The 67,878-nt window shown below is 38.2% G+C and overlaps 4 protein-coding genes across 4 annotated transcripts; 3 read left to right on the top strand and 1 right to left on the bottom strand.

Moving 5' to 3' along the window:
* Nucleotides 1–19,214: 19,214 nt before the first annotated feature.
* Nucleotides 19,215–19,700, top strand: LOC138894239 (uncharacterized). Its single transcript, XM_070178922.1, has one exon. It carries the CDS (start codon nt 19,215–19,217, stop codon nt 19,698–19,700), a length of 486 nt encoding a protein of 161 aa, XP_070035023.1.
* A 10,735-nt stretch (nt 19,701–30,435) lies between these two features.
* Nucleotides 30,436–30,858, top strand: LOC138894238 (uncharacterized). Its single transcript, XM_070178921.1, has one exon. It carries the CDS (start codon nt 30,436–30,438, stop codon nt 30,856–30,858), a length of 423 nt encoding a protein of 140 aa, XP_070035022.1.
* A 9,184-nt stretch (nt 30,859–40,042) lies between these two features.
* LOC138894237 (zinc finger BED domain-containing protein RICESLEEPER 3-like) lies at nt 40,043–40,696 on the top strand. Its single transcript, XM_070178920.1, has 2 exons — nt 40,043–40,448; nt 40,551–40,696. Exons 1-2 carry the CDS (start codon nt 40,043–40,045, stop codon nt 40,694–40,696), a joined length of 552 nt encoding a protein of 183 aa, XP_070035021.1.
* A 445-nt stretch (nt 40,697–41,141) lies between these two features.
* LOC104104126 (plasma membrane ATPase 2) lies at nt 41,142–48,894 on the bottom strand. Its single transcript, XM_018773415.3, has 22 exons — nt 48,760–48,894; nt 48,576–48,650; nt 48,347–48,466; nt 48,009–48,107; nt 47,783–47,920; nt 47,498–47,632; nt 47,226–47,405; nt 46,915–47,121; nt 46,675–46,794; nt 46,428–46,547; nt 46,225–46,347; nt 46,031–46,135; nt 45,643–45,787; nt 44,665–44,829; nt 44,321–44,559; nt 44,090–44,122; nt 43,919–44,000; nt 43,042–43,202; nt 42,318–42,503; nt 42,052–42,234; nt 41,785–41,963; nt 41,142–41,516 (listed from the first exon to the last, which is right to left on the bottom strand). The coding sequence occupies exons 2-22, from the start codon at nt 48,627–48,629 to the stop codon at nt 41,420–41,422; spliced, it is 2,871 nt and encodes a 956-aa protein (XP_018628931.1). The 5' UTR covers nt 48,630–48,650; nt 48,760–48,894; the 3' UTR covers nt 41,142–41,419.
* Between the last annotated feature and the right edge of the window lie 18,984 nt (nt 48,895–67,878).

Here is a 67,878-nt window from a genome sequence, read left to right as displayed (position 1 = left end):
AAATCCTGCACCTGCAGTCCAGCCCGCTCATGCACTTCCCTTCATCGCAGAAGCGACCTCGCTTCTGCGGAGTTGAACCTCGCATATACGATCCAACTGCACCCATCCAATTCTTCATCTGCGCTCATAAGGCTACACTTGCAGAGCCACATTTGCGGCCACTCCCATTGTAGGTGCGAACGCACCAGAACTTAAGCATACCAGAAAATTCCTTAAGTCCATAATTCGGTCCAATTTCAATCTGAATCAAAACCCGAAGCCCCCAGGACCCCGACCAAACATACCTACAAGTCCTAAATCACATTTTGAACTTAGTCAAAGCCTCAAACCATCCCAAACAACAACAAAAACATGAATCACACCTCAATTCAAGCCTATTGAAACTAGTGAATTTCCAACTTCTAAAATCGATGTTGAAACTAATCAAACCAACTCTGATTGACCTCCAATTTTTCACACAAGTCATAAACGACACAACGGACCTACTCCAACTCCCGGAACTAATTTTTGAGCCCGCTATCAACAAATTCAACCCTCGGTCAAACTTCTCAACCTTCCAAACATTTAACTTTTCCAACTTTCGTCAATTCAAGCCAAAATGGCTTGTGGGCCTTCAAATCCAAATACGTACATACGCTTAAGTCCAAATCACCATACGGAGCTATCAGAACCATCAAAACTCCATTACGGAGCCATTTACTCATAGGTCAACATCCGGTCAACTCTTTCAACTTAAGCTTTCAACCTTGACTAAGTGTCCTAACTCATTTCAAACATCCCCGGAACCTAACCAACCACCCCGGAAAGTCACGTAACCACAAGTGAATAGAGAATAATTAATAAACATGGGAATGAGGCTACAATATGCAAGACGACCGGTCGGGTCATCACATGCTGGCATTCCGGAGTCCCCGAAGAATCATTTTTCTTTTTCAAAAGTTAAAAGGAATAATGACAATTTTTCGATGACCTTGCTATGAATCTGCTAAGGGCCGCTAGCCTTCCGATCAACCTTTGCACTTCCTTCACACTTGTCAATTGGATAGGGATATCCTCTATAGTCTTAATCTTGTCGGGGTTCACTTCGATTCCTCTTTGAGAAACCAAGAAGCCAAGAAACTTCCCGGACTCAACTCCAAAATCGCATTTTTTAGGGTTGAGCTTCATGTTGTACTTTCTCAAATTATCCAATGCCTCTTGTAAATGAGTCAAATGACTTCCTGCACTAAGAAACTTAACCAACATGTCAAACTTTGTGATGAAAGAAGTTTTTTCTTGATCCTCCGGGTGCATCCTAATTTGATTATATCTAGAATACGCATCAAGAAAACTCATCAATTCAAGTCCGATTGTAGCATCGATTATTTGGTCAATGTTCGACAATGGAAAAGAATCTTTAGGGCGTACCTTATTTAAATCTTTATAATCTATACACATTCTAAACCTATTATTCTTTTAAGGAACAACCACTACGTTAGCTAGCCAATCAGGATAATTCACCTCTCGAATTGAACCTATATTTAGTAACCGGGTTACCTCCTCTTTAACAAACATGTTCCTGATCTCAGCTATCGGCCGTTTCTTTTGTTTTACCGGCGGAAAATTAGGGTCCAAGCATAACTTGAGGATAGCCACATCTAATGGAATACCTGTCATATCAGAATGAGACAATGTAAAGCAATCGAAGTTAGATTTTTAAAACTCAATAATTTTAAGCATGAGTTCGGGACTTAATCTCGTTCCTAGGTAAACATTTTTATTCAGGAAATCCGCAAACAAAACGATTTGTTCCAGTTCCTCTGCGGTCGATTTTGTAGCATCTGCTTCTTCTGGCACCTCAAAGGATCTAGTCACCTAATAAAAATCTGATGTCTCCTCTTCCCCATCACCTTCAACCGGAATAGAAGCGGGCACCGGTTCCTGTAGTTGTTATTTGCTTGTTCCTTCCACCTTGCTACTGGATAAATTTATTGCATTCATTTCCCTTGGTGCATGTTGATCACCTCTGATCTGCTCAATCCCCTCCGATGTTGGAAACTTCAACAATTGATGATAAGTCGATGGCACAATCTTCATTTCATGAATCCATGGCCTGCCAAGGATTATGTTATATCTCATATCGTCATCTACCACCTCGAACAAAGTGGCCTTCGTTACGCATTTGACATGTTTGGGTAGTAAAATCTCCCCTCACATTGTTACACTTGTTAGGTTGAACCCGAGCAGAAGCTTTGCTGCCGGAACTATGTTCCCGGTTAACGTTTCTTGTTCCAAAACTATGAACTTGATGATATTGGCTGAACTACCTGGATCAACCAATACACGTTTAATTTTAAAATCTAAAATATTAAGTGATATTACCATAGCGTTGTTGTGTGATATGAGAAGGCCATTAGCATCTTCTTTCGTGAAGGTAATTTTATAATCTTTTGATGTTTCTCGGACTCTCTTGCCATGAGTTACAGATATTTTCATCGTCTTTACTGCCGAAAATGTCACCCCATTTACTTCAATGTAACAACCTGACTTGTCATTTTAAGAATTTACACCTCTTTCATTGACTTAAGGTCTCAAGTAGCCTCACAATATGTATTATGACCTACATGTGTAGTCGAGTTTGATTTACGGATGATTTGGAGAGATTTGGGACATTTAGTCCCTAAGATGGAAGCTTAAGTCTTAGGATTTTTACTGCAGTTGAAACTGTGTGAAGATGACTCCGGAATAGAGTTCAGTCAGTTCCGTTAGCTCTGTTGAGTGATTTTGGACTTGGGAGCATGTCTGGAGTGTGAATCTGAGGTCTGTAGCCAATTTAAGCTTGAAATGGCGAAAGTCGAATTTTTGGAAAGTTTGACCGAGGGGTTGACTTTTCGATATCAGAGTCGTAAATGCAATTCCGAGAGTTGGAACAGCTCCGTTATGTTATTTGGGGCTTGCCCGCAAAATTTGATGTCATTCCGGGTTAATTTGATAGGTTTCGGCACGAGTTTTAGAAGTTGGAAGTTTTTGAAGTTCATAAGTTCGATTCGTGGTGCAATTTGTATTTTCGGCATTATTTGATGTGATTTGAAACTTAAAGCGAGTCCGTGATAGGTTATAGAACTTGTTGGTACGTTTAGACGGGGTCCCGGGGGCCTTGGGTATGTTTCGGGTGGGCTACGGGCCATTTCCTTCTATTTTGAACTGCTGTTTTCTGTCATCCGGTTTCCTTCTTCGCGAACGCGAAGAGGAATTTGAGGGACTGATGGTTTGGTCTTCGCAAACGCGAAGTTATGGATGCGAACGTGAACGCGAAGAAGGGGCAATGCAAGCCTTCGCGAACGCAGCCCAGGCAACGCAAACGCGAAGAAGAAAGGAAGATTGGGGCCTGGGTGTTTGGGATAAGTGATTCATATCCAGTTTTGATTAATTTCCATGATTATGTCTTTGAATCCATCATTTAATTCGGATTTAATGGAGGAAAAATAAAGATTTTTGTAAAATCTTCCAAAAACAAAAATTTAAGATTTGGAAGTCGAGTTGTTATTGGAAGGTTCCGAGAAGCGGGTCCCGCATTGACTTTTGTTGGCTTTTGGGAATAAATTTTTAATTCGACGTATTATTATCCGGAATTATTTTTGATGAATTTTAATGGAGTTATACAATTAATTTGGATAGATTTGAGCTGTCCGAAGGTCAATTCAAGCAAGAAGGCTATTTTGGAATATCGGCTTAACTTCAAAAAGGTAAGTGTCTTGCTTAACCTCGAGTGGGGGAAATACCCCTTAGGCATTGAGTATTATGTGCAAATTGTGTAATTGAAAACCATGTACGTGAGGTGACGAGTACGTACTTGGTTTATATGTGCAGATTTCATTGATTAAAATCCTTATACGCCCTTATGTATTAAGTTGGAAATTATTGGCTCTTATTAAATCCTCTATTTGTCATGCTTAGATCCTTGTTTGTTGAAATTGGTTTTATATGATTATTTGGTGTGATTGCACCTTGAATTTATGTGAAATATTATTTTGTTGAGTTGTTCACTCCCGGATATTTTGTTAAGATTTTGTATACGTTACGGTCGAGCCATGGGCTCCTTATTGTGGAAAATAATATATTGTCGATTTCTGTGGCAAGTTGTTATATTTGGGCACTTGATGTGCAATTTGTGATATGTTGTAAGATTTGAGCATTTGATGTGCAATTTGTGATATGTTGTAAGATTTGAGCATTTGATGTGCAATCTGTGATAAGTTGTAAGATTTAAGCACTTGATGTGCAATTTATAAAATGTTGTAATAATTGGGCACTTGAGGTGCAAGTTGTATTATGTTGTAATATTTGGGCACTTGAGGTGCAAGTTGTATTATGCTGTGATATTTGGGCACTTGAGGTGCGATTTGTGAAATATTGTGATATTGATACGCATGCGATGAGATAAGGGTGGCTTGAAATGCGTGGCTAGTAGGGAAACTACTAGAAGTCATGCGGTGATATAAGGTCAGGGTGTTGAAACGCATGAGGTGAGATAAGGGTGGCTTGAAACGTGTGGCTAGTAGAGGAACTACTAGAAGTCATGTGGTGTGATAAGGGTGGCTTAAAAATGCAGGATGCTATTTAGGGAAAAATGATTTCTTTAAAATTAAATGTGAAGGCTCCCGCGGTGATATAAGAAAATGAGATATTGTGAATTTATTTATGAGTTGGGACCACAAGGCGGTACCTCGGGAGTGCCATTTTGTTGATATTCTCTATGGTTGCACTTGCCTTTGGTTACTTTATTTTTTTCAAAATTTGTAAATTCTTGTGTTTTCCGTGATGTATTATTTCACCTAATATTAAGTGTTTTTGTATTTCTTGAGGTATTGTGTTGACCTCGACTTTTTCGTATGAGACTTTGAGGATTTGTATTTTTGGGTTGTATTTGTTTTGATGATTGAGTTGTTTTAAATAAAAGAAATATTCTAATATGTTTTAATTTAATAAATGTTTATATCCAAATCAGTAGTTGATCTGATATTTTATTTTATTTGAAATGTTATTTTATCCACCCAAATGATTCTAAAATAAATTCATTCATTTATTGATTTCTTACTTGATTTAAAGATTTTAACCTTACTTTATTGAAAAATAAATTGATCATGTGAATCTTATATACATTGAGTATATTGGCACGTGAGTTGTCCGTGCAGTTGAGATATGAATTGAGGGCACGAGGTACCGGGGAAATATGATAATTTAATTATGGACACGAGGTGCCGTGGAAACATGAAAAATGGGCTCAGACTCGTGTTTACGAAAAATATGAAACTGGGCTGAAACCTGTATTTTTATGATTTTGAAATGAGGTATCACATGGTGACTTTTAATTGAAAGAATTATATTCAAAATATTTATTTGGAAGGATTTTTATTCAAAAGAATTATATGAAAAATATTTATTTAAGGAAATTATATTTGAAGATATTTATTGAAAGAATTTTATATTTGAAAAATAATTATTTGAGAAACTTATATTTGAAAGAGAGTTATGTGGAAGAATTATATGTGAAAGACATTTATTTGAAAGACTTGATTTAATTGGGTGTACTTGTGTTTATTAATTGTTCAGTGATATTAATGGTATTCTTGTTGTCTGCTGTGTATATCAATGATTGTTCCATGTTGTCCTATTGTTATTTGTTTCCTATTATTTTGTATATTATATTACACAGGTTATTAGACTAGTGAGTGTCTTGACTGTACCTCGTCTCTACTTCATTGAAGTTAGTCTTGATACTTACTGGGTACCGACCGTGGCGTACTCATACTATACTTCTGCAAATTTTTGTGCAGAGCCAGGTATTGAAGATAACGAACTTGAGAAGAGTTAAAGCGGGATCGTAAGAATTCAAGGTAGAGCTGCTTGGTCGTCGCAGTCCCTTGGAGTCTTTTCTTTTCATTGTACTGTTAACTTGTAATCAAACAGTATTGTATATTCGGTCCTCATGATCATTCTATGTATTCAGTTAGAGTTTGTGGCTCAGTACTACTAGTCTTGGGAGGTTGTATATTGTAATTATTTCCGCTGTTAGTTTCAAAAAAAAATAGATTCAAAATGTAATTAAAATAGGCTTACCTAGTCTTAGAGACTAGGTGCCATCACGACGCCTGTGGTGGGATTTTGGGTCGTGACAAGTTGGTATCAGAGCTCTAGGTTCATAGGTTCTATGAGTCATGAACGTGTCTAGTAGAGTCTTGCGGATCGGTACGGAGATGTTTGTACTTATCTTCGAGAGGCTACAGAACTGTTAGGAAATTTCCACTTCTTTCATTCATGTCGTGCGGAATTTGTTGAATTTGGAATTTGAGCCTTTGTATCTCTATTCTCTCACAGATGGTGAGGACACGTGCTACCGGGTTAGTTGAGCAGGCATCCGCTCATACTGCTAGGGCTGCAAGAGGCCGGGCCGAGATACAGGCCGAGATACAGGCCGAGATAGAGGTCGAGGAAGGGCACGTGCTGCGACTAGAACACCTGTCAGAAACAACAGTTGAGGAGCCACCAATAGCTCCAGTTGGGGGATAGGTACCAGAAGCACCTGTTGTTACCCCAGAACTTCAGGAGACTTTAGCACAGTTCCTAAGTATGTTTGGTACATTAACTCAGGCGGGATTGATCCCTGTTGCACCAAACATTCCGCAGATTGGGGGAGTAGCCCAGACTCCTACCACAACTCCAGAGCAACAGTTTCACGTTGGTCACGTTCCGGGTGTAGTACCGGTACAACCTGTTATTCTGGTTTGGCCTGAGGTCAGGCCCAAGGCATCAGAAGAAGAACAAAAGAGACTTGAAAGGTTTAAGAGGTATAGTCCACCTACTTTCAGTGGCACAGCTACAGAGGATGCCCAAGAATTTCTAGAAAATTGTCACTATATTCTCCGCACCATGGGTATTATTGAGGTGAGCGGAGTTGCTTTTACTACATTTCAATTGTCAGGCGCAGCGTATCGGTGGTTTCAAATATATGAAGAAGGTAGACCAGCCGTTGCCACACCACCAACTTGGGCTCAATTTTCGGAAATGTTCTTGAAAGAGTTTGTTCCCTAGACTCTCAGAGATGCGTGGCGTGCAGAGTTTGAACGGTTGCGTCAGGGCACTATGACAGTGTCAGAATATGCTATCATGTTCAGTGAGTCAGCCCGTCATGCACCTATCTTGGTTTCTACAATCAAAGAGCGGACCCGCAGATTCATTGAGGGGCTCGAATATGATATTAAAATATGTATGGCTCGAGAGTTGCAAACTGATACTCCATTTCAACAAGTAGTGGAGATTGCAAGGAAGATTGAGGGTATTTTAGGCGAGGAAAGGGAGTCTAAGGAGGCCAAAAGGTCTCGAAGATTTGGAGGGTTCAGTGGATTTTACTCTTCAGTTAGAACTCATTATAATGGAGGCTCGAGCAGTCGGTCAGCTCAGTCCGCACATTAGATTACTCGGAGTGCTCCAGTTTACAATGCACCACTGACACGAGATTCTTACAGTAGTTGTTCCACTTATCCGGCACAGACTCAGTACGAGCAGTCGCGACCTCAGAGGGGTTGTTATGAGTGTGGTGATACTAGGCATATCATGAGAGATTGTCCCAGACTTGGGAGGGATGGATTTCATCAGAACACTCCAACTACAAGCTTTATTCCAGTTGATACTCCACGTGCACAGTCAGCTAGAGGTGGAGGACAAGCGGGTAGCGGGCGCCTAAGAGGTGGAGGCTTGACCCATTAGTATAATCTCTATGTTTTGGCTGAGGCCAATACACGAGATGATGTTGTTACAGGTACGATCCTGATTTTATTATAAAAGGAAAATTTCCTTAATTTGATTCGGTTCTGAATATTGAGGTGAGTCCTCCTATTATGCTCCACTTATGGGTGAGCTTCGTAAATTTGTGAACCACTTATATGTTTATCCCTTTTGGGAGATTTGAAGGTGTAAGCCTATGTCTGTCATTTATTTTTGGTACACCATTGAGGGCTATAAGCCCAAAAGTAATTTTTATTATTCATTACAGTGGGTTTAATATGTTTCGGAATAATTGATTCCAATTTTTATAAATTATATGCCCTATCGGTATGAGGGTTCATTATGTGTTGTGAAAACTGTTTATGAAATATATTGAAAAGAAGAAAGAAAGGAAAAAAAATTTGAAATTTCAGTTGGCACAATGTGCAAAATACTTGTGATTCGAAGTTGAGGACGAGATCCTCGTATTTTTATATGGTGTGAAATATTTAAACCGGGTTGCAAGCCACGATGGAAGTTGTATAAGGACGAGGTCCTTGTGGTGAAATGTTTATGAGTTTAAAATTCTCCCTTGTGAAATTTAATTTGTGCAATAATATTAATAGGGAGTCATGCCTGTTAGGCTTATTTGATAATTCTTGTATATTTTCTGTTCATATTCAACCATTTTCGTGATGTAAATATTGAGTTTTAGCCTATGAGGTGAGTACCCAGGTGACATTAAATGTGACTCATTAATCTGAGTAAGCAATCATGAGGTCTTCATGCCTCACATTCTGTTGTAAGTGTTGTGAAAAATTCGAATTGAGGTGGTGGTTAGTATGAGATTAATTGATGATTTCGGAATTAATTATGAACAGCTTTTAAGACCAGAGATGTGGTGATGAGCATACATATAATGTGCTTCATGTCCTGATATCATTATGATAAGGCAATGCTGAGATTAATGTTATTGATATATACCATATGGTATTATGTTGGGTTGTGGATATGTTGTTAGGAGTTGTTTGGGTGTTACTCTGGCAGGTGGATAGGCCCAATTATAGGGGAGACTCTGCCGAAATGTCTGAAAAATTTGGGAGTTAGTAAAATTTGGGGGATTGAGATTTGCAAAAGAAGAGATAAATTATGTTATGTGTTTGAGAGCAAATGATCCTAAGCGGGGAATAATGTAGCACCCTAGAGAAAGTTTTGAATTACTTCAACACTATTGAGAAAATTGATATGTGCATAGGCACGAGTTGCTATAGCTAGTTGAGACTAATATTGTGCGTTGTTGTGAGAAATCAGGCCTTTTGAAAATATTGGAGCGTAGGAAAATGACCTTAAAGTTTTCAAGTATGGACAAAAGAAATAATATCAAATGAGATGATGTTGTCATGCTTATGCGGTAGCGTGAAATCAACCGTGAGTATATGTGAAAAAGTAAAATCATCAATTTGGTAACCTCAGAATAATTCTTAGCACGTTCGAGGATGAACGTTTGTTTAATAGGTGGAGAATGTAACGACCCGACTTGTCGTTTTAAGAATTTACGTACCGTTCAGTGACTTAAGGTCTCGAGCAGCCTCACAATATGTATTATGACCCGCGTGTATAGTCGAGTTTGATTTACGGATGATTCGGAGAGATTTAGGACACTTAGTCTCTGAGATGGAAGCTTAAGTCTTAGGATTTTTACCGTAGTCGGAATTGTGTGAAGACGACTCCGGAATAGAGTTATGTCAGTTTCGTAAGCTTTGTTGGGTGATTTTGAACTTAGGAGCGTGTCCGGACTGTGAATCTGAGGTCTGTAGCCAATTTAAGTTTGAAATGGTGAAAGTCGAATTTGTGGGAAGTTTGACTGGGGGGTTGACTTTTTGATATCGGGGTCGGAATGCGATTCCGAGAGTTGGAACAGCTCTGTTATGTTATTTGGGGCTTGCCTGCAAAATTTGACGTCATTCCAGGTTGGTTTGATAGGTTTCGGCACGAGTTTTAGAAAATGGAAATTTTTGAAGTTCATAAGTTCGATTCGTGGTGCGATTTGTATTTTCGAAGTTATTTGATGTGATTTGAAACCTCGAGCGAGTCCGTGATAGGTTATGAAACTTTTTGGTATGTTTAGACGGGGTCCCGGGGGCTTCGGGTGTGTTTCGGATGGGCTACGGGCCATTTCCTTCTACTTTTGAACTGCAGTTTTCTGTCATCTGGTTTCCTTCTTCGCGAACGCGAAGAGAAATTTGAGGGACTGATGGTTTAGCCTTCGCGAACGCGAAGATTTGGACGCTAACGCGAAGAAAGAGCAGGGCAAGCCTTCGCGAACGCGGCCCAGGCAATGCGAACACGAAGAAGAAAGGAAGATTGGGGCCTAGGGTCGTTTGGCCTTCGCAAACGCGACGATGAGTTCGCGAACGCGAAGAGGAAAAAATGGGGCAGAAACAGTAGGCCTTCGCGAACGCGATGAAGGATTTGAGGCAATTGAGTTTTGGCCTTCACGAACGCAAAGCAATGGTCGCGAAGGCGAAGAAGGCCTATCTGGGCAGTATTAAAAGTCCCAAAACCAAGGGTTTGAGTTCATAACTCAAAATCAAATTTGGAGTTCGGTAGATGGCGATTTTTGGAGAGATTCTTGTGTGGGTGTTTGGGGTAAGTGATTCTTATCCAATTTTGATTAATTTCCATGATTATGTCTTTGAATCCATCATTTAATTCGGATTTAATGGAGGAAAAATCAAGATTTTTGTAAAATCATCCAAAAACGAAAATTTAAGATTTGGAAGTCGAGTTGTTATTGGAATTCGATAAAATTGGTATGGTTGAACTCGTATCGGAATGGGTATTCGTATTTCGTGAATATTATGTAGGGTTCCGAGAAGCGAGTCTCGCGTTGACTTTTGTTGGCTTTTTGGAATAAATATTTAAGTCGACGTATTATTATCCGGAATTGTTTTCAATGAATTATAATGGAGTTATACAATTAATTTGGATAGATTTGAGCTGTCCGGAGGTCAATTCAAGCAAGAAGGCTATTTTGAAATATCGGCCTAACTTCAAAAATGTAAGTGTCTTGCTTAACCTCGAGTGGGGAAAATACCCCTTAGGCATTGAGTATTATGTGCAAATTGTGTAATTGAAATCCATGTACGCGAGGTGACGAGTACGTACTTGGTGTATATGTGCAGATTTCAATGATTAAAATCCTTATGCGCCCTTATGTATTAAGTTGGAAATTATTGGCTCTTATTAATTCCTCTATTTGTCATGCCTAGATCCTTGTTTGTTGAAATTGGTTTTATATGATTATTTGGTGTAATTGCCACCTTGAATTTATGTGAAATATTATTTTGTTGAGTTGTTCACTCCCGTATATTTTGTTAAGATTTTGTGCACATTAGGGTCGAGCCATAGGCTCCTTATTGTGGAAAATAATGTATTGTCGATTTCTGTGGCAAGTTGTTATATTTGGGCACTTGATGTGCAATTTGTGATATGTTGTAAGATTTGAGCATTTGATGTGCAATTTATGATATGTTGTAAGATTTGAGCATTTGATGTGCAATCTATGATAAGTTGTAAGATTTGAGCACTTGATGTGCAATTTATGAAATGTTGTAATAATTGGGCACTTGAGGTGCAAGTTGTATTATGTTGTAATATTGGGCACTTGAGGTGCAAGTTGTATTATGTTGTGATATTTGGGCACTTGAGGTGCGATTTGTAAAATATTGTGATATTGATACGCATGCGGTGAGATAAGGGTGGCTTGAAACGCGTGGCTAGTAGGGGAACTACTAGAAGTCATGCGGTGATATAAGGTCAGGGTGTTGAAAAGTATGCGGTGAGATAAGGGTGGCTTGAAACGCGTGGCTAGTAGGGGAACTACTAGAAGTCATGCGGTGGGATAAGGATGGCTTAAAAACGCGGGATGCTATTTCGGAAAAAATAATTTCTTTAAAATTAAATGTGAAGGCCGCGGTGATATAAGGAAATGAGATATTGTGAATTTAATTATGAGTGGGGATAACGAGGCGGTACCTCGGGGGTGCCCTTTTGTTGATATTCTCTATGGTTGCACTTGCCTTTGGTTACTTTATTTTTTTCGAAATTTGTAAATTCTTGTGTTTTCCGTGATGTATTATTTCATCTAATATTAAGTGTTTTTGTATTTCTTGAGGTATTGTGTTGACCTCGACTTTTTCGTACAAGACTTTGAGGATTTGTATTTTTGGGTTGTAGTTGTTTTGATGATTGAGTTGTTTTAAATAAAAGAAATATTCTAATATGTTTTAATTTAATAAATTTTTATATCCAAATCAGTAGTTGATCTCATATTTCATTTTATTTGAAATGTTATTTTCTCCACCCAAATGATTCTAAAATAAATTCATTCATTTATTGATTTCTTACTTGATTTAAAGATTTTAGCCTTACTTTATTGAAAAATAAATTGATCATATGAATCTTATTTACATTGAGGATATTGGCACGTGAGTTGTCCGTGCAGTTGTGATATGAATTGAGAGCATGAGGTGCTGGAAAAATATGATAATTTAATTATGGGCACGAGGTGTCGTGGAAACATGAAAAATGGCTGACACTCGTGTTTAAAGAGAGTTATGTGGAAGAATTATATGTGAAAGACATTTATTTGAAGGACTTGATTTAATTGGGTGTACTTGTGTTTATTAATTGTTGAGTGATATTGATGGTATTCTTGTTGTGTGCTGTGCATATCAATGGTTGTTCCATGTTGTCATATTATTTTTTGTTTCCTATTATTTTGTATATTATATTGTACAGGTTATTAGACTAGTGAGTGTCTTAACTGTACCTCGTCTCTACTCCATTGAAGTTAGTCTTGATACTTACTGGGTACCGACCGTGGCGTACTCATACTACACTTCTGCATATTTTTGTGCAGAGCCAGGTATTGAAGATAACGAACTTGAGAAGAGTTAAAGAGGGATCGTAAGGATTCAAGGTAGAGCTGCTTGGTCGTCGCAGTCCCTTGGAATCTTTTCTTTTCATTGTATTGTTAACTTGTAATCAAACAGTATTGTATATTTGGTCCTCGTGATCATTCTATGTATTCAGTTAGAGTTCGTGACTCAGTACTACCAGTTTACGAGATTGTATATTGTAATTATTTTCGCTGTTAGATTCAAAAAAAAAAATAGCTTCAAAATGTAAATGAAATCGGCTTACCTAGTCTTAAAGACTAGGTGCCATCACGACGCATGTGGTGGGATTTTGGGTCGTGACATTCAACCCTGGAAAAAATTATGTTAATTGTTAGACGAGGTGACCCTTCTGCTGGTTTAGTTGGTTCTGTAACATCTCGATTCCTCCCATAATTGTTCTTAGCCTGGTCACTTAGAAATTCTCTAAGATGACCATTCTTCAATAATGCTGCAACTTCTTCACGAATATGTCGGCAGTCCCCAGTCATGTGATCATGCGTTCCGTGGAATTCGCACCATAGATTAGGATCCTTTTGACTAGGATCTGACCGAATTGATTTTAAAAATATTGCCTCCTTGATGTTTCTCATAGCTGAAACCAATTCTACCAAGCTAATATTGAAGTTGTAATCGGATGGTCGGGGATATGTTGAATCCCGGGACCTTGATGGTTCTTTGTCCTGCAAAGCTCTGTTATTCTGACCATGATCTGCCATTCTATCCGATATAAACCTGTTTGATGATTGAAAACTTTTATTTCCATGCTCATCAGCTCTTTCATAATACCGCAAATGACTCCTAAAAGATCTCCGGACTGCATTGAATTCAATTTTGAACTTTCCCTGATTTCGATCACGATTGCGACCTTTGGAAGACACCGAAGAACTCAATTGATCATCTTCAATTCTAATTTTTTATTCATAATAATTATGGACATCTACCCATGTGGTTGCCTAAAACTCCAACAAACTTTTCTTCAATTTCCTGGAGGCATCGGAACGTAAAGAATTAATACATTTGGTGAATGCTTCAGCTTCCCACACATCCGGTACCGTCGGCAGCAGCATCCTCTCCTTTTGAAATCGGATTACGAACTCTCATAATAATTTAGATTCCCCTTGAGCAATTTTGAATATATCCGCTTTCCTAGCTTGGACTTTTCTTTCCCTAGCTTGAGCCTTAAAAAAAGAATCTGCAAGCATTTCAAAAGAGTCAATCGAGTGCTAAGGTAAGAGAGAGAGTACCATGTTAAAGCACCCTTTGTAAGGGTTTCACCGTATTTTTCAGCATGATATATTTGATTTTATGTGGGGCCAAATCATTTTCCTTCACAGCTGTAGTGTAAGTTGTGATATGCTCTTGTGAATCCAAAGTTCCATCATACTTTGGAATATCGGGCATCTTGAATCTTTTTGGGGTCGTACTTGGTTTGAACAGCAATTGTGTATACTTCTTTGAATCTGGCCCCTTCAATACCGGTGGTACCCCCGGGATCTGATCTTGGGGGTGGAATTCTTTAGCATTTTGATCCATCCGATCATTCATTTTCCTCATGAATCTCATGAGCTCGGTTTTAAATGGATCATTTGTGTTGTTGTCGTTCCCGAATCCACTACCTGCACCACCTTATTCATTTTTGTTAAACCCAAATTCCTCCCTCTAAGCGACGTTACTCGTTCTCTGCGTTGTTTGATTTGCAGGCACACTGGGAGGGACTCGAACTCCTTTATTGAATTACTAGAAGCAACCAAAAGTGCTTGCTTCAGCTCTGTCATTATCTGGTCTTGTCTTGAAAGATGATTCATGATTTCCCTTTGTTGTGCTCTCAAAAATTTTACCGTTTGAACAACAGGTTCATCGTCCATCTTATCAGGAGTTGGACTTCTCACTTGCCGAGGATTTTGTTCTTCGCAAACTGGAGTTGTCTCATCTCCTTCCTAGCAAGTTTCACTGATTGAATCATCACGCTGGAACATATCCTCACGCTCATTGTTTTTTCCAACATTGAACTAGTTGTTTACATCGTTAGCTGCCATATCTGATTTTTCTTTGACTAAAAAAAGCGTCAAAATGCATTAGTAACAGATGAATGGATCAAAGTAGTAACACAATTTTCTATTCCTATGGTGGGCACCAAACTATTTACCCGTAAAACGGTACAGTTGAATTTAAAATATGATTTATAGACACAGGAATTAATTTGATTCAAGAATATAAAATAACTAAAAACGTATATAAATTGATTAAACAAACTTTACGAAAACATAAGCCTGACTGTGGAATGAGCTTCTCTGAAAGAAATAATAAGGACAATATGTAGAATTAAAAAAGAGAATATTGTTAATAGAATTAGAGTAGGTTTTGCCTTTTTTGCATACAGATGTTTTTTCTTTATAGTGAATACAAATTCTTCTATTTATAACTCAATTCAGGGAGACAAGACCCCTAAATCAAGCTCTTCTTTAATATGAATAAAACTCCCACTGATGGTTGCATAACGGCTGAGTTTAAACGCAAAGATTCTTTGTAACGACTACTCATTGAATGTTGTCTTTTCCGACCAAGATCTTCCTTTCAGATTTATAGCCCCTGGTTCCAGTGTCTTCGGAACTCACTCAGCACCGGTCACACATTTGTAACCGGTGCCATCTATTTTCTGACTCAACTCTTATTTGACTTTACTGCCACATATCAATTGTATGAGTATCCACTTGTTATTTGTCAAATTCACCATACATTCAGCAAGGAAGTGAACACCAGGGCGGAAAGAGTAAGCAATGTGAGACAAAAAATTTACTAAGAAACTTGCTTCTCGATGAGCATGAGAGACCAAAGTTTGATCAAATGAGCATATGGCGTGAGCAATACTGTGAATAAGACAAGAACATGATGGATTGAGAGCACACTTCTGCTTAATCATGCCGACAACCACTTATTATCACATTCCACTAGCAAGCGCTTGATACCTATGGAGAAAGCCAAATTGATACGTTATTTGCTCCGAGCTGATTCATCCATTTTCTTGTGCAATTCATGCTCTTCATCATTGTGACTCTTGGGCCTGTCCTGTAAAAGATAGAAATAAGTTGCAAAAGAAGTCTGATTAGGGTGACATATCTTTAATATGTGTAGCCAACGACAATTTTAGGATATATCTTCTGCGATCGTTCTATAGAAAACTTACTTGTTCAGACATCAGTTGTTTATATAGCTTCTGCTCCAAATCCCATGGCCTCAATCGTGAGATTAATTAGCTTCTGAAATAATATCATCAACTATATATATCAGGAATCGCTCTATAAAGGCCATTAAAAACAACTCCATTGCATCTTTCCAGATGAGCTAACAACTAACCCCGGAGAGGGTATTCCAAGGAACCCAAAAACATAATCATCTATTTTAAGGTTATCAAGGATCCAGGCAGCTAGAGATAAATAAATCTTATTAAAGAACCACGACTGAAAATGATGGGGAATAACATTATGCTAAATCTGCAATGCTGGATAACAATCCTGCAATAAATGGAGGCCTGACTCTGAATTACTTGGCGAGGCAACCAAATGCCTATAATTTCTTTACGATGTTGGTCATGACACCATTGTTCTAGATTAACCAAAAAAATATTTTAACCCTTTGAGAACCAGGTCATTGCCAAATAACTTTCCACGAAAACCTCAAAGAATTCTCACTACTCCTTATATTAACAAAGTAGATATGTTGTACGTAGAGGTGAAATCAGATCTAGCGTATATATGTTGATTGTTTTACATATTATATACATGGTTCGAACCGTAAAGTGATCGGCTAGATATTATGATGAGTACAACAGTAGATTTATGAACCCCGAAGTCCAATAAAGGAACATATCACCTTAAGTGGGGAGTACCCTGAAAAGAATAGTGGGCTCAACTAAGGGTAGCAAACGGACGGATCACATATGGGCAGATCAAAAATGGGTAATGCAAAAAATGGATAAAATATCTAACCCGAACATATTTAATACGGATAGAAAATGGATTAACCGGCGAATAATATGGATATCTATATTATCCATGAATTCTTGAATATGATCACTTCTAGGAGAATTCCTAATCTTCCAAACTTGAGAAACCTCAAATTTGAGTCTTTACAGTAGTAAACGTTAAACGTATTGATTATTCAATTTTTAAGTGGATAACATAGTTTTTATCTATATTTGACCCATTTTTAAAAAGTTCATTATCCAACCTATTGTTTAGTGGATAATATGGATGGATAACTATTTCTTTTGACCATTTTACCACCACTAGGTTCAACTATAGGGATAGTGATAAATGTCAATCAAAACATAAAATGTTTAACAATGCATGGGGATATTGTATTGGATAAAATGGATTAGCTACAGGTGGATGAATGATGAGATGACACGTGAAACTGGATACATGTAAGAGATGAGTCAGCGGAAGGACTGGTACCGGTTACAAGTATGTAATCGATACTGGGTAAGTCCCGAGGATGAGCGAAACCGAGGACAAAACTTTAAAGGGAATACATCGGTTGGGACAACATTTAATGAGAAGCCGTTACAAGGAATCTTTGTATTAATGACCAACCGTTATGCAACTATCAATAGAAGTTTTATTCTCATTCAAGAAGATCTTGATTTGAGGATCTTGTCACCCTGAATATAGCTATAAATAGGAGAATTTGTATCCATTATAGCACATGCAATATTCTGTACACAAAAGCTAAAATCAGTTCTTATTCTATTGCTATCTTTACTTTATTGTTCTTGTTACTTCTATAGGAGAATCTAAACTCATAGCCAGACTTGTATTTCCTTTAAGATATTTTTATAATCTTATTCCTGTTCTTATTTATTTTATATTTCTGAATCAAATTAATTTACGTGTCTATAAACTACGTTACAAATTCAACTGTATTATTTTACGGGTAAACAGTTTGGCGCCCACCGTGGGGCATAGATAATTGTGTAATTTATTTGATCCATTCATCTGTTACTAACAAAGTTTGATTCTTTTCTATTAGCAAAAGAAAATTCATATATGACTGTTAAGTGTTAACTATGTGAACAATTCTTATAATGTTGGAGCACACAACGAACATGAGAATGTGTTTAACGTGATGATTCAAATAGTGAAACTCACAATGAAGGAGATGAAACAACTCCAGTTCGCGAAGGTCAAAATCCTCGGCATGTGAAAAGTCCAACTCATGATGATGCGAATGAAGAACACGTTGTTGAAACGGTCAAAATCTTGAGAGAGCAACAAAGGAAAATTATGAATCACATCTCAAGACAAGACCGGGTGATCATAGAATTAAAGCAAGCGCTTTCAGTTGCTTCCAATAACTCTAATGGAGGAGTTCAGATTCCTCACAGTGTCCCTGCAAATCAAACAGTTCAAAGAACCGGTAACGACGCTTAAGGGAGGAGTACAGTTTTAACGAGGCATGTGGTATAGGTAGTGGATCCGGGAACGACCACAACGCTAATGATCCTTTTCAAAACCGAGCGCATGATACATGAGGCAGATGAATGGGCCAAAATACTAAAGAATTACATGCTCGGATGGATCAGATCCCGGGAGCACCACCTGTGCTAAAGGGAAAAGATTCCAGAAAGTATACACAGTTGTCGTTCAAACCAAGTGCAACCCCAGATTTGATTCCAAAAAGATATAAGATGCCGAATATTCCAAAATATGATGGGACTTTGGATCCACAGGATCATATCACGACTTACACTATGGCTGTAAAGGGAAATAACGTTGCCTCGCACGAGATCGAATCCATTTTGTTAAAATAATTTGGCGAAGCCATAACGAAAAGTGCTTCAACTTGGAATTCTCTTTTACGTGAGCATTCCATTGATTCTTTTGAAAAGCTTGCAGATTCTTTTATTAAAGCTCATGTTGGGACAAGAAAAGTCCAATCTAGGAAGGCGGTTATATTCAAATTGCCCAAGGATAATCCAAACTCTTACGAGATTTCGTGATCCAGTTTCAGGAGGAACGGATGTTGTTGCCGGCAATACCAGACGAGTAGGCAGCTAAAGCATTTACAAAAGGTCCCAATCCATTGAGTTTCGATGCCTCCAGAAAGTTGAAGGATATCTCGTTAGAATTAAGGCAACCACATGGGCAGATGTCCACAATCGCTACAAGTCAAAGATTAGAATAGAAGATGATCAACTAAGTTCCTCGGTGTGTTCCAAAGGACGTAATCGTGATCGGAATAAGGAAAGGTTTAAAGCTGATGTTGATGTAGATCGGAGATCTTCCAGAGGTTGATTTCAGCCTTATAAAAGGGCCGATGGTTTTAGGAAATAAAGGTTTTCAATCATTGAATATGTTTGATGCCGATAGAAGAGTGGATCTTGGTCGGAGTAGCAGAGCTTTACAGGAGAAAGAAAAATCAGGGTCCCGAGATTCAGCGTACCCTTGTTTATCCGACTACATCTTTAACATCAGTTTAGAAGAGTTGGTGTAGTCTATGAGAAACATTATGGAGGCTAGGTTTCCGAAACCAATTCGATCATATCCTAGTCAGAGAGATACTAATTTATGGTGTGAATTCCATGGAACACATGGTCACGGGACTAGGGACTGTCGGCACCTACATGAAGAAGTTGCAGCATTGTTGAAGAATGGTCACCTTAGAGAATTTCTAAGTGATAAGGCCAAAAGTAATTATGGGAAAAGTCGAGACGCTGGGGAGCCAGCTAAACCGGCTGAAGGGTCACCTCGCATGACGATTAACATGATTTTTGGTGGCGACAAAATAAATGGGGTGACATTCTCAACAGCAAAGAAGATGAAGATATCAGTAACTTATGGCAAGAGGATCCGAGAAGCTTTAGAAGATGATGACATCACTTTCACGGGAGAGAATGCTGATGGACTTGTTCTACCGCACAACGATGTTCTGATAATATCTTTTAATAATTTAGATTTTAAAATTAAATGTGGGTTGGTTTATCTATATAGTTGAACCAAATCATACAATGGAGAGTTTTAGAGTAAGAAAAGTTCACCAGAAATATAGTTCCGGCAACAAAGCTTCTGGCCGGGTTCAACTTAATAAGTGTAACAACCCGGGGAGAGATTCTACTGCCCACACATATCGAAGGTATAACGAAGACCACTTTGGTCGAAGTGGTAGATGGTGACATAGGATAGAATGAGATCCTTGAAAGGCCTTGAATACATGAAATAAAGGTTGTGCCATCAACTTATCATCAATTGCTAAAATTTCCCAAACCGGAGGGAGTCAAGCAGATCAGAGGAGATCAACCGGGTGCAAGAGAGATGAATGCAGTTACCTTGTCCAGTAGCAAGGGAAAAGAAATTAAAAAAATATCAACTACAGGAGTCGGTGTCCTCTACCACCCCGATTGAAGATAATGGAGAAGATGAGTCATTGGAATTTTATCAAGTACCGAGGTCTTTTCAGGTACCGGAGGAAACATATGCGACCAAATCAATTGTTGAAGAGCTCGAACAAGTGGCCTTGTTCACGGAGTTTATAGAAAGGAAATTCCATTTAGGAATGGGATTGAGTCACGAACTCAGATTAAAAATTATAGATTTTCTAAAAGCTAACGTCGATTATTTTGCATGGTCACATTAAGATATGAAAGGTATTCCATTGGAACTGGTTGTCCACAAGCAAAGTTTGGATCCTAAATTTCCACTGTTAAGACAGAAGAAACGACTGATAGCAGAGGTCAGAAACAGGTTTGTTAAAGAAGAGGTAACCCGGTTGCAGAATATAGGTTCAATTCGAGAGGTAAATTACCCCAATTGGCTAGCTAACATAGTAGTAGTACCTTACAAGAATAGTAAATTTAGAATGTGTGTAGATTATAAAGATTTGAATAATGCATGCCGTAAGGACTCTTTCCCATTGCCAAATATTGATCAAATAATCGATGCTACGGTCGGTCATAAGTTAATGAGCTTTCTTGATGCGTATTTCGGGTATAATCAAATTAGGATGCACCCGAAAGATCAAGAAAAACCCACTTTTATCACAAATTTTGGCACATACCGCTATAACATGATGTCATTCGGGCTGGAGCCACTTAGTAGAGGCTCGTTAATAAAATATTTGAACAGCAAATTTGTAAAATAATGGAGGTGTATATTGCTGATATGTTGGCCAAGTGTATTAGTGCAGGTGATCATTTGACTCGACTAAAAGAGACGTTTGGCATTCTAAGCAAGTACAATATGAAGCTCAATCCTGAAAAATGCACTTTCGGAGTTGGTTCTGGAATGTTCTTGGGGCTTCTAGTCTCTCAAATAGGAATCTAAGTAAACACCGATAAGATCAAAGCCATCGAGAATATTACGGATCAATTAACAACTGTGAAGGAGATGCAAAGGTTGACCGAAAGGTTGGCAGCCCTAAATATAACGATCTAATCGGTCATTTTGAGATCTAGTATATCGTTCGGTGATTTGAGGCCTTGAGTAGCTTCACTTCAGGTATTATGACATGTACATGTGGTCGGAATTGAATTTCGGAAGTTCGGAGTTGATTTGGAAAGAAAATTCTAAATTCTAAAGCTTTAAGTTGGAAGAATTGACCAAGGTTTGACTTTTGAGTAAATAATCACGGAATCGGGATATGAAGGTTCCAATAGGTTCGTATGACGATTTCGTACTTGGGCGTATGTTCGGGTTGAGTATCGGGTGGTCCGGAAGCATTTCGGCACTTATTGTAGAAAGTTGGTATTTTGAAAGTTTAAGAATTTCTCAAGTTTGGTTTGAAGTGGAATTTGGTGCTATTGATGCACGTTTAGGGTTCCGAGACTTGGAATAGGTTCGTATCATGATTTATGAATTGTACGCGAAGTTTGGCGTCATTCCGGAATATTTTGATAGGATTCGGACGCGTTCGTCGAAGTTTGGAGGTTTAAAGTTTAAAAAAGGATTTTGGTCTTCGATTCGTAAGATTTAATGTTGTTGATGTGATTTTAGGCCTCGATTAGGTTCCCCATGTATTTTGGGACATATTGGTATGTTCGAGCGGGGTCCCGGAGGACCCGGGTTTGAATCGAATTGAAATCGAATCAGTGTTAGATTTAGGTGATTACTGGAGCTGTTGAAGATCTAGTGTCATCACACCTGCAGAGGGTTTGGGCGCAGATGCGGACATGCAGGGGCGAGGGAGGTCATCGCAAAATCGAAGAAGGCCAGCCAGGGAAAGGGTCGCAGGTTCAGAGTTTGGGCACGCAGATGTGCATCCGCAGGAGCGGAGAAGACGCCGCAGATGCGGAATCTGGACCTTTGCTATAGGACTGCAGGTGCGGTCGTGCGCCGCAGACGCGGGCTCGCAGGAGTAGTCAGTGTTCCGCAGAAGCGTGACTGCAGGAGCGGATTTTGTCCGCAGAAGCGAATTTGCCTTTGCTTAGAGGGGACCGCACCTGCAATGGATTTTTTCATAAGTGCGGCTACTTTTCCGCAGGTGCGAAAATATCGTTGGGCAGAATTGTTTTAAGAACGGGATTTGGCTCACCTTCTTTCATTTTTCACTTGGATTGGCTGAATTTGGGGAGCTATTTTGAGGGGATTTTCATCAAGCAACATGAGGTAAGTGATTCCCACTTATTGCAAGTTAAATACTTGGATTATAAATAGATTTTAACATGAAAATTTATGGAAAATAGTATAAATTGTGGGATTTTGGTAGAAAACTTAGAATTTGGTATTTTTGGATTTTAACCACGAAATTGGACATGAAATTAGGAATAAATTATATAATTGAGTTTGTAGTGTTATGGGTAATGTTAATCTTCAAGAAATTTCAGAATCTCGGCACGTGGGCCCGAGGGTTTGACTTTGTTGACTTTTCGAGCGGAGTGAAAATCATTATAAATTGTTAAATTATACGCATTGGAGTATATTTTGATGGAGTTGTACATTATTTGACTAGTTTCGGATCATCTGGCTTTGAATTGAAGAGTTAGAGAGGCGTTGCGGCCAGTTATGCAACTTCGGAGCGAGGTAAGTCTCATGTCTAACTTTGTGAGGGGGAAACTACCCCCTAGGTGATTTAATTGTTATGTGCTATTAGTTGTGGGTACTACGTACACACGAGGTGATGAGAGTTCGTACGTAGCTAAAGCATATTTATGTCCAGGTAGACTTAGGACGTTACCATGTAATATATGAAATATTTGAATACATTCTACTTGCTTAATTAATTGAAATTATAATTGAACTTGATTTAGAAATATATGCATATATATTAGGCCGCGCTTTATTACCTTGAGTTTTTGGCAAGTTATTTGAGAAACGGTAAATTTTATACTCACCTTGTGTTCATATACTGTATCGTAAGCTCGTGTCTCGTAATTCGATAATTCATTTCCTTTCTTGTGGAGCGGGTCGAACGCCTCGATAGGATTATGTACCTCACTCTCATGGGAGCGGGGCGTTCGCCTCGGCAGTATATTAGATGCATCTATGGTTCGTGTCGCTCGACCCTCTGCAGTGTACATGTTATGATGGGATCGAGCCGATCGCCTCGGTAGTATCATATTCTTTCTGAGATTTGGTCGTACGACCTCGGTATAATCGTGCATTATATCGCTAGCAGTCCGAATATTCGCGAGATTTTCCTTCCACTTATGCCTTGAATTTTATATGGAAATTCTTATCAGTTTTTTATTGGCACTTGATAATTCTGGGTTGTAGAGATAGAATACGAGATTGAGAAATTGATATTGTTTAAAGAAATTTTGGAAGATTGGATTAGTTATAGATTTAAATTACTACTATTGTTGTACTCTTATCTGTTTATGATTTACCATATTGATTTATTGGACAACTAGTAAGTGTCTATGTCGACCCCTCGCCACTACTTCTTCGGGGTTAGGCTAGATACTTACTAAGTACGTGTTGATTTACTCATGCTGCACTTCTGCACTAAATGTGCAGGATCTGACAGGTTCATTTGATGATCATTTTGGCGCGTAGGCGCAGCTGTTGAGAAGACTTCATGTGAGTTGCATTCCAGGCTACGCATCGCAGTCCACAGAGTCTCCATCGTACTATTTATTTTATCCTATCTTATTTACATTCTAGACAGATGTTGTATTATTATTGTACTCCTTAGTAAAATATCATGCACTTGTGACACTGGGTTTTGGGGTACCTACTAGTGTTCATTATTGTAGTACGCGTAATTATTATCATTTCACCTTGTAATATATACCTTATATGGAAATTTGGAAAAATAAAATCACGGGTTTTCTACGAGTACTAGATTTTACACTACTTATTCAATGAGATTCATGATTTTGAAAGTAACAAAATGAGTAACTAAGTTTATTAATCACCATTCGCTTGCCTTACGGCGGCGTTAAGCGCCATCACGACCTATAGTGAATTTTGGGTCGTGACAGCTTGGTATCAGAGCTCTAGATTCACTTGGGTCTCACGAGTCATGAGCAAGTCTAGTAGAGTCTTGAGGATCGCTACGGAGACGTATGTACTTATCTTTGAGAGGCTACACGGCTGTTAGGAGCACTTCCCTTCTTAATTCCTCTTCGTGCGATTTGATTCCATTAGAGCTTATGCCTTCATTTCCTTCCTACTCAATCTTATGCGACGTGGAGAGCTTGTTATCAATTGGAAATTGAGGAGTTATAGTGGTACTGCACACGTGGTGCAGGATATTTCTCTTTGCATATTCGGGTAGGCTATTATCGTCGCCTTGTGGAAGGGTATTCTATCATTTCAGCCCAGTATCTGTATTTCAAATAGTTTCGAGGCTATGCACAGATTACTATGATGTTCATGCATTGTTATCACACAGTATTGGTGTAACTGTAGGGTGCTTTTTTATGTGTCGAGGCATTAAATGACTCGAAAGGAGGATTTCTCAGTGCATGGTTTAGAGGTTCGGCATTTAATTCCAGCGGAGGAAAGGCAATCGGACTATGGATGTTCAGGCTTTGGTTAATAGGGTAACAAAACTTGATATTTTCGAGCGTGGTGGAATTCTCATTTGTGGTGTCGTCGTCCTTGTTTGAACGCATTAAGTTTCGTTAGTGTTATGGTCTTCTTTGATTTGCCTTTGGGGCAGGGTGTTGTGAAATGGTGCCTGAGAAGCGGTTGTCAGAGATGGCGATGTGTAGCGGTTTCAGAATCGAGTTGGTGTTTCCAATGCTGATGGCTCGAGAAAGATGATCTTCAGGGAGGCTTAGAGTTGGTAGCAATTTATTAGTTCTGGTGCTACATGTATGGATTTGATTTGAGGCAACATTTGGGCAGCGAAAGATGAGGAAGGACATGGCGGGAGGTGTCTCGCAATGGTTGAATTACTAGCAGGTCAACTATAAAAAGTAGAGGTCGAGAAGTTGCTTAAAGGAGATGGTTTAACCAAAGTGAGAGTGGCAGAGTAGCATATGGATTTTGTGGTAGGATAGCCACATGCCTTGAGAAAAGTTTAAAGAGATTTGGGAATCGTGGTGGGAAGCGACTAGGTCTACGGATTTTATTTGAGATGGAAGCTACTGCACTGAAGAAGATTGAGTATGGCAAAGAGGAGTTTGCTTGAAATGAAGAGGTGTGTGAAAACCTGATTACCAGTTTTGGACGCAACGTGACTTCGAGTTTGGAACGTATTATCTGACTTTCAGTTGATGTCAATGGGGAGAGGAACAGACTTGTACAACTGGTGGACGAGCATGGGCTCATGAGGGTTTACTGAATGCGTAGTAGTTTTACCCAGTGCAGCGTCGATGGAAGATGTCGGCATGGAATTCGACAGGTAGGTTATCTCCGGTGAGCAGGTTAGCGGTTGCGTGATGTTGATGAAGCTTCTACGAAGAATTCTACTTGCTACCCGGTAAGAGGTCGAATACGTGATTGTGGCCGATGATTCGGAATGTTCATGAAACGTTTAACAAAAAGATTTCGAGAACTTTGTCGGGTTAAAGGTGCGAGATCATGGTAATTGAGAAGGAGGAATCTTTGCGGGTTCTAGGTTTATGTAATTGTAGCTTAAAGCTAAGTGGGAGAGTCCCACCGTCTACGATTGGATCGCGTGGTTGTCTTCTTATGTGGTTTCTGGTTATCGGTGCATTGGTGGATAATTTATGACTAAGAAAAGAGAACATCAGAGGTAATTCGAGCAAAGAACTTGATGAATGTGTGTTATACTTCACCTTATCGATTCATGTGCAATTTTGGGAAGACTCATAGTTTATGCTTCTTGTAGATGTGATGTACAAGAAAAAGAATTAATCTGGTTGCTTCCTTGGGAGTGTTCATGTGCTAATAGAGCGATGGAGTTTGATTATATTTGGGACAAGGTCAGAATGGGTGACTTTCAATAGTGGTTCCAACGAGTTCAAGGATGTAAGCGCGGTGTCTAAGGATTTTGGGTTCGTTGTGTGGCTGAAGACCGGGATTTTGCAGCGGAGTATGAAGAATACTTGGGAAATTTTCTATGTTATCATCGGGCTTGCGAGGCAGTATTGGAAAAATGGAAGAAACAGTTTCGGATTCGCGGAAGGTCCTTCAGAATGGATGTACCAGTTGGAGATGTTATTGTAAATATGAGGAGGGTATGAGATGGTTCATGGGTATCGAGACGATGTGGTCTCGTGACTCGGGTCACTCGGAATGAGTATTGATCGAGTTCGTTATATTTGTTAATGGAGCTATTATTATTTCTAAGGTAGGTCAAGAGTAAATTGGAGGAAGTTAATTCGGTTGGTAATGGTTTGAATCAGCGTGATTGAGGCAATGATCAATTCCTTCGGCGTGTTAAGCTATACATGTGATTTGTGGCGGTACGTGCGGTCTATAGTGTCACTTGAGAACGGTGTCCTATGTAAGAGGCTTTGTGTACTGATTTGCGGATTCTCGATTTGCTTTATAGCATTAGCACAGTTGGTGGTATGGAGGTGCATACTTTGCTACCTGGTGCGGAAGGTCGTGGGAGCGTATCCCACGGGGAAATTTGTATAAGTGTGGCATATTAGTCACTTAATTGTTAAGGATTGAAACCAAGTGTGGAGATTGTTTATACTATTATTAATGTTAGAGTTTATTCCTGTAAGGCGCTCTATTCCTTAGGTTGTGAACTGTGGGAGTTTGTTCCGGATTGGGACGGTTGCTCGTGTGTGTCATGAATAGGGCCATTGTGGATCCTCAAAAGGTTATTGGCCCAGTATGGCATGATAAGAATCGGCTTGAGGTCCGTTGGTGGGTCTAATGTTAATGTGTGCTTTACGTCAGGTTGGACGCGTTCATTCGGCATAACATTGGTTACAAAGGAATCTTCGGGCGTTGGATGTTAATCCCATCGTCATCTATTCCATGTAACACTCTATTGTACCTGGTGGGATGTGAGGTGGCTTGATTATTCACACATGTGTTGTGGTCCCGTGTAGTTTGTGGTGTTATATGAGCGAGATGGCTCTGGAGCTGCAGGTTATTTATTGCACATTAGTCGTGCTTAGGTTTTGTAGCGTATGGCGCTATCCGTCTCCCCAGGGATTATATTACACCTTAACTTTTGTTTGAAGTGGACTTTGGTGCTATTTATGTCCGTTTGGAGTTCCAAGCCTTGGAATAGGTTCGTATCGTGATTTATGACTTGTACGCAAAGTTTGGCGTCATTCCGGAATGTTTTGATAGGATTCGGATGCATTCGTCGAAGTATGGAGGTTTGAAAGTTTAAAGAAAGGTTTTGGTCGTCGATTCATAAGATTTGATGTTGTTGATGTGATTTTATGCCTCGAATAGGTTCGCCATGTGTTTTGGGACTTATTGGTATGTTCGGGCGGGGTCCCGTGGGCCCCAGGTTTGAATCGGATTGAAATCGGATCAATGTTGGATTTAGGTGATTGTTGGAGTTGCTGAAGTTCTGGTGTCATCGCACCTGCGGAGGGTTTGGCCGCAGGTGCGAGCACGCAGGGGCGAGGGAGGTCATCGCAAAAGCAAAGAAGGCCAGCCTAGGAAAGGGTCGGAGGTGCAAAGTTTGGGCGCGCAGATGCGCATCCTTAGGAGCGGAGAAGACGCCGCAGATGCGGAATCTGGGCCTTTGCTCTAGGACCGCAGGTGCGGTCGTGCATCGCAGACGCTGGCTCGCAGGAGTGGTCAGTGCTCCGCAAAAGCGTGACTGCAGGAGCGGATTTTGTCCGCACAAGCGGATTTGCCTTTGCTTAGAGGGGACTGCACCTGCGATGGATTTTTCCGTAGGTGCGACTACTATTCCGCAAGTGCGAAAATATTGCTAGGCAGAATTATTTTAAGAACGGGATTTGGCTCACCTTCTTTAATTTTTTACTTGGGTTAGCTGAAGTTAGGGAGCTATTTTGAGGGGATTTTCATCAAGCAATACGAGGTAAGTGATTCCCACCTATTACAAGTTAAATACTTGGATTATAAATAGATTTTAACATGGAAATTTATGGAAATTAGTAGAAATTATGGGATTTTGGAAGAAAACTTAGAATTTGGTATTTTTTATTTTGACCACGAAATTAGACATGGAATGAGGAATAAATTATATAATTGAGTTCGTGGTGTTATGGGCAATGTTAATCTTCAAGAATTTTCAGAATCTCGGCACGTGGGCTTGAGGGTTTGACTTTGTTGACTTTTTGAGCGGAGTGAGAATCATTATAAATTGTTAAATTATACGCATTGGAGTATATTTTGATGGAGTTGTACATTATTTGACTAGTTTCGGATCGTCTGGCTTTGAATTGAAGAGTTAGAGAGGCGTTGTGGCTGGTTATGGAACTTCGGAGTGAGGTAAGTCTCATGTTTAACTTTGTAAGGGGGAAACTATCCCCTAGGTGATATAATTGTTATGTGCTATTAGTTGTGGGTGCTAGGTACGCACGAGGTGACGAGAGTCCGTACGTCGATAAAGCATGTTTATGTCCAGATAGACTTAGGACTTTACCATGGAATATTTGAAATATTTGAATTCATTCTGCTAGCTTAATTAATTAAAATTATAATTGAACTTGATTTAGAAATATATACATATATATTAGGCCGCGCTTTATTACCTTGAGTTGTTGGCAAGTTATTTGAGAAACGGTAAAGGTTATACTCACCTTGTGTTCATATACTATATCGTATGCTCATGTCTCGTAATTCGATAATTCATTTCCTTTCTTGTGCAGCGGGTCGAATGCCTCAGCAGGATTATGTACCTGACTCTCATGGGAGCGGGTCGTTCGCCTCGGCAGTATAATAGATGCATCTATGGTTCATGCCGCTCGACCCTCGGTAGTGTACACGTTATGATGGGATCGGGCCGATCACCTCGGCAGTATGATATTCTTTCTGAGATCTAGCCATACGATCTCGGCATAATCGTGCGCTATAACGCTAGCAGTCCGAATATTCACGAGATTTTCCTTCCACTTATGCCTTGCATTTTATATGGAAATTCTTATCCGTTTGTTATTGGCACTTGATATTTCTGAGCTGTCGAGATAGAATACGAGATTGAGAAATTGATATTGTTAAAACAAATTTTGGAAGATTCGGTTAGTTACAGATTTACCTCACTACTATTGTTGTACTCTTATTTGTTTATGATTTACCATATTGATTTATTGGACCACTAGTAAGTGTCGATGTCGACCCCTCGCCACTACTTCTCTAGGGTTAGGCTAGATACTTACTGGGTACGCGTTGATTTACTTACTCACGCTGCACTTCTACACTAAATATGCAGGATCTGACAGGTTCATTTGATGATCATCTTGGCGCGTAGGTGCAGCTGTTGAGGAGACTTCATGTGAGCTGCATTGCAAGCTACGCATCGCACTCCACAAAGTCTCCACCGTACTATTTATTTTATCCTGTCTTATTTATATTCTAGATAGATGTTGTATTATTATTGTACTCCTTAGTAAAAGATCATGCACTTGTGACACCGGATTTTGGGATTACCTACTAGGTGTTCATTATTGTAGTTCGCGTAATTATTATCATTTCACCTTGTAATCTATAACTTATACGAAAATTGGAAAAATAAAATTGCGGGTTTTCTACGAGTACTAGATTTTACACTACTTATTCAATGGGATTCATGATTTCGAAAGTAATAAAAAGAGTAACTAAGTTGATTAATCACCGTTGGCTTGCCTTACGGCAGCGTTAGGTGCCATCATGACCTATAGTGGATTTTGGGTCGTGACACTAAGCAGGTTTATATCAATATCCTCCGAGAAATGCCATAATTTCTTCTCATATTTAAAAATGAAGAATTATTTTATGTGGACTCCAGAATGTCAGCAAACATTGAAAGACTTGAAAAAGTACATGTCTAGTCCACCACTATTGTCAAAGCCGATAGAAGGTGAGCAGTTGTTAATTTATTTAGCGGTTTCAGAAGTAACGGTAAGTGTTGTTCTGATCCGAGAGGAGGAAGGTACGTAATTTTCTATTTATTATGATAGTAAAATTTTATCGGGAGCGGAGACACGTTATCCGCACCTTGAAAAGTTGGCCTTATCTCTCGTAGTTGCCTCTCGAAAGCTTAGGCCTTATTTTCAATGTCAACCCACAGCAATTGTGACAACTTTTCCCTTGAGGAATTTCCTTCATAAGCCTGAATTATCGGGTAGATTAGCTAAATGGACAGTCGAAGTTAGTCAATTCGACATTAAATATAAACCTAGGACTGTGATTAAGTCACAAGTTTTAGCCGACTTCGTGGCTGATTTAGTACGGGAATGATGCATTTAGCTGCTAAAGAAGCAGTTTTGGTATCGAGAACAGTCTTCGATGTTTGGACGTTGTTTACAGATGGAGCTTCCAACGTAAAAGGGTTCGGTCTCGAGATAGTAGTAATCACTCCTTCGGGGGGAACCTTGATACAGGCCATTAGAAGTGCACCGCTAACTAATAATGAATCCGAGTACGAGGCTTTGGTTGCAGGACTTGAATTAGCTCGGGGACTAGACTCTGATATAATTGAAATAAAGTGCGACTCCCAACTGGTAGTAAACCAGGTTTATGGAATTTTCGAAACCAAGAAGGAACGCATGCAGCAATACTTAAATAAGGTTCAAGTATTGTTTTCCGGTTTAGAGAATGGTCGATCATCCACATTCCAAGAGAAGAAAACGTGGAGGAAGACGCTTTGGCCAGTTTAGGGTCATCCACGGAAATGAAAGGAACCAATTCTGGTGCGGTTGTTCAATTGTTGCATTCGGTGTTGGACGTGGATGGTTATTTTGAATTTAACTCAACCAACCTGATTTGGGATTGGAGAAATTAGTTTATAGAGTATTTTAAGGTATGGCAAATTTTCTGAAGATCCAAAAACATCTCGGGCACATCGGGGGACTTTCCAAGGACCATTGGCTTGATGTTTAGGGACATCGGAGACTGACTATGTGAAGAGATAAGTTCACGAAGGACTGTGCGGGAACCACTCCGGTGCAGACACATTGGTTCTCAAATTGATTAGGGTTGATTACTATTGGCTCCGGATGGAGCAAGACGCGAAGGCATTTGTACAAAAATATGATAAATGTCACCGTCATTCACAGTTAGTACATCAACCGGCTGAACTTTTTCATTCGGTGGTGTCACCATGGCCTCTCATGAAATAGGGGGTGGACATAGTTGGTCCCTTACCACAAGGTCCCGGGCAGGTAAAATTTTTTTTGGTTTTGACTGACTATTAGATTAAATGGGTTGAAGCAGGTGCTTATAAAAATAATGGAGAGCGAGAAATGATTGATTTCATATGGGATCACATCATCTGTCGGTTTGGAGCACCAAAAGAAATTGCTTGTAATAATGGGCTGCAATTTATAGGTTCCAAAGTCACAATGTTTTTGGAAGGATTAAAGATCAAACGAATTACATATTCTTTGTTCCATCAAAGTGCTAACTGACAAGTAGAGTCGACAAACAAGATAATAATTTAAAATCTCAAAAAGAAGTTAGAAGATGCTAAAGGAAATTGGCCAGATGAGCTACCGGTTGTGTTATTGGCATATCGAACAATGGCGAAATCGAGCACTAGTGAAACTCTATTTTTACTTGAATACGGTGCAGAAGCTTTGATCCCGGTGGAGATTGGAGAACCGACCATAAGGTATTCTCAGAAAAATGAGGAGACGAATAATGAAGCAATGTTGATTAAGTTGGATTTGCTCGAAGAACACCAAAATATGGCGTATGTAAGAATGGTGGCACAAAAATAAAGAATGAAAAGATATTACAATCGCAGAGCAAATCTTTGATATTTCAAAGTCAGAGACTTGGTTTTGAGAAACGTAACTCAAAACACTCGAGAAGTTAATGCCGGAAATCTGGGACCAATATGGGAAGGACCTTATCGGGTTTTAGCTATAACCGGTAAAGGTTCATATCAATTGGAGAATCAAGAAGGAATTAAATTCCCAAGCAATTGGAACGTTACTCACCTCAAAAGGTATTACTGCTAAAGATCCTTGTTAATTCTGAAAGTATGTGCTGCACTCTTTTTTCGTTCGACTAGTTTTTGTCCCAATTGGGTTTTTCTGACAAGGTTTTTAATGAGGCAGAAATGCAAAGCATACTACGAGAAAGTATCATCAACGATAACAAGATCTCCAGTGTTTGAATTCTCATAGTTAGCATCCAAACACTTGGGGGAACTATTACATAGCATAGCACTAAAAGTATCACGAAGACCGGGGACCGTTAGAATCGGGAGAGAAATAATTTTATCAGGATCGGGGACTGCATGATCAGCCCTGTAGAAATAAGTTGCACAAAGTTAGCCACATGTATTGGCAGCTTTATTTACTTAAGCAAATTAATGTTTATGTAAATGTACTTTTGAGAACGGAAAGAATAAATCAAAGTTCTTTTTGTTTTTATCTTATTTCTTGTCCAAATGATAAGTTAATTTAGTTTTTATTTGTAAGTTAATTAAACTTCAAATACTTGTACCAGAATGAATAGGAGACGTCCACTTCAAGAGCACCATAAATATAAAGACCCTCTCTTATGAAACTCTCATAGTCAAAGGGTAGATTCCGAACAGTATGAATGCTCAGAATTAAAGTTATCGGATGTAAAAAGAATTTTTGAGCTTTATCTGATAAATAAAAAGAATATTTTTTGTACAAGATTTAAGCAAAATATTTCTTTCATTACATGAAATGCGAAACTCTATAAAGAAGTTTTGGCATAATTACAAAGGAAAAGTAAAATACATCAATTATTTTTGTTGCCAGAGTCCGAATGGAGAGATGAATCTTCGGTTTCCTTTTCAGGGGAAGGTTGTTCCGCAATCGATTCTAGGCCTTCATTCTTATCTTCTTCTTCTTCAGCTTTCTCTTCGATTCCCGAATACGCGGAGCTAGTGTTCGAAGAATCTGAAGCATGGGATGAGGAGGGAGATTCTCAAGAGCGGTTGTCTCCAATCCACGAGCCTTGGCAATGCAATCATCAATGTTTGCAATGCCTTTTTGGCCTCCTCCAAAGTCTTACTCCTCATGTGATAAATTGCATAGGTTTTCTTGCGGAGAAAAGAATCTTCTTGATCTTTGAGTTTAGCTCAGACTTTCTCGATTTTGGATTGATGTTTATCATTTTTAGCTTTTTACAGTGTTGATCCTGGAATCAAGTTCAGTATTGGTTGTCGCATGAAGCTGGTTCTGCTTCATTACCCTTCTGAGCCTTTCTTCCATTTTGGCTCCCTTCTCATCGGCGGCAGTATCCTCTTCGGTTTTCGTACGCAAGCCTGCTTCCAGGTTATTGATTTGTTCCATGAAGGCGGACTCATGCTCGGTCGTGGCAGTGAATGCATCATGTAGTTCAGCCCATTTGGCATTTGCCTCCTAAAAATCTTCATGTAATTGAGTGGTTTCTTGACTGTGGGCTATTATATCTTACTCGGATTGCTCTAATCGAGCCTCGGGCTCGCCCATTTGAGAAAATTTTACTTCCAACACCGAGAGGCGCTCGGCAAGCTGGTTTCTTTCGGCAACGAGTTATTTTTGTTTCGTATTAAGCTCTTCTTTGTCCAAAATTAACTTTTGCAGGCCCTCGGAAGCAAGGAAGTTAGCCTAAAAAGGTTAAAGCTATGGTTATAAAGTCAAAGTCTGACAAATAAAAATGGAAGAGAAGAAGGTTAGATTGATACCTGAGCCGAATAATGCATGTTTTTATTTATCAGACGCTCAGCAGAAAGAGAATTTATATTTTTCCAATCTAAGGCCAGCAGCATCAGGTAGCTGGCGACCTCCACCGGCTTGGAAAATAGGTGGCACTCATTCGAAACTAAGAGAATGACACTCTGTTTTCCATTAGGGCTTGGATCGGGTGTCGAGTAAGTGTTCCCTAAATTTTCATGGTCAGATGACCGTGGGGAAGGAATGTCTTCTATCTGTTCAGACGGGGTCGGAGGAGAGGTAGCAGTTGGTGTAGAAGAAGATGTGGTTGCAGTTGGCTAAGAAGTTGATTGCGGAGGAATGTCAGGGGTAGAACTACTCTGACCGGAAGCAGCAATGGGGATTCGAAAATGAGATGCAGCGTTTTCAGTTAATCCCATTTCCGTGAAGAGTCCTTGAACTTCTTCCGGTTATGGTGTTTGAAGTTATCCCGATTGAGCATCCAGTTGAGTTGATGAAGATCTTTTTCTTCTTGAAGAGGGGCCTCTTTATCATCAGCTCCTTCATCATCAACGACCATTGTGGTCGGTCCGGTTGGAATCTCTTTTGTTGTAGCCTTTTCCCGAGTCACAACTGTGTAGGTACATTTTCTCTTTGGTTTCTTGTCCTTGGGCTGGGGACTCTAGGAAGAGGCGCCTTCACCGAAAGCAAGAGCGACTTCACGAGCCTTCTTTCGATTGAGGAAATCTTGTAATTGTTGTTGGGCTTTCTCTGGGTCATCGGAAACCTCAATGGTAGGGCAAACAGAAGATCCTTTCGGAAGGCCTATGTATTACGAAAAATGGTTAATAGATTCTAAGTCATGTTGAAAGCTTGAAATAAAAAAAGGGAGAACTTTTACTTACCATGGTGTTTGCCTTTCTACCCAAATCTGGGGCCATTTCTTTTCACCTTTGAGAATCCAGTGTGGAAATATCTAGAATTTTACCTATCTATTGGGCAAGATTTTTAACCGATGGTGGTTCCCAATGAGTAGCTGGAGTAAGAAAAATAAAAGTTAGCAAAGAAGGAAATTCTTTTTAATGTGATAAGGAAAAGATATCTGTAGACTTACGAGTAAAATTCCAAGATTCAAGAATGGCAGGTGCTATTGTCGGGAGAATGTCCCTCGTAGCAATAACGACGAATCGTTCCATCCATCCACGGTCGTTATCATCATCAACGCTGGTAAGGATGGCATAGTGGCCATGTTTGATGAGCTTTAGCACACCTCCACGAAAGATATTTGCAGAGTAGAGGTTGATCAAGTGTGCGAGAGTTAGGATTTTCCTGGTCACGGTGCATAGCTTTTGTAGGCAAGCCACCGAACGACATACTGATGGGCCTACTTGAGCCAAGCAAATTTGGTAACGTTGGCAGAATTCTAAAATTATAGGGTCAGTTTCTTTACTCAATTTCAAAGTAAAAGGGTATATATAAACATATATAAACCCCGATTTACTAAAGGTGAATATTTCCACCTCATTGGGGGCCAATTTCTGTCACTGTTGGGTTTGATAGTTTTCTTTTGGATTTGAAGGTCTAACTGGGTGTTAAGTTGAAGAGGTATGATGATATTAATGGTAGGAGGTTCAAATTCGATATCGACTTCTTTTGTTTTGTTCTTCTTAGGGCCACCACCGAAGAGAAGGCCAGAGTTTTCAAGGGCAGAAATAACATAAGGCATGATGGTAGAAAATATGAGTAGGAAAGTTTTACTGAGAAGAATGGGAATTTACAGTAGGGTTCTAAGGAGATTCGAAGAAGAAGAGTTTGTAAAACTAATGAGTAGCGGAGAAGCTTATAGACGGCAAAATTCATGGTCATGATTACCTTGAAAACTGGCGAAAATATTTGCCAAATCACGGGGTAACATGTGTTGGGGTCATTAAATGTGAAGAGACATGCGTCATTTTAAGTGTCAGAAACCACTCAGAAACTTACCCGCTAAGGTAAGAAGCTTTATCTACTTCCTGGTAACATTAAAGTATTGTCACAAAAAAGTAGGGGTATTGGGTAAAATTGATTAGCGACTGGTGGATGAATGACGAGATGACACGTGAAACTGGATACATGTAAGAGATGAGTCAGTGGAAGGACTATGTAACCGGTACTGGGTAAGTCCCGAGGATAAGCGAAACCGAAGACAAAGATTTGAACGGAATACATCTTTTGCAAAAGACAGCATTTAATGAGAAGTTGTTACAAGGAATCTATGTATTAATGACCAATTGTTATGCAGCTATCAATAGGGGTTTTATCAATAAGAGAATTTGTATCCATTGTAGCACATGAAATATTCTGTACACAAAAGCTAAAATCAGTTCTTATTCTATTGTTATCTTTACTTTATTGTTCTTGTTACTGCTATCGGAGAAGCTAAGCTCATAGCCAGGCTTGTATTTCCTTTAAGATATTTTTATAATCTTATTCATGTTCTTATTTATTTCATATTTCTGGATTAAATTAATTCACGTGTCTATAAACCACGTTACAAATTCAACTGTACTTATTTACAGGTAAACAGACAGTATGTTTCTTCTAGTTTTCAGTTCCTTCTTTTCATATGTATTTACCAATTTCAGTTGTTTTATAAATAATTAAAAAAAATCCTTAATTTGAAGCCACATAAGCTGAGCAAGGAAAGAAATTAAGTGCGACTTGATAAATTAGAAAAATATATAGTTAATTAATATGTGTTTTTATTCTTATTTGTGATTCTTAAAATTAAATAATCTAATATGGTGAAAACATTTGGTTCGAATAAGTTTGTCCTCAGGACACAATGACACAAACCCTCTCTTCATTTGATGATTGCCTAACGATCAAATTTCTTGAAAATGATCTTTCATCTTCAAAATCACTCAACTTTTCTTCGCCCTTCCTATCAACGTGGGTTTAATTCCCAATGTGGTCCCTTATTGGATGCCAGCAATTATTTTATTTTAAATTGCTATTTAATTTGAACTCTCCGTCTCAATTATGCGGAGGTATTTAATTGGGTACGGAGTTCAAGAATAAAAAAAAATTAAAATTTATTGTCTAAAATAAGCTGTATCTATTTCTGTGGCTATAAATTCTCTCGTTAAGGAGAAAATAAAAAATTTAAAATTAAATTATTATTATTATTAAATATATAAATGTATTTTTTGGAACGGACTAAAAAAAAAAAGGAGTATCACGTCAATTGGACGGAGGGAGTACCATTTACTTTATTGTTAGCACTCCTAATGTGTGGATCAAACTGTTAGCTTCTGGTGGGACTGTATCTATGATGGAGAAACTATGAAAGATCAGTTCAAGGCTAAAACATCACCCAAAAACATCAGTTCAAGGCAACCTGATCACTATGTTTATCTGGTCAATGATTGATCGTTGATATTTTTGCAAAATGTACCAATGCTTTTAGTAATAGTTTCTGACTTCTTTAACTAATAATAGGGCAATTTGTGGGAAGTTATGTTTTTGTATCAAGCCTTTAGTATAAGGATGAATATTGCAACTTTTGGTATAGTTGAGGATGTTTTTTGTTCACCGTGGTAGTACAAGTATGTCGCCTAAGTTTGGAATATGGTTGGATGTTTTTGGCCAAAAACTCGTTCTTGCAACTAAAGTAATTGATAAGAAAACTAAGGGAAATTTATGACATTATACTTGCAAACAACTTCCTCATTCTCTTAACTTAATACAGATTTTTCTGCAAGTGACGTATAAAGTTCACAAAGGGCAAAAAAATTTAGAAACAAGCAAACCCTTCAGTAATGAAAAGAGAAAAACTATATTTTAGTTTACTTCTTTGGGGAAAAAATGACCGAAGCAATGAGAAAGCAGCAGTTCCTCCATTCAAGGTAGGGGTGTCAAACGGGCCGGGTTGACCCGGTTTCGGACCGGACCAATTGGTTGGGGGCCAGGCAGGGCTGGGTTGGGACGGGGAACAGTTTGTGCCGGGTAGGATAGAGGTACCAGTTAACCGGACCGGTCAGAACCGGTACTGTCAAGTCAAGTTCGAACCGGTTAACCGTACCGGCCCGGACCGGTTCAACGGCTATTTCAAAAAAAAAAATTATTTTAATAATAGTTTACCGTTGGCAACGGTCAGCTGCCATTTTGACTGTTGTCCAACGGCTATTTTGCAAGAATAACCCTTTTTGGGATTTTTTTCAAAAATAATACTTTTAGTATTTACTAATTTAGCCATTTGAAAAACTATAAATATATCCCCCTCTTCTTCATTTTTTCACTCATCTCTCAATTCTCAAACCCAAATTCTCAATTGTCATTCTCTCATTCTTCACCTAAATTGCAATCAACTATTTGGCTCTCATTTCTTTTTGGAATTGTATTTATGGTATTATTTGAAGTTTTAACTTTGAACAATTGACGTTTCTTCGTGGTAGCATCGGAGTTGCGAAATTGAATTACAAGACTTCAAAAATCATCAAGTGTTCAATTTATTATGGAATTCGGTGCACTCGTTCCAACTCTTTCTCTTATTTAATATTTTATTTGTATATTTAATTTTTATTAGTAGTTAAATCTTCACAATATATTTAATGCTACAAAAAGAGTTTGTAATAAGGTTGCTAATGGGGTAATCGAAAAAATTGAAAAGGAGGTACTACTTCAACTTCTAGTAGTAATTTAAATGACTTTACACATGTTTCTGAAACATCACCTCATAATAATATAGATTATGAACAATTACAGGAAGATTTCGGTATAGAAGATAATGAATTAGAAATTGAAGATGAGACACCACTTACACCTAGTAGTGTTGGAGTTTGTAGCAGGGGTGGTGGTCGTGGTACTAGTAGTAGATCACATGTGGCCCCGACTAGTAATCAGAGAAGGAGAAGTAAAGTTTGGAAATATTTTGAGGAAATAGAGAATTCTGATAGAGTTAAAGGCAAAATTTGTAAAGATAATTTTAAACAATGGACTGAAGGAAGTTTAGGGGGGACTCGGACACTTAGTAGATATATGAGAATTAATCATCCTATAGAATGGGGCACTGATTTAGATGAAAATCAGGGAACTCTAAACCCTAGTACTGGAGGACTTATGAAATATGATAAAATGAAGGATCGTGGGGCGTTAGCAAAAATGATTGCTTTGGGTTGTCTACCTTTTTATTTTGCTTCTTCATCATATCTTATTATGTATATTCAAAGGATATATAATCCTTTATTTAAAGGTATCCCTAGAAGTACTTGTAGATCTGTTATCTTTAGACTTCATGGACAATATCATACATACATACGTTATTTGTTTGACCACCTTCCTTGTAGAGTTTCTCTAACTTCTGATATTGGCCATGTTGTTAATAGAAATGATTATTTGACAATTACATGTCATTGGATAGATGATAATTATTATATGCAAAAACGTATTATCGCTTTTAAATATGATAAAAATCAAAGTCATACTGGTATTTTTATAAGTACTACTATTTGCGAAGTTGTTGCATTTTACAATCTTAATAAAAAAGTTTTGTGTGTGTCTTTTGATAATGCTTCTAACAATCATGTCGCTATTTCAATATTAAGACTGCATTTGAAACCACTACTTGACGAAATTTTTCATGTTTGGTGTGCATGTCATGTTTATAATTTAATTGTTAAAAGTGGCATTGATTTATTTTCGACTGAGATTACTCATGTTAGAAGAGCAGTTGGTGTTATTCAAGAAAATAATAGACAATCTAGAATTAGGGAATTTAAGACTAAGTGTACCGAACATAACCTTAACCCCAGATTCATGGCAGATGAAATTGTTACTAGATGGAATTATACATACTTATTTTTAAAATATTGCTACAAATATAGATTGCCGATAACTGAAGTTGATACGCATTGTACTGATCCAAACCGTATGCTAACAACTAATACTTGGGAGGCCATTAATAATGTTAAATTTTTACATAAATTTTATACAGCTGCTGTTGAGTTTTCTGGAGCATATTACCCTACTGTTACTATGACTTTAGTACATATAATTGAAATTTGTTTTCTACTCTCTGAATTTAAGAAGAAAGAAAAATATAAGGATGTTGTTGAAAAAATACAAGCAAAATTCAAAAAAATATTTCTTTCCAATTCCTCATATTTACTTAATTGGTGTTGTTTTAAATCATTCTATTAAGATGTCTAATTGTCACCAATTAATCAATGATTTATATACTTATATGGATATTGGACCAACTGAAACTCCAGATACATATTGTTGTATGAACAAGCTAAATGATTATTTACAACAATTATATAATTATTATGCAAATATAATTGATGATGATGCTAGTAATGTAGGCAATATTAATCTCACAATGCATTGTACTACTTCTACTGCATCCGCTACTATGGATGAAGATGAAGGCATTGATGGTTATAATATTTGGTCTACATTTCCTTCCACTCAAACCAGTAGCAGGAACATTGATGAACTTCAATTCTACTTACAAAAACAAACAGAGCCTCGCACAAAGGAATTTTCACCGTTGGGATGGTGGCATGAGAACGAAAAGCAATTTCCTGCTCTTTCCGCTATCGCTCGGGACGTGCTAAATGTGCTAATTTCAACTGTTGCATCAGATGGTGCATTTAGTTAAGCAAGACAACAACTAGGAGACACTCGTCACTCATTGGGAAGCAATGCTTTAGAAGTTTTAGTATGTTTCAGAAATTGGATTAGATCAGAACGAAAAAATCAGGGACGTGAAGCTGTTGATAAACCAGAAGACGAGAAACTTGGAGATATATTAACACACGGTAACCCATCTGAATTTAACACTCCAAAAGATGGCCAAGAAGTTCATATTGATGATGAAGAACTTAACCTTTGAAGTTCTTGATTTATATTTAATAATCCAAATTTGAATTTACTCTTTTTTCTTTAATTTAATTATTGTAAAATATAAACTTTAATTTGCAAGTTTGAATTAAAAAAAGAACTTGCAAATTATAAGTTAAATTTTTTTTCATCTTCATCGTATTATCTTAAATTCTTAATGAAATATTCAAATATAAGGCTTTTAAAGCCTTAGAAATTTATTCTCTTTTTATAAGATTATTTTTATGTTTTACATTTTTATTTTACCTTAATATAAATTAAGATAGTTATATAAAATACACAAATATAAATAAATAAATAAAACCAGCCCGGCCCAGCCCCTTGACACCCATTCAAGGGGAGGTTTAAAGGAATTCCCTCAACTAAATTGCAAGACATCTTTAATCAATTAATTAAGGCAGACCAGTACAAAAATTAGATGCTGCTAAACCATGAAATAGAGAACTTCTAAAGAATATAGATAATGAATGTTGTTATAGCTTAATATTCATTCTGGTCAAATTGGCACATCTCATGGAGCCGAGACTTGAAAGCAGGAAAAGCAAAACCAACTTAAAGAATATATATCAAATATATGAGGCACTTTTTAAGTGTCAAAGATGTTGCTACTATGAACTTGTCTCTTCCACAGGTAACTCACAATCATATCCTCATTATGTCTTCACTCCTATCACCACTCACCGGTTAAATCACACTTGTCGAATATACTCTCCCTTCAAACAGTGTATGATTGCTGAATTGTCTCTATGTCAAGACCCTTCAACTTCACCACTGATTCGACATGACCTTTCAGTGTGTGTAGCTCACGTTGCCTGCAATGAACAATGTAGCTGTGAGGTTCCAGAAGTCATGCAAACTCAAAATGTGTTTAGCAGAAGAAAACTAAAGAGTAGAGATGAAACAAAGCAAGCACTGCCGATGTGTTGATGTAGCATGGCCATATGAGTAAAGGGAGAAGAGTGAAATTCCCACGTATGCAAAGCTCAACTTCATATTGGACTATCATTGTTAGACATATAAATGGGAATATATTAATCCACTATGCTTCTGTTGCCAAACGACACACTCAGAGTCTCTTACCTAGCAATTTCAGCCCTCCTCTTTGCTTCCTCAGCCAACTGGTTAAGCTCATTGAAATTGGTAGCTTCACTAAACAATTTGGTGTCAGGAACTTGCAGCCCATGAAGAGTCCTTTGTGCGTGGGCCCATTGAAGCTCACGTTGTTCTTTTCCAAAATCCTTCTTCCTCGTGAAAGCGATCTGCAATACCATGAAAAACCATCATATACCATTGGACAATAATAGCATGATGACCAAGAATATATATATCATACTGCATAACGCATACCCTTTGCTCAAGAACAAGATCCCAGGCCCTTCCACTGAGAGCATATCTGATCAAGAACTTGATAATATCAAGCGGGAAGTAGAATACTAAATTGTATAGCCAGATCACTCCAGCCCAACCCCAGCCAATTCCTTCAATGGCAGCAAAAGCCCAACTTGCATAAACAGCAATCAAGGTGGCAACCTGTTCACGGTTTAGTAACCAAACATTTTAGATAATAGATGAAGCTGGGAAACTTTTGCCAGAATGAATGAGAGATGGCTCACCAATTGGGCAATCAGAAAAGCAACCACAAGCAACAAACCAGGACGCTCAACAAACGACCAACTTCGAGATCTTGTGACAAATATCAGGGCCTGACTGATAGTGCTCACTTGAAGGTAAATTGCTGATGCAAGTTTCCTGAAGTCATCAGTTGCTGTCTTCTGAAGTGTTGATACCCCAAATACTCGCTGAAAATTGACCAAACTCGGTGAGATTACAAACTAAGAACAGTATATAACTAACACCAACTTCAACATCTAACACTCCAAACAGCAATTACAACACATCGTTTAGTTTCATATACAGATAGTAAGGGTAACAAGACGATTATCAAAGTTCTGTAGCACAGGTAAGATTAAGGGTCTGAATCATTTTTCGTAGGTAACAATGTCCAGTGTGTGTGGACAGCATTCTTTCATTAGTTCCATTATATATATATACATACAGGTACATCTCAGACCCCCCTGCATCCTTTTTATTAATATTGTGGCCATGTTCATTGTCAAGTTAAAGTCAATACAAAAGGACAGTTGCACGGTTATAACCTCCCCCCCCCCCCCCCTCTTCCCCTCTTCCACAAATCCTGCCCCAGAAAGAGGGGGAAAAAAAGAGAAAAGAAGCAATCAAATAGGGAACAGTAGTCAACTATTGGGAAGGCTTACAGTCAATCCATTCGAGATAACTGAACAATGATTATGATAAAATACAGGACACGCATATGCTCACCGGGAAGAAATCGGTTTCATATGCTGCCCAAAAGAAAATGACTGTCATCATTGCCAAGTAGCCACCAAGAACAACCCCAGTAGTGAAAATCTCAGCCAGCTTCCAACTATCAGGCAGAGGAGATGGTTTGACCCTATCCTTTGATATGGTCATAATGGTACCTGAGATTATAAACACTTAGAAGTTAGACGTAGAGAAGACTTAGTGTAAAGACAAAGGAACAAACTAGAATACTGTGTGGCACAAGATACTAAACCTTATAGGAGAGCTATTGATGGAATAAAAATCAGAAACGGATTTCCTACATTTGATTGATTGCCTCGTATTCCTATTTCTTTTTGGTGCACCCATGGTTTCCCATTTGTTTAGAAGATAGGGTGTTTTCTGTAAATAATCATCGTTTTGTAGGTTCTCTACTTTTTGGTATACAGCATCTATGCAAGCGTGTCCCCAAAAATAGCAAAATTAGTATTACCTAGTCACTGAAAAAGGATGAGACCTTAGGATACTAAACCTTGTCCTACACATGAAACTTGAAAGACAGGATAACGACTAGTAACAATTTTTTAAAATCTCCCTTATCCTCTTCTTTTGAGTTTTGATAATAAGGTAATGACAAATCTACTGCATCATCTAATTTTACCACAAAGGTGTTTGACCGTGACATTTACCAGTTAGAATTTCAAATGAAAGATTGCACAACTACAATAAAACGCCTCAGTCACAAACTTATGAATCCACTATACCCATTCCCCTCTATTTTTGCAAGTTTCATTTTAATACGCTCAATAATTTGAGACAAATTAACGGTTCTCTTAAGATGACATATTGCAAAAACTTAATACCATCTATATTACTATAAGCGAAAAGGACCAACCGTCATTGAGGATTGCAATGATAAGCACCATGAAAGGTGGAAAGTCAAACTTCCAGATAAGGGCCAGAAGCATAAAGCCGAGCTGTGACATTAAATAGGAGGAGGTCAAAATATCATATAAGAATCATAAAGATAAGAGGAGAAAAGAAGCAGCAGCCAAGCATAACTTACCACAATACGGATTGTGATGGAAACAGCATATATCTGCCAAGCCAAAAAAAAGAGAGAAATATGTTATCAATATCGTACATCAGAGACAGGTTGTAAGTGCATTAAGCTCATTTAGGACTACAATCATGGCACCACGATCAAAATAACAGATGCTAAGATACTGCAGAAAATCAGGATGTACAAGGATCCAAATATTACTCCTCTTAGAGAACTAACAAAACAGAAATATACCGTGTAGTTTTTCATCCTTTGAAAGATTGCTCGACTAGTCAAAACAGCACTAATGATGACACTGAGACCAGGTTCAGTAAGAACAATGTCAGAAGCACTACGAGCAGCATCTGTGGCATCATCAACAGCTATACCAATATCTGCCTTCTTTAAAGCAGGAGCATCATTGACTCCATCACCAGTCATTCCACAGATATGCTTCCTAGCTTGCAAGCGCTTTACTATCTCATATTTGTGCTCTAAAGAAATGAGCAAGACATGTTATCAACATATTATCTGATAAACAAGTACCTTAGGGAATACAGGAATTAAAGAAGCAAAAGAATTTTCTGAAAAATACATACCAGGGAAAACTCCAGCAAAACCATCAGCCTTCTCTATCAATTCATCAATTGGTAAAGAAGCAATTGATTCATCCTTAGTCTGTCCTAACAGAGCAGATGAAGGATACATATTTGTTCCCATTCCCAAGCGGCGCCCTGTTTCTTTTCCTATAGCCAGTTGATCCCCTGCCAAGACAGACATCAAGCAATTTAAGTAGCACATACGTCAAAACTTTGATCTAGAAAAAAATGCACGACTAGTAAGACACCTGTCCAATTACTTATGAGATTTTTATATCCAAAAGCAATATCATCTTGGAAAATACAAGTTGATCGAAAAAACACAAGCAGGCGACATAAACTAATGGTCTTAAAATTCAATTATCAAAAGGGCAGCCCGGTGCACTAAGCTCCCGCTATGCGCGGGTCTGGGGAAGGGCCGGACCACAAGGGTCTATTTATTGTACGCAGCCTTACCCTGCATTTCTGCAAGAGGTTGTTTTCACGGCTTGAACTCGTGACCTCCTGGTCACATGGAGACAACTTTACCAGTTACGCCAAGGCTCCCCTTCAAGGTCTTAAAATTCAATTATGAATGCCCAAAATCCTAATTGACAAAACAAATGAAATGCCAAGGGACAAGCATAGACACCACTCTTCAAGCAGCAATAAGACCAGGTTGTGCTTCTAAACTGAACCATAATTCAGACAAACTATCATACTGTCCTCATAACAAAAATAAAAAAGAAATGGCACAGCCCAATTAAGATATTGGAATGAATCAAAAGTAGTCTTTAATCCAACAAGCTTACAGAATACCCCGAGAATTAGTAGCAGAGTGCATTACCATTTCAAGTTGGTGACAATCTTTGGAAACCTAATTTCATTGAATAAATATTTTTCCTTTAACTGTCTTTTACCAAGTTGCCAATATAGCATGCAGTCAATTCGCTAATGATATTTCAACACATTGAACATGGTTGCCTAAAATCAGAATACCTGTGATCATTTTAACATTCACTCCAAGATTCAAAGCCCTCCTTATAGTCTCAGCACTGTCGTGTCTTGGTGGATCAAACAAAGGCAGCAGACCAATGAACTGCCATGGTCCTCCAGTACTCTCCTTCCTTCCCTCTGGAACTTCCTGCACAGAAAATTAAGGTGTGCGGGATCAAACAAATTAAGCCTTTTCTTTTTTCTTTTCCTTTTTTTTTTCTTATCACAATAATTGGACTTGGAGATAAAGGTAAGTGATCCCTCCTCTCCACTATAAAAGTAATAGGTTATATGCCTAAGCTGCCAAGATAACTGATTTATTCAATGGTTAAAGATTCAATTTATTTATAACGTGATGAGTACCACAGATGATAAAAGAAAAGCAAAATACCTGGTATGCCACACCAAGTGAGCGCAAGCCCCTCTCAGCAAACTTATCGATTACCGAATGAACTCTGCGTTCTATGTCTGACTTGTTGTGTGCAAGATTTAGGATCTAAAACCATATTGCAGCTGTTGATTAGGAAATGGAAACATAGAAGGTAAAAAGCAGCAAAGAAGGACTACTTAGATGATAACTCATACCTGCTCTGGTGCACCTTTGCTGACCCTGTGCATTTTTCCTTCACCATCAAGATAAGTAAGTGCTGTTCGCTTGTCAGTTGGATTGAAAGGAAGGAAGTGTATTTCACGAATGCCAGCACGTGCCTGCATTGTTGAAAGCATTAGAACAGCTTTCCAGCTAGAATGGATGCACTGATCACATAGTCATGCTATTCTAAAGTTACCTCCTTTGGATCAGACAGCATCCCAACAATAGCAGTATCAATAGCATCCTGGTTCTCTGTTCGAGACGCTCGAGCTGCCATCAGAACAACAGTATCTGCATCGACACCTTTGGCAAAAACCTGAACATTTAATAGGAACAAACAAAAGAAAATCAGAGTCTGCTAGTGCAATAAGGGATTGGACTGAACTCTCCTTATTTTATTTTTTTTATTATACATAGGAATTGGACTGAAATCTGATTCTCACCTCAACAAGGTTTTTGTCAACAGTAAGCTTGTTTAGTGTTAGGGTCCCTGTTTTGTCACTACAAAGCACATCCATGCCAGCCATCTCCTCTATAGCAGTCATTCTTTTCGTAATAGCACCCTGCATAGTTAAAATGGTGAAGTACGAAATCACATATCAGAACTTCTGAACTACGACAACTCACAATTGAAGACATGCTGAAACACTATAACCTCAAGATAACAATGCTAACTAACAAACCTGTTGAGCAAGGCGATGAGAACCAATTGCCATTGTGACTGAAAGGACTGTTGGCATGGCAATTGGAATTCCACCAATGAGAAGGACAAGAAGATTGTCAATCCCAGGACGATATTTGCGGTGTTGAATGGGGTACATTACAATAATCTCTATTATCATCCCCACTGCAATAGAACAGATGCAAAAATTTCCAATAGCAGTCAAAACCTGATAGAAGACATCAGCAACATTGTAGAACGTGAGATTCAGAAGAATGAGACTATCAACTAACATTCTAAGCAATTAATTAAGACAGTACAAGTTCTATTCACCTTCTGGAAGTGTCCCACTTGGTTTGTACTGTCAACAAGGTGGGCGGCCTTCCCAAAAAAGGTATGAACCCCAGTAGCAATGACGACAGCTTCTATCTCTCCCTGTTTACAGGTGGAACCAGAGTAGACACCATCTCCAGGACCTTTTGTTACAGGAAGAGATTCACCAGTCAAAGCAGACTGCAAGTAACAGATAATTTCAGTCGCGCAGTTAAAGACAAAATATTGAATCCTGAGAGCAACCACTCATCAAATCATAAAAACTTAATCACCTGGTCAATTTTCAGCGGATCACCTTCAAGCAGACGAGCATCTGCAGGAACAATATCTCCCAATTTAATACTGATTATGTCCCCAGGAACAAGAATAGCAGCATCTTGTTCATCCCATTTTCCATCTCGAAGAACCTGCATATCGACAAGAGCAAGCAATCAGGACGACTTCCAACATTTCTTTCAACCCCATACTTCCATCAAAGTTAAGTATGTAAGTTAAAAACTTTCACATGCTGTCTAACTGAAAGTTGAATAACAGATTATGGCTGGTGAGTGTAGAACCTTGGCTTTAGGAGCGAGCCGAGCCATGAGAGCAGCTGCTGCATTTCCAGCATTGTTCTCCTCAATAAAACTAATTGTCGAGTTAATCACAAGCAACGTAATGATACCCACAAAATCCTGCCAATCCGGAGGCTTTCCCTGCAAAAATTCAACATATGTTAAGTCAAAAGAACCAGTAAAATATTAAATAGAACGGTAAATCATAATGCGGGTGCGGGGTGCTTACTCCTCCATTTGCAAGAGCAATAGCCATAATAGCAGCAGCTTCCATAACCCATGATAGAGGGTTCCACATAAACCCCAGAAATTTCAAGAATTTGCTCTCCTATAACACCATCAAAGAGTAATCTTCAACAATCATAACAGTCCAGCTTTGTAAGGAAATGAACCTTTTTAGTAAAAAAAACAAACACTACATTCTTCCAATCTAGTTCAAGTAGTCATTTAATGTTTAGCCCAAAAGATACAAATTCAAAGCTCAAACAAGAAGACAGCTGAAAATACTACTAAAAGAGAAGAGATAAAAGAGTATATTTTTTGCAAAAAAGAGTAATTAATCATCACCTTTTTCTCCTCAAGTTTGTTGTAACCAAAAATAGCCAACCTTTCTTGGGCAGCAGGACCGCTAAGACCCTCTTTTGTACATCTCAAATTCTCAAAAACTTCTTCAATGGGTATGTTCTCCTACAATCACAACACACACAAACAAAATAATAAAAGAAAAACCATTAAAATCACCAACAAAAATCAGCAAAAACACTGAATTATGTTTGTATAGTGTCAGATCCATTACCAAATCGACAGTCTCCTTTAAGACAGCATCTAACACCTCAGGCTTCTCCCCCATACTTGCTTCAATTTACTCTCCCTAGTCAAGATTCAAAAGACAGTTTTTAGTATCAAGAATCTAATTTTTAAGGAATCAAAAAAGCAGGAAAAAAAGATAAGTGTGTTGAGTTAGGAAGAAAAATACCAACCAAAGAAAGATAGGATTTTTGGGGTACGGAAAATAGGATTGGTTAAGTAGCCCACCAAATCCACAAAAAGAGTGTGGAAGAGTAATAATAATAATACTAACACTGTTGCTAGCCTCTTGTCTTATTTATTACAATAGCCTCCCTCAAGAAATACTTATATTGCTAAAGTTCCTTCTAACTTTAACCCTTCATACATATTTTTATTTCAATTTTACATTTACTTTTCAATATTTGAAAAAGTAAAATAGTTTTTTCCCAGAAAGAAGGTCTATTTATACTGATAATTAATATCTTCTATTGTCTCAAAATGGAAGTCGAAGTTCAAAATACAAGGATAAATATTAAAATTAAACTAGTATATAATTTTCTTTTAATTTTAATTTTAATTTTTTTTAAAACATATAGTATATAATAATACATAAAAATACTAATCATTCTTGTGTATTAGTTTGCAAAACTTTAAAACTTAAAATATTAAGAAACTTTGGAAATATTATAGTAAAATAATAATAATAATAATAATAATAATAATAATAATAATAATAATAATAATAATAAGGCTATCTTTATTTTGAAAGCAGTTGTAAATTAAATGAATGCTGTGCCTGCACATGCTCGTGTTTCCCCCGCCCCCCAACACATTCTTCTATTCTCTCTTGAATTAATAGTAATTAAACTTTCATGGTTTTATTTGTAAATAAGAAGAAAAGTAAAGAAAGATTTTCTTGTGCAAAAAGTATTTTATTTTTGTAATTAGAAGTACAGTCAACTTCCCAATGCACGTTTCTTAGTGGTACTCGACTTATTTGACGGATAGCTGGTCACAGGCAACCAACTATTATGTTAATCCTGATTGTAATTAAAAAAATTCAATAAAAGAGATTAAAATAATAATAATATTTTTTTATTGGATCTTTCAAATTTTCTTACGTTATTTTAAAATGATTTTGTTGTGGACTGATATGTTTATACAAACACGCTTAAGGCACATTCGTTCAACGAGCAGACCTAGTCAATTTCTTTTCACCTTCCTAGCAAATTTCTTGTTACTCAGAGTGCACACGTGTCATGAATTATACTTAAATTACATTAAAAAAAATTGCTAGTTTAATACATAAGCATAGTAATATAATCATTTTGTTTACGCGGACAAGTTTAAGTAATATAAAAAGTTATGTGGATTTCAGCTATGTAGTGCTAGGTGTCTTTTACGGGAACCTGATGTTAGTCTCTATCTCCCTCTCTCTGTGTTTTACATTATGTATAAAAACTATTATAATATTATCAGTATATTTAATTTATTATAATATGTTAATTTATTTTCGAAATTAGCATATTAAATTTATTATATGCTAGCTTAAATTGACGATGTAAAATTTTGCTTATATTATTAGTGTACAAAACTTAAATTATGTGTAAAAAGATTGTACGTGTATTAAAAAAAAGTTACATGTATATGTGTTGTATAGGTAAAATTGATTTATATTAAATGATCGAATAATTGTGTGACACGTGGAACCGGAGGCAAATGGAAGATGAATCAAGTAAGAACTGAGAGCGAGGACAACAGCTAAAGTTGGTATAGAGTAGATCCCAAAGGGAGCATAATCAACGGAAGCAAAACGAATGTCTATCACCATATTACATTTAATGAAGCCTTAATATAAAATGAGGAGTCGTTGTAACGAATTTTGGCATTCATGACATGCCGTTACACCTTCATCAATGGCCCCCTTTATTGTCATTTAATAGGGGCTTGATCTTAGGATCTTGTTTTCTATGTATAGCTATAAATAGTAGTTTCAACAGTTATTGTAGGGATACGAAATCTCTAGCAAAACTTATGATATATTTTATTCTCAAGCTAAATAATATAACTTTACTTTCTGTCTGATATTGCTCTTACTATTGTCCTCGAAAGCGTTGCTCCCGAAGCCAGGCTTATTATTTCCTTTGATTCTAACGCTAAGTCCTATTTTTAATTTAATTTGTTTATCATTTTGGATGAAATCAGTTTGCTTGTCTATAGACCATGCAACAAATTCAATTGTAGTATTTTACGGGTAAACAATTTGGCGCCCACCCTGGGCTTAGACATCTGCATAATTGAGTTGATCCTTGCATCTATTACTAAATCGTTTGATTCTTTGTTTCATAACAAAAAATCGAAAAAATGACAGCTAATGATCTCAACATCGCACACAATGTTGAGGCGCACGAAAATCTACCTCAACAGGAGAATTCAATCAGTGACACTCGCAACGAGGGGGCGTAGCAACCCCGGTCCATGGCGGACAATATCCCCGACATGTGCGGGAAAGACTCCTGATGACGTTGAGGACGAGCACGGTGCAAAAACGGTAAGGATCTTGAGAGAGCAGTAAAAGGCTATCATGGGCCATCTCTCAAGGCAGGATCAGGTCATGACAGAACTAAAGCACGCGTTATCACGCGCTTCCAACAATGCAAACATAAGAGGCCCAGACTCCCTCCCCCCTGGTGCTCCTACAAATCAAATGGCTCAAATAGTTGATAATAACACCCTAAGGGGTGAGGTCGGCTTCGACGGAGCCGGGGGAACTGGTAGTGGATCCGGTAATGACAACGACAATGATCCCTTCAAAACTGAACTCATGAGGTTTATGAGGGAAATGAACGAACGGATGGAGCAGGACGTGAAGGAATTCCACGCCCGAATGGATCAAATTCCGGGTACACCACCAGTTTTGAAGGGTCCAGATTCGAAGAAGTATACAAACCGAGCACAAACACCAGAATTGATTCCGAAACGGTTCAAAATGCCGGACATACCAAAGTACGATGGGCCTTCAGATCCTTGGGAGCACATCACAACCTACACAACCGTAACGACCCGACCGGTCGTTTTGAGTATTACAATCTTGCTTCCCCCTTTACTACTCAAATTGTACTTTATAGTTGTTGTGTGAATTGCCGGGGTAATTGGTTCGGGTCCGGTGAGGTTTTAAAATGTATTGGAACACTTAGTTCCAAGGGTTAAAGCTTAAGTTAAAATAGTGATCGGATATCGACTTATGTGTAAACGACCTCGGAATTTAATTCTGATAATTCCAATAGCTCCGTATGGTAATTTTGAACTTAGGAGCATATGCGAAAAATTATTTGGAGGTCCGTAGTGGAATTTGGCGTGAATTGCCGAAAGTTAAATTTTTGGGAAGTTTGACCGGGGAGTTGACTTTTTGATATCGGGGTCGGAATCCGATTCTAAAAATATGAATAGGTCTGTAATATGAAATGTGACTTGTGTGTAAAATTTGAGGTCAATCGGACGTGATTTGATGTGTTTCGACATAAGTTATAGAATTTGAAGTTTCAAGGTTCAATGATTTCGGATTGAGGAGTAATTCGTCGTTTTGATGTCGTTAGGTGTGATTTGAGGCCTCGAGTAGGTCTGTGTTATGTTATGGAACTTGTTGATACAATTGGTTGAGGTCCCGGGACCTCGGGTGAGTTTTGAACGGTTAACGGAACAAATTTAAACTTAAGGAAATGCTGGAACTGCTACCTACTGGTGTGATCGCACCTGCGAAGATTTTGATCGCAGGTGCGAAGCCGCATGTGCGTGAAATAAACCGCAGAAGCGGCCAAGAGTGGGACTGGGAAGTGCTCGCAGGTGCGAGGAATCTGCCGCATCTGCGAGGCCGCAGGTGCGAAGGGGAATGCGCATCTGCGAAGCCCGCAAATGCGAGAATATCGCCGCAGATGCGAATTTTTAGAGGGCCGGCTGTTTTCCGCAGGCGCACATTCTTGTCCGCAAATGCGGATGTGCAGGTGCGAGCCCAGGCACCACAGGTGCGGAAATGCCTGGGCAGTGTTTAAAAACGAGGGTTCCGAGAATATTTCTCATTTTGGACATTTTGGAGCTCGGCTTGGGCAATTTTGTAGAGGAAATTTTCCACACAACTTGGGGTAAGTGTTCTTAACTCCCTTGTGATTATATTCCATGAATTCATCTTCATTTTGGGTGTAAGATTATTGAATCTTCAAGAGAAATAGAAGGAAATTTCTATAATATCACAAAATGAACTTTTCAAGTTTGAATATCGATTTGGAGTTGGATTTGAGTGAAATTAGTATGGTTGAACTTGTAATTGGATGGGTTGTCGCATTTTGTGAGTTTCTTCGGATTTCGAGATGTGGGTCCCACGGGTGATTTTTGGGGGCGTAATTTCGGATTTTGTAAAAATATTAGTATTTTGATATGAAATTAATTCCTATAAATTTTGTGGGTTGAATCAAATTAATTGTGACTAGACTCAAGCCGTTTGGAAGTTGATACGCACATAATGGGATTTCTGGAGCATTGTTTAGCTTGCTCGACATTGGATTCAGCTTGTTCGAGGTAAGTAACTCTTCTAATCTTGGAGTTGAGGGTATGAACACTGAATATATGTATTTTGTGAATTATTGGGAGGTGACGCACATGCTAGGTGACGGGCGTGTGGGCGTGCACTATAGAAATTGTGACATAATTGTTTATGTAGAATTTTTTAGTTAAATAATCTTGGCATTTTTCATGCGGTTTTATGTGTCAAAGAAATTGAGCTAAAAAGCATATTAAAAATCATGTTGAGGCTATGTGACAGTATTATTGGGACCCACAGAGGTCATATTGCTGTGAATTATTGTGTTAAATTGAAAATTCATACTCAGTCATATTCATTTCATTGCATATCATAACTTAGTTTTATGACTCTATTTTGATGCATATAAATATTTTGGGCCGAATGCCCCATTTTTACTGAAATGCCTGAGTGGCTTGATTTGTGAGGATGAGTGTGGATCGAGGCTGCTCGCCTGCAGCATACTTTATGACTGAGTGAGGCCGAAGGCCTGATTTGTGAGGATGAGTGTGGATTGGGGATGCACGCCTGCAGCATACTTTATTATTATGGCACGTGAGTTGTTCGTGCAAATTATAGCGCTTGGGCTGAAGGAGCCCCTTCGGAGTCTGTACACACCCTCAGTGAGCGTAGGTACCTACTGAGTGCGAGTGCCGAGTGCCGAGTGTTGAGTGACTGGGAGGCATGAGTGATTGTGAGGTATGCCCGAGTGGTAAGAGTGATTGTGAGGTATGCCCGAGTGGCAAGAGTGATTTTGAGGTATGTCCGAGTGGTACGAGTGACTGTGAGGTTGCCCGAGGGGCTGTATATGAGTGATGTTCTGCCCGAGGGGCTATTTATGATTTTACCACTGAATTGCATCGCATTGGGATTCACACATGACATACAGGTATAGAGATGTATTTTTTCTCATGCTGTACAACATCACATCATTCATGATTTCTCACATATTTTTGACAGATGGGCATAGTAATGCATTTATTTTTACACGGATTATCCGGAAGGAAAATGAAACATCTTATTTATTATTGACAAGATTTTGGGAGAAATTTATTATTTTCAAACTATTTACTCCCTATGTTTCAATTTATGTGAATATATTTCCTTTTTAGTCCGTGCCAAAAAGAATGACCTATTTTCTTATTTGGAAACAATTTATCTTTATGCAATGATTTATAGCCACACAAAATATATGTGCTTCATTCTACACCACAAGTTCAAAAGTCTTCTCTTTTTTCTTAAACTTTGTGCCCAGTCAAATGGGTTCACATAAATTGAAACGGAGGGAGTATATTATTGGAAACTTCGGCAAACGATTTGGGTTTTCACTGAGATATTTGAAAGGAAGAACTATAATTTTTGAAATCATTATTTGGCTGAGTATTTTATCCCTGAGTTATTTGTGATATTATTTGCTTTATGTTGTTATGGATTATTGTGGACAATTGGTTTTGGACCCGACTTGGTGGAAGCTCGTCACTACTTTCAACCTACGACTAGGTTTGTTACTTACTCAGTACATGGGGGCGGTTGTACTGATACTACACTTCTGCACATTGCATGCAGATGTTGGCTGTTGTTGTTGCTGTGCTCGATGGTTGCGGGACTTGAAGATGTACTTGCATTCCTGTTGTAGCTGTCTTTTGTCCAGGGTAGCCTTAGATTTATAAAAGCTCTGTTTATGTATTATTCAAATAGACTATGTATTTATTTCATTTCCACTTTGTATACTTTATTCTTAAAAGCTCATGATTTATACTTCTAGTTCTTGGGGGATGTATAAGATTAAGATGTTTATTCACTTAAATTACTTTAAATAATTATTATTGGAATTGGATAATTGAAAGTTGTCTTACCTAGCGGGTTGGGTTAGGTGCTATCACGATTAGTTGGATTTTGGGTCGTGACAACAACGGCAATGAAAGGAAACGACTTGGACCAGCATGAGATCGAGTCGGTTCTGCTAAAAAAATTTGGGGAAACCCCCACGATATGAGCACTGACATGGTATTCACTCCTACCCGAGCACTCGATAGATTCTTTTGAAATTCTTGCAGATTTCTTCATTAAGGCCCATACCGGGGCCAAGAAGGTCCAGGCCCGGAAGGCGGACATATTCAGAATTTCACAAGGAGAGTCTGAATTGCTGCGTGAGTTTGTGATCAGGAGGTAAAAGAAATGCACGATAGCCGAGGTCATAAACAAGTTTGTTAAGGAAGATAAAACTCGATTAATTGACACTGGTTCAATCCGGGAGGTAAAGTATCTTGAGTGTCTAGATAATGTAGTTGTAGTTCCAAAAAAGAATAACAAATTTCGAATGTGTGTAGATTACAAAGACTTGAATAAGGCATGCCCGAAAGACTCGTTCCCACTGCCAATCATTAATCAAATGATTGATGCAATGGCCAGGCACCAGTTATTGAGTTTTCTTAATGCTTATTCCGGGTACAATCAAATTAAGATGAACCCGGAGGATCAGGAAAAGACTTCGTTCATAACGAACTTTGGCACACATTGTTATAATGTGATGCCCATCGGACTGAAAAATGTTGTAGCCACTTATCATAGGCTCGTGAACAAGATGTTCGAGAAACAAATAGGTAAAACAATGGAAGTCTACATAGATGATATGTTGGTCAAATCTTTGAATGCAGGTGACCATTTAAATCACCTCCAGGAAACCTTCGATATCTTGATGAAGCATAACATGAAACTCAACCCCGAAAAATGTGTGTTCGGCGTTAGCTTCGGTAAGTTCTTAGGTTTCCTAGTTTTACAAAGGGGGATCGAGGGAAATCCCGACAAGCCAAGCCATCGAGGACATTCCGGACCAGCTGACAAGTGTAAAAGAAGTCCAAAGGCTAACTGGGAGATTAGTCACTCTAAGCATGTTCATCTCTCAATCCTCAAAAAAATTATCATCACTTCTGAATAATAATAATAATTTTGAATGGACTCTAGAATGTCAACATTCCTTAAAGGACCTGAAATGTTACCTATCAAGCCCCATGTTAGTATCAAAGCCGGGGGAAGGTGAATAACTACTAATATACTTAGCTCTCTTTGAGGTAGCGGTAAGTGTCGTTCTAGTCCGAGAGGATGAGGTACGCAATCTCCTGTCTATTATGTTTGAAAAATTTTGTCAGGAGAGAAAACTCGTTATCCCACCTCAAAAAATTAGCCTTAGCTCTCGTAGTCGCCTCTCAAAATCTTAGGCCTTATATTCAGTGCCACCCGATAGCCGTTGTGACAACATTTCCCCTATAGAATATCCTTCACAAACCTAAGTTGTCATGACGATTGGCCAAATGGGTAGTTGAAATTAGCAAATTTGATATTGAATATAAACCTAGGATTGCGATCAAATCACAAGTTTTGGCCGACTTTGTGGACGATTTCAGTTTTGGGTTGCTGCATTTGGCTGCAAAAGAAGTGGTGATGGTGTCGGAAACAACATCAGGGGTTTGGACCTTGTTCACAAATGGAGCTTTCAATGTGAAAGGGTCCGGGCTCGGGGTGGTCCTAATCACGCCTTCGGGGGAGACCCTGAGGCAGGCCATAAATATTGTTCTATTGACTAACAATGAAAACGAGTATGAGTCTTTGATTACAGGACTTGAGCTGTCCCGGGGACTTGGCTACAAGGTCATCGAAATCAAATATGATTCCCAACTGGTAGTGAACCAAGTATATGGAATTTTCTACACAAAGGAGGAGTGCATGAAATAGTGCGTGGTTAAAACTCAAACTTTGCTTTCATGATTTAGGGAGTGGTCGATCACACACATCTCGAGAGAAGAGAACGTAGAAGTAGATGCATTGGCCAATTTGGGGTCGTCCACGGAGATGAAAGGATCTGACTCCGGTACTGTCGTTCAACTTATGCACTCGGTGTTGGATGTGGACAGCTATTGTGAAGTAAACACAATCGACCCATTTTGGGACTAGAGAAATGAGTTCATCGATTACCTTCAGCATGGCAAGTTGCTCGAAGACCCGAAGGCATCCCGGGCACTACGAACCAAAACGGCTCATTACAACCTCTTGGGTGGACAGTTATATAGAAGATCATTCCAAGGCTCGTTGGCCCGATGTTTTGGAGCCTTGGAGGCAGACTACGTAATGAGAGAAGTACGTGAAGAAATTTGCGGGAACCACTGAGGCATAGATTTGTTGGTGTTAAAATTGGTTAGGGCGGAGTACTACTGGCCCCATATAGAACAAGACGCAAATGTATTCATTCAAAAATGCGACAAGTGTCAGATCCCTACACAGTTGGTTCACCAACCGGCAGAACTCTTGCATTTGGTACTATCCCCATGTCCATTCATGAAATGGGGGATGGATATAGTTGGGTCGCTGCCACCGGGTCTCGGGAAGGTAAGATTTCTTTTAATTTTAACTGATTACTTCACTAAATGGGTTGAATCAGGACCTTATCAAAAGATCGAAGAGCGCAAAGTGGTCGACTTTATGTCGGAAAACATAAAAAAATCCGGTTCGGGTTACCGAAGGAGATTATCTGCGATAACGGGCCACAGTTCATAGGCTCCAAGATCACAAAATTTCTTGAAGACCTAGAAATTAAAAGGATTACATCTTCACCATACCATCTGAACGCAAATAGGCACGCGGAATCAACCAATAAGGTGATTATAAAGAGGTTAGAAACAGCCAAAGGCAAGTGGCCCGAAGAGTTACCGGGCGTACTTTGGGCATACCGGACAACGGCAAAATCAAACACGGGGGAGACATTTTTCTCTCTCGTATATAGTGCTGAAGCTATGATCCCGATGGAAGTAGGAGAATCGACCTTGCGGTACTTCCAAACAGACGAAGAAGCAAATAATGCGGCATTGCTGGTCAAGCTGAAATTGCTTGATGAACGCAGGGACTTGGCACAAGTAAAAATGGTGGCTCAAAAGCAGAGGATCGAAAAGTACTATAACCGAAGGGACAATCTCCGTTATTTTAAAGTAGGAGACTTGGTTTTGAGTAAAGTAGCTCAAAACACTCGAATTATCAACGACGGGAAGCTAGGTCCAACATGGGAAGGCCCCTACACGGGTTTCAGCTATCACCGGTAAAGGCTCATACGAGCTGGAGAATCAAGATGGAGTCAAATTGCCTAGCAAATGGACGTGACTCACCTCAAGAGGTACTACTGCTGATGGATCCTGCCTACATTGAAAGTATGTGCTGCACTCTTTTTCTCTTCGACCAGTTTTTGTCCTAATCGGATTTTTCTGACAAGGTTTCTAACGAGGCAGCAATGGAAAGCATACCATGAAAGGAGCATCATCAGCAAAGTTAAGACCTTTAAATGACAAAGCACTAAAACAACAAACCACTGCGAGATGGGTAAATAGTCTTTTGCTCGATGGCAAATTCCTAATGGGAAGTAAAACTTGCCATCGGACCAAAGGCTATTCAACCGTTCACAAGTGTTTTTCCTTAAAGGAGCAAGACTTCTAGCGTTCCAATTCGCATACTTCGCATTCGAACGCAGGGAGAAATAGAAAATATGACAATAAGATTGTCACGAAATCCGAGACTATGAGACTCGGGAACAACAATGTCTCATCGGGACCGGGGACTGCACAACTAGCCTCATAGAAATAAGTTGTACAAGTTAGCCACATGTATTGGCAATTTTTTTTTCCAGCAAATGAATGTTTATGTACTTTGAAGATAGAAGGAATAAATGAAATCCTTTTATTTTTATCATGTTTCTTTTCCAAACGATGAATTGATTTTATCATTTGAAAGTTAGCTAAGAACTTCAAATGCTAGTGCCGGAATGAACAGGAGACGTCCTCTTCAAGAGCATCATAAATATAAGAGAGCCCTCTCTTATGAAACCCTCATAGTAAAGGGCTGGTTCCGAAAGAGTTCATGCCCGAAACCCAAAAGTTATTGAAAGAAAACACACCTAAAGCCTTATCTAATTTGACGCAAAAGGAATAAACCTTGCGCAATACATAAACAAAAGTCCTTTGTATTTATCAAACATGCCAAATGGCATAAGTACAATGATACAAAAGGAAAACAACAAAAAATGAAAAAAAAAACTAAACTCCATCGCCACTAGAACTTGGGGGAAGAGAGGCATCTACGCCCCCGGGAGAAGTAGGCGGATCTGCTGCTGAAGTAAGATTTTGGCCTTTGTCATCATTCTCTTTAAGTTCCTCCTCAGTTCCCGAAAACTGAAAACATCACTAGAAGAATCAGTTGCATCAAGCTGAGCCTGGAGGTGTTCTCGAGCAGTTAACTCTAGCGCTCGGGCCTTGGTGATCTCATCGTCAATATCTATAACGCCCGCTTTGGCCTCTTCCAGGGTTTTCCTCCTCATATGGTACATAGAGTATGTCTTTTCAAAAAAGAGGGAATCCCATTGGTACTGAATTGTTTCCTTAAACCTGTTGACCTCCTCCAAAAGGCCATCCCGCTCGGATCTTGCGACATCGAGGCTAAGATCGAGATCACGAAGCGTAGATATATGGACCCAGTTTTGCTGCATGATCTTCTTATACCTCTCTTCCATCTGGGCCCGCTTTTCCTTAGCGGCAGCAGCCTCTTCGGCTTTGGAGTTCAAGGCCGCCTCCAAATTATTCACTCATTCGGTGGAGGCAGCCTCGCGCTCGGCAGTAGCGAGCACAACATCTTGGACCTCAGCCTATTTAGCCTTAGCTTCTTGAAACTGTACATTTAGCCGAGGGGCTTCTTGACTGAGGGCCATCACTTCCTGCTCACTTGGTTGCAACCGAGCCTCTAACTCACTCGCCTCAGTAGCTTTTGCTTCCAGTACCTAGAGGCGAGCAGCAATTTGATCCCTCTCGGCCAACAGTTGATCGCGCTCGGACATAAGTCCCTCTTTGTCAAGGGTCAATCTATGAAGGCCCTGAGAAGCAAGGAAGTTGGCCTGCAAAATATATATAAAAGTTACAAACCCTGTTATAATAGGTGAATAAAAACAAACAGTGAAAGAACGAGTACGGTACCGCTGCCGTATTGTGCATGGCATTATTCAACATACACTCCCCCTGAAAGAGAGTGTATTTTCTTCTTATCTTTTTCTGAAGCCAGCGGCTTCAGATAGTCAGCAAACTCCATCGGCCTGGACAATATATGATATTCCTTTGAAATCGAGAGAGTGACACTCCTCCTCCCTCGGGGATCTGGAGAAGGGGGTGAGTAGTTGTACACCAAGTTCCCGTGGTTAAAGGACTGGGGAGGGGAGACATCCTTTTCTCGGGAGCCTACGGCCGGTGGAGGAGATGCAACAGTTGGTGGTGATGAAGGAACAACTGGTGTGGAGGGAGATGCATTTGATGGTGTTGTAGGTTGAAAAGCAGTTGTGACAGAGGCAGTGCTGATTATTGGTTGCTCACCAACCAAAGGCAGAAAAGGCCCAGTGTCCGACCTCATAGGACCAGGAGCAGCAACTGGGACCGGAAAGGGAGAATCGACATTCTCCACTAAATCCATTTCTCCCTAGAGCTCTCGGACCTCGCCTTCGGTTGGGGTTCTAAGCTCTCTAGATTGAGCATTTTGTTGAGCTGATGAAGATCGTTGTCTCCTTTGAAGGGAAGCCTCTCTATCACTAGCTTCCTCGTCATCGTCAATAACTATAGCAGTTGCGGTTGGCTCAGGCATGGCCTTCTTTATTTTTTTATTTTTATCCCCGGCAGAGGAGAACGCCGCCTTTTTGGTTACTTGTTCTCTAGCCCGAGACTCTGAGAGGAAGCACCTACACCGGAGACAGACCCGAGGGCACCGCTCCGAGTGAGAGCCTCCTACAACAACCTCGCAACATCTGCAGGATCGGCCAAAACCTCATTTTCGAGGCAAGAAACAGAACCTTACGGGAGCCCCGAATCAAACAAAAAGGTATAGTTAGAAAGTTTTCTTATGTACGTACAAATGGGAAAGTACAAAGAACCAGTTTACCGTGGTTCTTGGCCTTCCACCAGTATATGGGGGCCAACTCCTTCCACCGACGGGTCTCTAGCGTATTGATGTCCAGAATCTTCTGAACTTATTGGTCTAGGCCTTTAACCCTTGGTGATGTCCACCGAATAGATGAAATAACAGAAGAGAAAAGGTTAGCAATTACATGGAACAACCTTTTACGGAGAAAAAGATATATTTTAAACTTACGTGAACAATTCCATGATTCGGAAAAAGATAAAGTTATAGCCAGGATGATATCCCAGGTAGCAATCACGACAAACCGCTCCAATCATCCACGGTCATTGTCATCATCCATGTTGGTAAGAAAAACATGATGACCACACTTACTGAAGTTTATCACTCCCCCCACAGAAGATTTTGGGGGAGTAGAGGTTCATCATATATGATAGGGTTAGAGTCTCCCCCGTTTCCAAGCACAACCGGTGCAGACTAGCCACCGTTCGCCACATAGAAGGGCCTAATTGTGCCAAGCAGACCTGATACCGGTGGCAGAATTCCAAGATCACGGGGTCAAGTCCCCAGCTCAATGAGAATGGGCCCAAAGTGAAGGGGTACGTATAAATATACGTAAAACCCTTCTTGGTGAAAGTCACATGTTCCACCGGGTCAGGAGCGACGATATTTAGGGCATGGCAGTCACAATCCTCCTTCACAGTAGGAATACTAGAAGGGAAAATGAAAGAAGGATACCTACAAATATCCCAAGTTCAAGGGTTTGCAGAGGGAAACTTCTCTTGGAAGTCGTAGGCGGTACTCAAGTGTTTAGGTATGATGGTGCTTACCGTGGGGGGGATCAATATCAGCATCAACCTCTTTATCTTTGCTCTTCTTCGGGCCTCTACTGAAGAGAAGACCAGAGTTCTTGGAAGATTTAGAAGGAGAAGCCATAATGATAAGAAGATGATCGAGTCTTTTGAAGGATATCGGAGGGAGATGAAAGCAGAAGGAAGTTAAGTGCAAATAGAATAAGAGAGCTTATGGAGTTGTTAGAAGTGAAAGAAGTAAAATGAAGCGTAAAAGTAAAGTTATAAACGGCTAAAATCATGGTTATGATTGCTGAATCATGGGATAACATGTGTTCGGGGTATTAAATACGAGGAGACATGCGTCTTATCAAGCGTCAGAAACTGTTCAGAAGGGTGTAGAAAATTTACCACCAAGAGAGGAATCTTCACCAACTTCCCGATGACACAAAGATGTGCCACCGAAAAGCAGGGGGACTATCTGTATATGGTAAAATTGGTTTATATTAAATGATCGAATAATTGTGTGACACGTGGAACCGAAGACAAATGGAAGATGAATCAAGTAAGAACCGAGATCGAGGACAGCAACTGCAGTTTGTATCGGGTAGATCCCAAAGGGGGTATAATCAACGGAAGCAAAACGAATGTCTGTCACCAGATGACATTTAATGAAGAATATTTTCTAATATTAAATGAAGAGTCATTGTAGAGAATTTTGGCATTCATGGTCTGCCGTTACACCTTCATCAATGGCTCCATTTATTGTCATTTAATTGAGGCTTGATCATATGATCTTGTTTCCTAGGTATAGCTATAAATAGTAGTTTCAATAGCCATTGTGGGGATACGAAATCTCTAGCAAAACTTATGCTCTACTTTATTCTCAAGCTAAATAATACAATTTTACATTCTGTCTGATATTGCTCTTACTGTTGTCCTCGGAAGTGTTGCTCCCGGAGCCAGGCTTGTTATTTCCTTTGATTTTAACGCTAAGTCTTATTTTTAATTTAATTTGTTTATCATCTTGGATCAAATCAGTTCGATTGTCTATAAACGACGCAACAAATTTAACTGTACTGTTTTACAAGTAAACATATGTGTGTGTCAATATGTGTGTTTTCTTTTATGTAACTAATATATATGAAGGAATAGTATTTTTTTTCCTTCAAAAAAACAACTAATATATCATTTGATTCAAACTCATTATAAGGTTGTAATTCAAATTGTGATCTCTTGAAATGTGGTGAATGAACATAAAGTTGGTAAGTAGCTGATGATCTCTCCTTTTTCTTGCTTGTGTAGTCATATTCATGCACCCACGTCTGAGAACAATTATTGAAACCAAAAAATAATAAAAAATTGTCCAGTACACACAATTTTGACAAGGTCACATGGGATTGCAAAATTGTTACTAAAGTTGAAGGGATCACCTCTTCCCCTAATCAATCAGGACGTGATAATCACTTATTGCATGCTCTCTCCACTATAAACAAAAAAAGCCAGCCATTTGGCAATCAAAGGTTCGCTTAAACCAATTAAACAAATAAATATGATTACTGTTTCCTAATTATATAATTGGCAAATCATTGAGAAATTCAATAATTTGTTGTAAGTTTTATTTTTATTTTTATTTGTTAGTACTCCATGTGTTTACTAGTCGTATGGTAATTGGCATAGTGCCAAAGTCGGCCAATTTAACTTAACTTTTCATATTAAGAAAAGCCTAAATTGACAGCTTTACAATCAACAAATCTTTGTTACAATTTTGCTTTTTTGGGTAGAATAGTAGATACGTTGGAATCAGTTTTAACATGTCTTTTCCAAAGATTGCTTTAATTTCCCTATTAAAATTTGTCATAATGATTTCTTCTTTTTTTCCTCCTTTTTGTTTATTGATGAAGCTGGCTGGCCATGTTACAAACATTGTACTTTTTGTTAATAACATGGCTCAGTTGATAACAAGTTTATGATCATTAAGCCATCTCTTAGTAGGGTCCAAGGAAAATGTCAAATAATTAACTTAAATAACTCAAACTTTATCGCTTAAACTAAAAATAGCCGATGAATATATAAAATTCATGTATAATATATGAGTAACCGTATACAATCTATGTCAATTGATCAAAAAAGGTAAAAGATGAATCTACCTAACTATTTGTGCAAGAAGACATCTATAAAAGAATTTCAAGTCAGTTAATATAAATGTCAATTAATCTAAAACATTTTGGCAGTAAATGCAAACTTAATATAAATGAGTATTTCTTTCAAGTTGTTTAATCATCATATGTAGTTCAAGCAAAAAATAATGGATGTGCCAACGTATATGTTACTAACTGAAAAAGGAAATGTTCACACCAATCGGTGTTTATAACAAAACAACATTAATTTATCATAACTAGGTAATAATGAGATAAAATATATGTAAATCAATCATGGTTAAGTTAAAATTGTATATTTATATCAGAGACGGATCCAGCATTTGGAGATTCCGGTGGCACACTGTCCAAATACGATAAAGGTTGACTTTGGTTAGGATTATTCATCTTTTCGATCCATATAGACAAATCGATCGAATATGCAGGTTTGTTTAGTTATATTCTTTTTTAGATATTAGACTAAAGATTCCTAAGCAATCTTTTTCTTGTAGGAATAGAAGCCTTATTCTCTAAAATTTTGAGAAAGATCTTAAGTTAGAAAATCTGAACCTGTATAAATCATCTACAATTGTTACTTCAATATATTCATACTCCATTGTATATTATGTATTTTTGCGGATATATAGTTGAAAAAGAATCAAGGATCGTAGCCTTAACCTACACTACTAAAAAAAACTGAAATTAGCGATAGAAATATTCTGTAGCTAAACTTCAAAATTCGTTGCTAATCTTATTTAGCGATGGATTAGCAACAAATTATTAAAAAATTCTATTAGCGACGGATTCATTACGAACTTCGTAGCTAAATCCAATTTTTTTTGTAGTGCTAGTCATTTGCACTTAGGGTGGATTTTGGTGAAAGATCAAATTAACCCTTTAAATTTTAAAATACACTATAATCTACATTCATCATTTTTTTTAAAAAATAAAAAATTATATTTACGATTAAAACATATTTTTATTAGTATTCATGTAATTTTTAAATTTATCAATATGAGGTATACGCGCAACGGGTGTATCCATAAATTAAAACTTAAATAAATGGAAAGAAAAAGGTCTAGAACTAATTAAACCCCCCCAAAAAAAGCAAACTAGGATTAATAAAGAATAGCAAATCAAGAAAAACTAAAGTAAAAGAAAAAAGAAAAAAAAGAAGAATAGAACTAAAGTAAAGTACACACTTGTTGCAGCAAGCAAAAGAGAGAAGTGGTGTAATAGGCACGTTTCGAACTGCTGTCTCTTGGTAGGAAGTTCCTGCCCTTGCCAGTGGCACCTCGCTCTATTTTGTTACTGCGGGTGGCAGGCTTTATATTTAGAAGTCTTATACATATATACATACATATACAAAGTTTCAACCGAGGCATCGGGGTGGCGTGATACCTCAGCCCTTCTACATAGATCCGCCCCTGTCTATATATTCATTAGTTTAATATGATATAAATATCAAATATGAGTAAATCTTTTTGTTGTGTACATATAAATAGTTCTTCGAACTATAAATATTAATTTATTTAGGATGAGATCGATTTTATGGTTTGTCACTCTTTTAGTATATATATCGATCTTTTTCACAAGTGATCTGTAAAATATAGTGATGCAGTAAATCAATATAAAATTTGATTATTACTCTTTGTCATACTTATAGTATACATTACTTAAAGGTAGAAAAGTTGGGCATGAAAGTTGCAAAAAGTTAAGAGTGATGAAATGACTTTACTTTTCCTCCATATTCAGCTTTGTTTCGTCCCCACTTTCCATATTTCTGTGCTTTCTTTACTCTTAACTTTTCCTCTTTTCTACTTTCTCTACTTTCCCTACCCTTATCTATAAGTGACTTTCTGGCACCTATTCCAGTCATACATTACCTACTCACTAATAAGTATATGGAGTACTATATATTTATGTGTTTGTATAGTAGATTCCACATTTGGACCCAATTCCCTTGATATAGTTTGTCATGATCAATGCAATATAGGGATGAAATAGTATTTTACTTAATGACCATCAATTAGTTAAGTTTTGGTGTATGCATGTTAGTGAAAAGGCCTAAACTGACTCCTTTGCTAAACAAACTATTTTAATTTTACCTTCCGTTATATTCATGAGCTATTCATACTTTTGCATTTAGCAAATTTTCTTATATTTGTCCTGACTTTACTTGTCAAAATACTTCAAAAATAAAGTTTAAATTTACCCATTTACCTTTCACTATTGTTTAAAGCTATTCCCCATTATACTTAAGCGTGGAGCTTCATTAGAGTACTAATATAGAAAATAAGACGATTTGCTAATGGTAAGAGTATTAACCGTCTAAATCAAGAACTAAAAATAAGATATTTCGTAAGAAGAGGACTTTTGACCATTTTTTTCTTTTTATTTATCTGTGTTTAGGTCTACAACGAGTTTTCTTTTTTAAACATCCAGATCTGATTCTCTTCTTTTTTTAAACAGAAAAGATATTAAATGACAACAAACCCTATAATAAGTCTTCTAAGTTGCCAGCCGTGTATGCAGAGGACAAAATTTGCGTCGGCCATTCGGCCTGATTAAACGGTTTAGAAGACAAATGTTTAATTATTCTACTTTAATTATGCGTACCTTTCCGACATGCTCCGGGGAATTGAAGAGTGGTCAAATAGAATGAGTGGAAACCAAGTAAATGTTTAGTCGGGAAATTGCAAAAATACAGACCAATAAAGGTTCAAAATTTTCAATTTATGGCGCGAAACATACTCTAAAGTCACGATTCATGCCCTTATCATTAGTGAAATCGTTTTACTTTAACGGAGCTCAAGCGCAAACTAGATGTACTCCGCATGTTCAAAAATGTACAATTTTATCCTTTTATTTTTTATTATGGTTTATACTTCGATTGGTGGGTCTATGACACGATTTGCTAACTATAAGGGGTCGTTTGGTAGGATGTATTTGAGAAAATAATGTATGCATTAGTTTTTGGTATTACTAATACCTTATTTGGTATATTTTTTCAACCTATGTATTATTAATGCAATTATTAGTTATACAACATATTTGGTATTATCCTATGTATAACTAATACATAGCAAACCATGGTATTAACAATACCAAGGCTATTAGAGGTCATTTGGTAGAGTGCATTAGAAAAAATAATGTGTGCATTAACTTTGTGTATTTTGTAATACCTTGTTTAATGCGTTTTTTCAACCTATGTATAATTAATACAAGCATTAATGACACATCTTATTTGGTATTATCTTATGTATAGTTAATACATAGCAAACTATGGTATTAGCAATACCAAGGTTATCAATAAATGCATAAACATAGTTAAAGATATAATTGCCCCTCAAATCCCTAATAATCTATTCCAAATACTATCTCTCATATTTTAAATATTTTTATATTGTGATATTTTAACTAATTTTTCCCCTTTAGTATTAATCAAAATATTATCATATTTAATGCTAAATTTGATTTTGAATTCGTTCAAATAAAAACTGAAGTTTTCTTTATTTGTTAAAAACCCACCTATTTTTTTAATAATCTGGTATTTTGTATTATATATCATAGTCATTAAAAAAAATTCTCTTTTAACTTCAATATTTCAATTAGTTTTCTCTTTTAGTTTTGTTCTCCAGTACAAAAGGTTGTCTTTAGAGAGTAAAGAATGTGGAGGGTAATAAAATTGTTGCAATAAAATTAATGTCCAAAGTTAAAGAATTTGGAGGGTATTTTTGTAAACAATAACCAATTCTTTTAGAAATTATGCAATGCTTTACTACACCAAAATTAAACAGTTGATAAGAAATAATCTCAGCATAACTATCACAGCTTTACAAATACCAGCATTACTAATACATCATATTTAGCATTATT

The sequence above is a fragment of the Nicotiana tomentosiformis genome, chromosome 6 (genome assembly GCF_000390325.3).
Source record: "Nicotiana tomentosiformis chromosome 6, ASM39032v3, whole genome shotgun sequence".
NCBI classification, from domain to species: Eukaryota; Viridiplantae; Streptophyta; class Magnoliopsida; order Solanales; family Solanaceae; genus Nicotiana; species Nicotiana tomentosiformis.
Note: the sequence above shows the minus strand (reverse complement) of the source record. Positions and strands in the feature narration are given on the sequence as shown.

What these genes read in the sequence shown, in the direction of transcription:
- LOC138894237 (XM_070178920.1), top strand. Translation starts at nt 40,043, where the DNA reads ATGGATATTGGACCAACTGAAACTCCAGATACATATTGTTGTATGAAC. An exon ending in TTCAACTGTTGCATCAGATG is followed by an intron (nt 40,449 to 40,550) that starts GTGCATTTAGTT and finishes GGATTAGATCAG; the next exon opens with AACGAAAAAATCAGGGACGT.
- LOC138894239 (XM_070178922.1), top strand. Translation starts at nt 19,215, where the DNA reads ATGGAGGCTAGGTTTCCGAAACCAATTCGATCATATCCTAGTCAGAGA.
- LOC138894238 (XM_070178921.1), top strand. Translation starts at nt 30,436, where the DNA reads ATGATGCATTTAGCTGCTAAAGAAGCAGTTTTGGTATCGAGAACAGTC.
- LOC104104126 (XM_018773415.3), bottom strand. Translation starts at nt 48,629, where the DNA reads ATGGGGGAGAAGCCTGAGGTGTTAGATGCTGTCTTAAAGGAGACTGTC. An exon ending in AAAGGATGAAAAACTACACG is followed by an intron (nt 44,123 to 44,320) that starts GTATATTTCTGT and finishes TTGGCTTGGCAG; the next exon opens with ATATATGCTGTTTCCATCAC. An exon ending in CTTTTCTGATTGCCCAATTG is followed by an intron (nt 42,235 to 42,317) that starts GTGAGCCATCTC and finishes AACCGTGAACAG; the next exon opens with GTTGCCACCTTGATTGCTGT.